Here is a 60,948-nt window from a genome sequence, read left to right as displayed (position 1 = left end):
AAGTGAGACCTCTGCATGACGTGCTTCAATAATATTGATCCAATGTTCAAAATTTGCCTGTCCGTCTTAATCATATATCTGTATTCGAACCCCATCTCATATCTAATTTGTCGCAAGCATAGGCGCCGACTTTTATTTTTTTACGAGGTGGCGAAGTCTTGTGACGTCATAATTGTTCCATATCGATGACGTCATCGCCGCACGAACACGCACTTTAGTGCATGCCGCTGGTGTACGTGCAGAGACAGAGTTGAACCATTCGCGTGACTTTTTAATATCGGCCTTGCACTCATTAATATCAAACCATGCATTAGAGTTATTAAATGGTATCTTAAAACGGTACGATCATTTGAAGTGTAACTGCGGCCTGCGCTACCAGTCCGTCCGACGGAATCTGCAGTAGCATCAATGTTATTCACGCGCAATGCCCAGTGTGACTAACGAAATAACACTACGCACCGGCCTTGCAAGTAACACACGACAACTCTTGAATACTTAAGCAGACAATAATGATGATTACAAACGCGAAATCGCGCAGCCAATCAGTTGTCTCTTGCGGTTTCTTGCTTCGCGTTGACCAACTCGCTTCGCGTTGACCAACTCGCATCGCGGCAATTGTTTGTTGATTAAACATTGGTGCATTTCCCGATTTAAGTCCGCGAAGCATTTCGGAAGTACATCGGTCAATTCGTAAATTCAATCTGCATGTCGACGGCCGCCAACGCATACTAATTGAATTACGCGTTGACGGCCGCACAAATTTCGTTCAACAGCCGCGGGTTGGCCACCCTTGGGCTAGAATTAATTCCACTTCCGGACGCATGCCACGATCTTACCAATAGAAATCCACTGTCCATCTTATGCCTAATAGTTTAATATTCGATAATGTTGTTCTCGATACGACTACATCCAGCAATCAAGTTTATCGGAATGTAGAAGGTTCCCTGTTCAAACGACTCGAATAAAATCAGAATTTGTGCCACCCTTAATCTTGTGATGCATCACGTTAATAATGAAAGGAAGACTGAAAATTGACTTTGTGCGACAAGAGTACGAATGTATCAAGTAGATAACAAGAAATATGGATGATGGCAAATAAGAAAGCGTGTAATCTAATCAGTATCGCCACGAATCAGTTTTGAGTGTGACACCATATATAGGCGTAGCTTTCGTCGCGACAATTGTTTCCTCATTATATCGGTGATCAAGCTGTATTGCTGCATTTCCCGATAAATGTCACTGGCAAAGCCTTGTTAGAGAAACGAATCTGTGCAGAAATGAATTCCAATTTGCAGGCGCACACCAACACACCCTCCAATTTCGCGCTCCGATTACCTATCACGAAGCTAGCTAGCTCATGAATGGTTTTGTAAACGAATATGGGTGCACACTGCACATAATATGGATTTCAGAAAAGCAGAACGTATATTTGGGCACCTGGTCGGCAGAGGAGATCTAGGATGGTGCTTCTCAGCACACTCTAGGCGCGTGGCCAGTCGAAAAATTAGGGGGATTTGGATATTTTTTTCAAATTTACCAATATAGCATCAATTCAATTAGGGTCAAGTACATGTGTAAATAACGATCATCTCTTCGTATCGGCGATGTTAGGCGTATGATAAGCTTGCCAAAGAGACCGGGAGTGCTGTCAATTAGCGAGTCACTATCTCTGGCGAACAATTAAATACGCGCGGGTATTACGCAGTCTCGGCTACAGTTTTCGCAAATCAAAATGTCCGAACTTGATTGCACCTATTTCAAACCTTTGTCGTATTTCAGAACTCGAGACATGATACACATCTTCTGGTCGTTACGTTCAAGTATTAGCGGGAATCAATTTCGCTCGTTAAAGTCTGTTTGCAGCGATTTGATGTTATTCAGTTTCGCGATGTCGCTTTTTAATCAATATGGCATAAAACAATCACTAATCAGCGTAAACTTGACCGCATTGTCTCGAAACCAGCGAGAGATAGGAGCAAAAGCATGCTAGGCGCGAGGCACGATAGTTAAGCCATAGGCCAGCAATGATATCTTTCACTCAAGGTCTATTGCAGATGCTATTGTGTAGGCCAGCGATGATATCGTGCACACCAGGCCGAAGCCGCCAATGCAGATACGATTGCGCACTGCGCAGTTAAGCGATGATATATTGTGAACTGGGCCTATGGCAGATGCGATTGTTGAAGCCTGCGGAACCAGGCTTGATCGAGACGCGATAAATCAAGCTAGCGATGATTGCCACGCGCACGGGAATGAATGACCTAATTTCGCGACCATCTCAGCGGGAGATTCTTCTCGCTAATTGACAACACGTTTCTCGCAAATCCGCCGCGCGGAACACTGATTACACAATTATTGAATTGCGACTGAATATTAGAGTTAGAATGATAATTTCAAAATGACGGTGTTTCGCTTTTCAAATAGGGAAGTTCGACCCACGAAACCCCGTGGTTACGCGCCTGGCACACGCGCGTATCGAAATCGAAGACGTCTTTAACGAGGACGCATCGATTCGCCTTATTACTAATTACTGGTCACAAATCACTTGGGCGTTTGAGCATTTTGTACGAGGTGGCCGCCACCTCGTAAATATGGTCACGAGGTGGCTGCGCCACCTCGTAACCTCGTAAGTCGGCGCCTATGGTCGCAAGCAATAAAGCCACTTCTGTTTTTGCGCAGAAAAGCTCTTTGAGATAGAAATAACATAGCCTTTCACAAGTAGAGAAATTGTATGTACTCGTTAAAAGTAGATATATAGTCGATAAGTTTATATTTAAGAGAGTGCGACAATATCGTGTTACATCCCCGCAACATGAACGTGGCGTCGTGATAAGGCACAACATTTCACTGAACAAACCCGTCCCCAAGCATTCGGTTTACTTGAAATAAAAATTTTGAAACAACAGGCAGTGGATGCGTGTACGTACACATGAAAGAGTACGGTGACTGTCACGTAACGCCCATGTAAATTATAGTAGTTGAATCACAGAACAAGGGTAGTTAGAGGTAGGGTAGTTCGAAGGGCACAACATGAGTTTTTGCTCTAGGAATCGGGGGCTCGGGCGTATATGTCGTAGTTCTCGCGACTGCACGATAATGCCAAACAATTGTTGAAAATATCAGCAGTTATGATTGTACAATGTACAATGTACATGATCACAATGATCGGCCACTCTGCCATCGTTTCCGAATAGAGGTACGCACTTCGCACTCTTCATTTAGCAGCATCTTCAAGTGACCGGCAGCAGCAATACAGTTGTAAAAGCGAGATATCTCACAAATTGAACCGTGATCATAACGTAAAAATAAAAATAAACACTAAAATACAGATCGCAAATGAAAATTAGACAATCAGGATCAAGTCACAAGCCAGGTTTAGTCAATTTTCCTTTGTGTTGTCTCGCACAATGACTTGGTCCGTGGTATGCTGAAGGTGGCGAGATAGCGTAGTGGCACCTTCCATAGCTGCAGATCGACTCCGGAATTCCTACCTATGCGTAGATGGTTTTACTAGGCTCCTTCTTGTTATCCGATCAGCCCAAGCAGTATCTTACATCAAGGCCTAGATCGAAAGTGGGGCCGTGCTAGAAGACGGCAGATCAGCAATCCTTATAATAATAAAATAACAAAGAAAATGGACCTGATGTAAAATGACCTACGACGTCGAAACACCATGAATACGAAAACAACGACATGCTGAAGATATAACATTTACAGTGGCTAGATAACCAAGCCCAACATTATAGAATGTAATGTTTACATTCTATAGTAACATATTCGAAGGTATAGGTAGTCGGCGTGTGGGCAAAAGCTGTGACGCGACATCGTATCCGTCGCGAAATATTAAAACATTGAAATATGTTTTCGCTTTCCTTCGCTGTTATTTATCGTTGAAACCGCCACAAAGATGCGATGCAGTGAATAGAAGATGGTGTCATAGTTCCATTGTGGCGTAACGAATTCAAAGGAGATCAGAATATTCAAAATCGTATATTCATGTTGGCGAAGGAGTCCATTCACAACATACGGCTTCGCCAACCGACTTCGTCAGCAGAATGTGATGGTATGTTGAAGAATCTCGTTCTTTGGTGCATCATCCTTGTAGATTACAACTACCGCAACAGTTAGCAATCAATAGTCTTCATTATGTACTTTGGGGTGTAGCCACTTCCAAGGCTCGTGTCTCCAATACCGGAGTCTAGCTCGTCCGACGATCCACTGCCTTTGTACTTTCTGTTGACAGGAAAATCGATGTGCTTTTCCGTGTATCCATCATTCATCCCGCTATCGAAGCCTGGAATTTCTATGAAAGAAAGGAGTCGTTATCAATAGCTCTTTTGCGGTAGTTTTATTGTAGTCACTACTGCGCACGATGACAAAATTTGATGTTGGCATGATATCAATCGGAATCAACGATTGGATTGCCTGCGCTAAGATGATACGGCTTACATGATTCCTAGTTACTATGGCTCTTCAATTATGTTATTGTTATGCTCGAGTGCACACAGCCCGCGTTATTTGCCGTTGAGTGGCAACGCTGGCGGTCAGTGAAGATAACACTGGTCAACACATATTTTTAGGCAGACAAAGTAAAAGTGGTTTGGGGGTTTTGAAGGGCGCTGATTCCGAATATGACCTTAGTTTTTCAAATTGGCTCTTGTTGTGGAGATGACCCATGGGGCTATTTTGACCAAAATCTCCCGTTTTCGCGGTAATGGCTAGATATAAAATCTACTTGTTATTTTCACACACAGAAGACTCTTTTAAATCAAAATACGGCAACATCACTATATTTAGAAGTAGTAGATTTATCATAGTTACAGACTTTAACAGATATCATGTACATAAATAAACCCCAGTGATGTACATAAGTATTTACCTAGATAATCAAATAACGGCAATAATTCAATCACATTTACGTCAACCACCTATTGTAAATTAGGAATAATCAGTTGGAATATAATATTATTGATGTATTTTAATTCACAATTGTTTTTTCTGTAGGATTTTCGCCTGTAAGCTATTTAGTGCAGTTTGTCGAAAGGTTCCGGTACTGGTCTGACATACTATGTTCAATTCTTCATCTCATCTGCCCTGATATCTTTCTTTTGTCGTTCTGATGTCTTGGTAGAGGCTCTATCCTTGCTAATCAACGAGGAAATCAGGTAATATATCAAGATGACTGAACAAGAAGTGAACTTTTATGCACTTGTTTGTGCTCAAGTTTTCGATATGCAGATACGAATTTTCGGACCAACTGTTTGTAGTTGGCTGCTTTGTGATCATCTAAAAAGTTTTATTTACTACATCTTTGGAGAAATGACATGCAGTGAACTCCTTGCTAATGTGAAATTGGAATCTTTCATCGGTATTCGACTATACCAGATACCAGATTTAAGCTTCTCGTCGTTTGATAGGGTTACTAGGTATACCCACTTTGTTGACTCAGCGGAAAATTATCCTTTTACCAGTCAAAAGAAATGAGACGCATATGAGTATTTCAGTTAAGCCTTCTAAGGTCAAATTTTACAGCTTCATACTCCTCTTCGATCTTGGTAGAATGATCAATTGATACAGGAGAATATGTAATTCCGTTGTGCAAAAGTACTATTTCTAGGCTTGACAAATTGGTCATGTTGATATTGATAGAATGACTGAGAAAGACATGAGGGTTCTTCATAGTCAATTAGCTATTCATGTGCAGTACAAAATTGAAAAAATCTACGATTTTTCTTCCAACCAAGTGAAATATTTAAGGGTAAAAACAGTAATTTTGGGCTTTTTTAGGGGTATAAATATCTTCTGACAAAGAGCCAATCTGACAAAACTAATGTGATATTCGTAATCAGCAACCTCAAAAACCCCAGAAACAGCTCTCAGATGGTCTGCCTAAAAATTTTTCTCATTTTGTTGGCCAGTGCAATCAATACATAATGTGCGTTCATTGCTTCGATTTCGTGAGTGCGTCTCATCAGTTCAATAATTAAAATCAAAGACCGTCACCTGGCATCATCGTGGCGTTTTCTTTCGGGCAATATTGCCCCTGTACGTTGGTATCACATATCAATTCGTCAGTAATAGTGCCTTCGCCCGGAATTTGTTCCAAGGGTCCAGGATTCTTCATGATGTAGACGTCTGGCGTCATCACATCTGACTGGTTGTCTTGGTTGTCGCCAGCCTTCCCGGTCGCTTTTCCATTGTTTACGAAGACAGGGTCAGGCGCGCTTTCGTCTATCTCGCCCGGAATGAATACATCGTAGTCCTCTGTGAATTGACGGAGTGCGGATATTAAGGAAATCGTTTTTCGTTTTTCGTCAGTCATTCAATCAGTGCTCAAAGTTGTACTCAGTTGACTGTCGCTGGCTCGGTTTATAGACTTATGCTATATCCAGTTCAAGTTAAATAGATTTTGAGACAGTGTTTTGACACTATGTCAACTAAAGGTAGATTGTGGATCGATACATATCGTTTTATTGAAATCTTCACTGTTGTCAGTGTATATAGCTCCATTGACCAGTATTATACGAATTGCAGGTATTTGTGTATCGATGTAGATCTGCACAGCTATTCCAACACGAGACTCCCAATATCGCCAAGTATCTAGATATTGACATTAAGCTCATTTCGGGTTGGACCCAAGCTGTTTTGATGAGTAAGGACGGATGTCGAGTGGTTCCGTACACTACAAAGTTATTACACATCGCGATTTCAAATAGTCTATAGTAGCGATGATTTAATTTCTATTCGAATGCACGGCCAGGAAAGTATCTCTGAAACGGTTTTTCTAAGTATAGAACCCTCTACTTCCACAATTTAAGTCGAGTGGTTTTGCCTCAAATTTAATTTCACTTTGCGAAATGTACAAAAATAAGTCAAAACAATGTTTTCGAACAGAAATGTCGATTATGGCTCATCACTCATCAGTATTAATGATATCGTCCCAAATCGGAGGCATATTTAGTGAACTAAATATCATATATAGGCCAGTGCTTCTCAACCGGTGGGCCGCGAGGCTATTTCATGTGAACCGCGAAGACATTTTAAGAAACAATCATAGATCCCAATTTGTAGGTCTGTTCTCTACCACGCAAGTCGAAAATTAACGAAAAATGTCAAAATTTTCAACGTTTTTTTCCACTTTCGGATGATGATTCAGAGACGTGTAATTGACGGACCCTGCGGGGTACGTGCACTTTCGGACCAAACTCACTACAGTCTTACGGAGAAAATGTGTTTTTGGTCCGAAAGTGCACGAGTCCCGTACTAGTCCGGTTTCGTCAAATTCAGATTTGGGAATTGAGCTGCTTGATTCGCAAAATACCAGTTTTGAAATGTTAGTCACTTTTAAAGCTCTTAGAGAAATGCAGAGATACCTCAAATATGTGACTGGCGGTACTGAACTTGAATAGTGCTTTCAGAGCTATATTGATTGCAGTTGAATTTGTTACCTCAAATAATTTTCGTGGGCATCTCATCAAATTTCGAAATATTCCAAACATTTTGTAATCTCAAGATTAGAAAAGTAATTTCACATTCTCCTGCTCCAAATTAAATTGTTTTGCGCCGCAAGCTGCGTCGCCGTGCTCACAATTCAGGAGTCAGATTGTTGTCACAATCATATTGATTGAAGCGTGAAATCCGACAGTACGTTGTTGTGTATGCGTGAGATCGAAATTCATTCTTTCTTCAAAGTCTTTGCGAACGTTGATCGGGAAATGCAGCAATCCAGCCCAATTACCGCAAATCAAGCACCTCATAACCCGTTAATTCGACGTAATAGACGAATTGCTGATTGGATATTCGCTTTGTTGTCTGTTTTTGTCTGTGGTATTCATGGTGTTTTTGACATAACTGTACCGCACTGAAAACATAAAAACTGGCGCCAAGGAGCAGTGGTTTGAACGTTTGTCGCGAAAGGGTGTCTGATGAGCCGCGCAATGAAATTTGGATGATAAGTGGGACGCGAACTGAAAAGGGTTGAGAAGCACTGATACAGGCTATGCATTTCTGCAATGGTGTGCACCCAGCCTTCATTATACGCCAAAACAAAAGTAACGGACTTCCAAGCAATCCGCTACACGAAAAAACGGAGCGGTGAAATATAATTCAGCGTCCTCCCCGAGTAAGCGATTAAGAGATATGAATTGATCAAATATGTTTCGAAAAATGGAGGTGACATTTGCGAAACCTATGCCTATAGCTTGCAGACATGCACTTGAAACTTCCAGTTAGACCAGGGGTTCTCAACCCGCGGCCCGCCGACGATTCTTTTGCGGCCCGCGACATCTTTCAATATAATCACTACTGGCCCCGTATTGTTATGGAAGACCGATGTGTCACATTTGTCGAAGAACAGTTGTTGTAACAAAGCCTAGAAGCTTGAAATGATAGCACGATAGTTTCATCTGGAGTTATACATATCAAACGTTGCTAGCTTGGTTTCAAGCCCAGCAATCCATATTTCGAATCATTTTTAAAATTGCCGACGACGTGACGGACGCATTGTTCAAAATTGCTTGGAATATCGCTAAACCCAAGAATCTGCTAGAGAAGGTATGACTTCAATAAAACTTTAACGTACTGTGCGAATATTCGCTGTTTCCGGAACTTAGCAGCAAGTCCCACATCACCTGACAAATTTCGAAGCTACGGTTGTCTGATTCAACGATCACCAGAAGAGTAACAGCGATCTCAGTCGATCTTTTTCGCACGTTCTGTAACACTTTGCCACGTAGACTACTTTAGCCTAGCATTGGACCTATCCATCGATGCACAGTGCACACACATTGCATAGCTAATTATCCTGGTGCTTTTTATAGGAATGGGCATGGGCATATTTCCAGAGGAAATGCTGACGGGGCAAACGTGGGAAGGGGACCATGACATCAATTTGACAAAGCTGACTTCTATAACTATTGGTGTAGGGCTCCAGCCATGGAAGGAAAGGCGAAGAGTTGATTGATTTGCTCAGAAATGACCCCTAACGTCTCAATTCTTCTCATATCACTGAGAGCTCAAAGTGATAATGACCTCAGTAACGAAAAATTCACCGTAATTTTATACTTGCTTGCTCACGCATTGAAACAGAGAGTTCGGTTCTCTGGTGGTGGAAGGGTTTGAGGGGTGCATATACTATAATACCGACATGGCAACGAATGGAATGTACGCTCCATGAAGGGATTTACTTGCGCCACTTGAAGATCGATATTTTCACAAAAAACAGCAACTGCAAACCTACGAACGCTCTCCATTAATGCTTTAGAATGCATAAAAATTCACTAAATGCCCGAATAAGACTGATAAATAGACCTAAATTTAATAGTAGCCCACAAATACATGGTGATAATGTTCTGCGGCCCGCAGCGTCTTTTAGTGTGAAAATGCAGCCCGTTATACGAGGGAAGTTGAGAACCCCCGAGTTAGACGAATGTATAGTTCGTACAGCTATACGTCACGAACGGGCGAAACATACGCCTTCCGCAAGAGAATATTTAATACGTCAACGTACCCGTGTTTGATTTATTTTTCGGAGTCTTTTCTGCGTGGAAAGATTCACCAAGCGTTTGATCCATGATCTGCTTGAACAATTATTATAGAGACTGTTTATATGATACATATCGGAAGACATTCTATTTAAAAACGGGAATAAAAAGGCTGTCTGGGTCAATGTAATGACACTTTCCTTTCGCCAGGGTTGTAATTACTCGAGTCACGACTCGACTCGAATCCGGCTCGAGAATTTTTGGTGACTCGACTTGACTGGAGTCATTCAAATGCGTAAAATGACTCGACCCGGGTTAATTTGTGGTTTGAATGGACTTGTACTCGAGTCGTTGGGCATGACTCGAACCAAGTCATATGACTCGAGACTGAGACGGACAAGACAAACATTTCACTATAACTTCGACGAACAGTAAAGTCGCCACATGATTGGTATTTCGTCTATCAGTCCCGATTCTTGGAAAATATAGGGCCGTAAACTGTTGAGACTGGGAAAATTGAGTAGTATATTCATATTGAAATGAACCCGAATATTCTCGACTGACACTCGTCAGCGGCAATCGTCAGCAAGTAGTAGAGAATTGGAAAGAACATTGCATATCAACAATCGTATCACAATATATGACGTCACCAGCATGAAATTTCGAATGAGAGAAAATCGCTATACTATGAATGCGAGCCATTCTATATCGCTCGAGCATCGTTAAAAAATGTGGGTTGAACACTGAACTGAACTGACTGAACTGAACACTGAACAGTCGACACAATGACCTGGATTCGGACTCAAGTCAAATCACTATGACTCTGACTCGACCCTCTACTCAATGACTTGGACTCGACTTGACTCGTCGTCGTCGGCAAATTGTTAATGACTTGACTTGATCCGAGTCAAAACTATAAAAGTCAAATTGACTTGTGAGGTGACTCGGAACCTTGTGAGTTGTGGCTCGGTTACAGCCCTGCCTTTCGCATACTCCCAAACACACAAACTTTACAGCAGGGCTGTAGAGTCGATTCACTTTACCACCGACTCCAACTCCATATATTATCAATATACCGAATCTGATTCCACAAATCCGCTTCACCTCATATGGCATGAGAATATGAATTGATTGCAATATCGCTCATGTAGTCGGAATAGGTCCATACAAACCTACAGTTATCAATTTAGGTATGCAGCGCGGGGCAAAATCCCGAGTTCAAGAAATCATAGGCGTGGCCCGAATGAAATCTGGGCGGGGGAATGTACACTTGAATCGTAGAGCGATTTTTTTAAACAATGACGTCGTATCACGGGAGGGCTGTAAGCTGGTATTAAGGTGCCGAGTAATAAGTCAATTTTATTTTTATAGTTTTGACTCGAGACATATTCGATTCACCACCGAGTCAAGCGCATGTTCAGAAAAAATGGGCCGAGTCCAAGTCATAGTGTTCACTGTTTTTCATCGAGTTCACGACAATTTGAACTCAATTCTTTGAAACTCCCGGGTGATGTTGAATGCCTCGCGATTATAGTATACTTATTTTAATCGCTCTTGGAATATTTATTCAAGCAGATGAAGCCTATTTTACAGGCATCTGTTCTGATAGACGATAAGTCGTACAGAATGTCTTGAGTCAAATGACTAGGTCGAATCATGCACAATGACTCGTGTTAAGTCGAATCATTTTCGATGTTTAAGAAAGTGGATCGAGTCACTTTGCGTATTCATTCGACATGTACTAGAGCAGAGGTCTCAAACTCAAATGTGCTCGCGGGCCAATTCCCTAGTTTTGATGACGCCGCGGGCCGCAGCATCAATAATAGGGATATTCAATGTATAATTTCCAAGTAGGCCTAGACCTTATTTGACGGGACCTTGCATACAGGCATTCCACAAACCTCGTCAAAATGTAATTTACTATTGTACTATTCACGCTTCCCACGGAAAAATCATATTTTCAAATACTTGAATAAAATTTTTTTTTTGCCGGGCATAATTTGTTAAAATAATGAGTTATAGACATCATGCGAGAGGATGCATCATGACATCGTACAAGCTGTCGGGTTATAATATTGCAGCTAGCGGATCTTTGACGTGTCACAATTATGTAGAATATTTTACAATTTACTGAAAGATTGATCTGATATCAGAGCATTTAGGCGGTGTAGTCTAATCCGGGATTCTGATATGGTCGTGATAAGTAGGCTATTGTTACTGTCATTGCCAAAGCCAAATTAAATCAGCGTTAGATTTGCCTTCGATTATTATTGAAACAGATCAATAACAACTTGAATATAATAATTATTGTGCCATAATAATATCATTATTGTTTCTTAACCTTATCTTAGCGATCGTACGCGATGTGCTTTCAATAAGACTTATCGTACCTCCTGTCCATTTTCAACACAATTTCTGATGGAAACTAGACCTATATTAAAAGTAGAAATCCCAATCACATAAAATCGCGTGTAGCGCGAAGAATATCTTCTAGTTGAATAAATTGACCCAGAAAACAGGTATATCTACAACTTCTAAATATCCCTGCCAGAAAATATTCCATAGCATATAGCCCTAATTCCACAATTGATCTCGTACCCCTGATGGGGTGCTGATGGGGTCTGCGGACCCCTGCATAGTTAAGAACCCCTGGAATAGAAATGTCCAATCGCCGAAAATTCCATTGGTGTTACAGCTGTAGAACGTACTCCTACCTTACTCGCCACCGATAATAACATGGATAAAGAGGACACACAACACCCAGGATACAACCAACTATACGTCACGAGGCCACCAAATGCCGATGCCACAATTTTCTGTCACGAATCACCAACGGATCGTCTTTTAGCATCATGAACTAGAAATGTGACGTAATAGCTGGTCTTCTTTTAACAAGTCATGTGATAGTGAAATTTGCTGAGATTTCAGGTTTTTGTAGTAGTTTTATAGGATGAACTTTAAGTTCTTGAATCTAAAAAAAAGATATGGTGTTTGAATAAATCGTCGAATTCTTAAAATCCCAAAATGCCGTCGCGGGCCGCACAAAATGTTCTCGCGGCGCGCGGCGTGTTTGAGACCTCTGTACTAGAGCCATTGCACAATGCACATGCACGCACATGACTAGACCCGAGTCTCGCGTACTAGGTCCGATACTTGCAAAAAGGCCTAGAACTGTTATACCTGTTTGAATACACATGCTAAGAGTGCGTAAAATTAGTGTAACACGAAGTTTCACAAGACTGAGTTGAGCCTGACTTGAGTTCGATAATGAACAGTAAACAGTATGAGTGGGACCCAGATTCGAGTCTCAACACTACGACCCGGACTTGACCCTTTGATCTCGGACTTGACTCGGTGGTGGGTTGAAAATGACGCGGCTCGACTCGAGTCAGAACTATAAAGGTAAGATTGACTTGCGACTCAGGGTGGATTGGTTACAGCCCTGGACCTTGTATAATGTATATACACAAGCCTGCCCAATCGTGCATTGCCGTCGATTGGAACACTCACCCGCACATCGCCTTTTGACTTCTGCGCTTTACGATACTCTCTTAGCATCTTTACGCCAACGACGAGGGCAATGAGCGCCAAAATCGCGCCCACCGAGACCCCTATCATAACGAAATTGTTGCCGGGCGGTTTCGAAAATAAAATGCAAATCGCCTTTTCATAGTAGACTTTGCTCTCAGGGTATTTCAAACTATAACAAACGAGCTCACTGCCGTTTTTGGCATAGTCATCGATGAAGGTCTTGCGGACGCTCCCATTGATATTAGTATGAGAGTTGCAGTAGTATGTCTTATTTTCAACTTTGGACATTGTCATTTTGTTTTCACTATGAGTTCTGATAACATTAGCATCCATTTCTGTGAGCTTGTCTGGCACCAAGGCATAGTCATTTGTAAACTCATGTGGTTGCTCCAAATCGAAGAAGCATGCGTCCAACTTCCTGAAAATACAGCAGAAATCGAAAATCATACAGAAGGTACGGCCTGCGACGATTGGCATGTGAATGATGCAAGCAATAATGTTCGTATCGAAGTTTTCGAAATTTCTAGTGTTATTGTGCAATATGATTCTGCTAAACAGCGTCAAGTTACTCGCAATTGTCAACAGCACAACAAGAATAATACATCCCGTGGCTTACTTATCGGCCGATCTACAACTAGGGTTGCATTGAAAACAAAAATCAATTTAAAACAAACATGATTAAATCGAGGCCCTTGTTTAGAACATGTTTTTCAATGTTTTTTTTTTATTATTTATATTTTATTTTTATATATCCATGACCAGGGTTGTAATGACTCGAGTTATGACTCGACTCGAGTCACGATTTTCTGATGACTCGACTTGAATCGAGTCATTTTCTCAAAATACGGAAATTACTCGACTCGAGTCAATCTGTGTATTGACTCGACTTGGACTCGAGTCATTGCGCATGACTCGAACCAAGTCATATGACTCGAGACTCAGACGGCCAACACCGACATTTCATTTTAATTTCGAAGAACAGTAAAGTAACCACCCTATTGCGATTTCGTCTGTTGGTACTGGTACTTGGAAATGCGACCGGAAACTGCTAAAAGTGAGTAAAAGTAGCATATTATAAATGCGAACCATTCGATATCGCCAAATAGAGTTATAAAAGTGGGTTTAACTAGACTTTAACTGGAAACTGAGCAGTCAACACAATGACTTGGACTCGGACTCGAGTCATAATACCATGACTCGGACTCGAACCCCTGCTCGATGACTTGGACTCGAACTTGACTCGGTGGTGAATTGAAAATGACTCGACTCGACTCGAGTCAAAACTATAAACGTGGGATTGACTTATGACTCGGAGCTTTGTGACTTGGTTACAACGCTGTCCATGACGAATGATCGATTGTGACGCCATAGTGGATTGACATTGAGAATTCAACATGTATACATATAGGGTGAATATAGCTCGTTTGATGAAATATCAATGTATTATAGCTGTTGAAGCGACTATTTTTAGGGTTCCAACCATCCCATATCGTATACGTCGGCTTTATCGGGTGGTAAGTGTCAGTAGGCTCATACAACATGTATTTTCGAAAGTATTTACACTATGGTATGATTTTACAGCTTAAAAAAATAAAAAGGGCTTTTGTTTGACACATATTCTAAACATAGTGTTTTAAACAACCATTTGTTTTAAATGCAACCCTATCTACAACTATAGCAGATGCTGAGGACCCTAATGAATATATAAAATGCGCATGCTCAACTTACATTTTCTCTGACTCTGGTGAAGTTGGTTTATATTCGTAGCGGGCTTCGTACCAGCCGTCACTATTATAAAATAGACACGGCGTGTTTGTGGAATCCTTGTTGCAATAGTGCGTTACAATCTCGGCATCTGAACACGGAGAAAATATAGACGTAATATTCGTCAACCTGCTTGTTAACTTTCGTCGTATCAAGATTAAAATGCGACATTATAATAAACCAGGAAGTGCCGTTAAAACACATTAACACACATTCTAGTTTAATCCAGCGATTCTCAACCGGCGTTCCATGGAACTCGAGGGGTTCCATGAACCAGTCTCAGGTATGCCCAGGAAATCAAGATATGCTCAGCTTGTGATAATAAGCCCGTCTTGGCCATACATTTAAGGCGGATATAATAAAGTTAGCTGATCCAGAGAATCCTAATCATGTGATTAAAAACTGCTAACCGGGACGCATTTTAGGCGGAGAAATTACAGTTAGCTGATCCGAAAGAATGCTAATCGTGTGATTGAATACTGCTAATCGCGACGCATAAAGTTGGAGAACGTTACGCGTGATTTTTCAATCAAGCAGCGTTATCTGTTGCATCATTTTGTGAAAACGCGTTATAGGCTGTCAGTTGTCAATTAGTTGTATGAAACAGCAGCCTTCTGATAACGATACTGCCACTTTAACAGGTAAAATTATCATCATCGCCAAATGAAAGTCACGTGCCATTGGTACAGTACAGCCAAGAAACGGATTATAGAATTCTGATATCGCTATGCAATGGTGGGTACGTAATTCGTTGATTGTTTAGTGAGGCGTAGGAATGGTACGCAGTGTACGCAGTAGGGCTGTTAAAAAAACTTTTTTTCATATTTCCATGGCTATGTGATAGGTTTGTTAGGTTGGTTGAAACAACGCTGCATACCAAATTTGGCAGTAGAAAGTTTTGAATTTATCATTAAAAAATGAAATAATAAATTTTCAGAATTTTTCTGTCAACTCCATAAAATTTGTTAGGTTGTCAGTAGAGATGATGCATACCAAATCTGGCTCAATTCCAACCACTAGAAGCGAAGTTATTGCGGTAGAAAAAATTACAATCCATGATTTGATAATAAATATAATTAAAGAGCTAATCACCGTAAATACTATTTTATCAAGATCCGAATTTTTCTACTGCAATAACTTCGATTCCACTGGTTGGAATTGAGTCAAATTCATTGTGCATCGTTTTCTTAGTCAACTTAATAATTTCACGGGATTGACAGTAAAATTAAAGAATAAATTTGAACTCCAATTGCGCCGCTTCTACGGGTTGGAAGTAAGCCCGATTTGGTGCGAAGCTAATCCGCGAATATACATTATATCCCTGAGCTAACATAGCAATTTTATCGAATAGCCAGTAAAATTTAAAGCAAAAAGTTATTTTGAACAACCCTATTGTAGCCTACATGCTTCGAATTATATGACATATGATTACAACAATACATCAACATATAACAAACTGTGTCAGTGCAAGTAGCAGAAAAGGTTTACAACATATTATGATATAGGCTATACACAAGTGATAACCCACCTACTGTATTCGTTTTACGATTTGTGCTCCAAATTAGTTACATGTATAGCGGGGTAGACAGAGTAAGTTAATTTTAAAATTTGCATTACTCAGACCCGTCTCGAACCGCATCAAGTAAATTTTAAACGATGAATAGAAATTTGCTTTGCAGTGCATTTCACCTTGCTTTGAATATCAGTATTCGCACTCACCCTTCCACTCCACTGCCTGATAACAGTATTTGGCGTAGCTTGCCATATGATTCACATACTGATATACCACATAGTAATGTAACTTGTTATTTCTGTCGTCCACCGCGGGCATTTGACATCCGCCACTGTTTTCCGTCAAGTTGCAGCAGTTTTCTTGGAGCGTTAGATCCCCACGGATATTACTGAATAATAATCATCACAATTGAATTCGTCTTCCACGAAAAGATAACTGTAACATGAGACGACAAAGGTTCAGCAATCTACGGTCTTCGCGTAGGAGTTTACAACCGGCAATATACTGCTGATTCGTTGCTGTAAATATTGGAACAAATGAAAATGACCTGCATCTGGGTACGTACTTATACGCCAGGGTACTCGATTTGCTCAAAATTTGCTTATATCAGTTATAACTCACATGAAATAATTTTCAGTTTTAATACTACAATATGGTGTAACTATAAGAGTTAAGCGTTCAGCACCAGTGTTTAGTGTTCAGCACCAAACAATTGCTTCCTAGAACACGCAGCGATGTTCTTCCTGCTTCTCAACAAAGCTTATATAGTCTATGAAGTCAAGTGCTTTCAAGTGCAAGTGCAAGTGATTGTTGGTACGAGGGAAGAACATCTCAGCGCTTGCAGGAACGCATGAAGCAACATGTTCCTAGTGCTATTAGATCGCGCACATTAGATTCAATCAATCAATCAGTTTTATTAATATTTTCATCATTTCAAGTCACCACAAAACTGCGATACAATGAAAAGATAGGAAGGTGTCGAACCGACTTGAAGTAGTCTTTGAGATCAGACATCCTCCTTGGCCTTAGGCAAAGTGAAGTAGAGGCATGCACACTGAATGAAAAGTAAAACATACAATATAAAAGGCAAGCGACGAAATGAGGTGGCACGCGGCGGAAGGCGAGATCGATGTTAGGTCGTGGTCCGGGAATCCTGAATGGTGACTAGTATTCTCGTGAAAAATGCAACTGTAACTGATCTACAGTTACTAGAACACGGTCAGGCCATGGCTATGAACTCTGCCATTGGCACGCATTTCGCTGAAAATATTTAATGTGCTAAAACTATTGCGACGAAAGATTTTCTATATTAGGTAGAGGCCGCACTCCTTTCCATCTGACTGCACTTGATTCGACTTTTATTAAAATTCACCAACCGCGTTTGTGTCAGCAGAAGGAATTTTGCTCAAGCAAAAGATTGGCCGCTAGCTGCGCTCTCGGCTTGCCTTTACTTCATGCATGTATTCGTTTGCATGACGTCATAATTGGATGTATGCAGTGTAGTTAGACGCAGGTTTTTGAAATTTCTTATTCGCGGACGATTACCCCTGAAGAGTATCAGCTCGAAAAGCTTCGGGTTTTCATATATTAACGTTATCACTATATTATTAAAATGTATATTACTCTTCAAAGCCTATAACGAAAATGGGCCATGCTGCAAGTCGGAGGTTCGGTAATCATAACGAGAATCTCAGTTTGGTGCAAAAAAAGGTTATTGTCGACGAAAACAGAGCCGATAATATCGATTCGATATCAAACTTTGACAGAAACATCAGTGTCGGCCAATAGAGATAAAAAATATCGAAAAGCTCCATCACGTCGCAGCATGGCAGTAGGGAAGTCGTAGAAATATAATTGTGACTGTTAGACTGCGGATATTGATCTATTTTTTCTAGCTTACAGATGCCCAGATGTAGTCTTTCTAGTTTGTTTCATGTCCAAGCATAGCAATGGTTGTTAAGCTGTTTAACTAAATGCGTCTTAGATGTCATATCTTTTGAATATCGGCTGAATGTATCAGGGTTATCGGCAAAGTTGTTGGATATCGATTTTATCGGATTTAGCTCAAACCTTCGATATCGTTCGGGCTCTAGTCGAAACGGTTATGAATCCAGCCAACAGCAACAGCAGAAAATCATGATAAAACGTAACATAACTCATTCATGCAACAATACCCGTAATATACAGAGTAAGCTCGAGTCGTGCTGTGTACGTCAGTCAGTGTAACGTTCTTCGTGTCGAAGAACAACCTCTCATCGGAGTAGGATATTTTTTTCGGAAAGAGGTCTTCGCGTAGGAGTTTACAACCGGCAATATACTGCTGATTCGTTGCTGTAAATATTGGAACAAATGAAAATGACCTGCATCTGGGTACGTACTTATACGCCCGGGTACTCGATTTGCTCAAAATTTGCTTATGTCAGTTATAACTCACATGAAATAATTTTCAGTTTTAATACTACAATATGGTGTAACTATACAAAATCCGGTGAAACTGTATTAGAAAAAGCAATAAGCGAATGTATTTATATCTCTGCTTGTCACATCTAGAGGGAGAATTGGCATTGTTTATTTCTTGCTAGATCTTTGAATCTTGGTTCCAGAGTGGTGGTACCTCATCGAAGCAGTGGTAAAGGTTTTCAATGGTCATACAGACGCGAAATCTACTCTTTATAAAGGTACGTATTAGGACCGCGGTCCACCAGTTGAATAGCCCTATATCTGGGGCGGGCAACCTACGGCCGGGATTTTGGGCGGCTCGCAGACTGTTTCCTGTGGTAGCCTACATGATAATGTGGCCCGCGGTCACAGTCTGTCGCAATCCCCACTGCATGCTTACTACGTCAAAATAAAGTGCAGCAACCTGACAGCATTGACAAATTTCATGCGTCAACCAATGAATCCAAGTTTGCCAACCGGAAAATGTTGGCCATGAAACTACTTGTTCAGTTCTGGTCTACATACACTTCGACCATGGACATTAACCAGACAAAGCTGCGTTCCAATCTCATGTTCACGGGCAGTTTTTAGGTTTCTACTTCCGACATGCAGCCAGAGTTCAAAGAACTTGTTGACAACTGTTATCGACTTCTTATGTCTCATTGACTTCAACAGCTATTGAAGTTAATATATTCCTTAAATACTATTTTTGATCTCTAGGCTTTAAATTTACGGGTTATTCCTTGTATTCCTAGGTGGATAGGTGGATAAATACCCGATTAGTGTATCGATTCAGGAATGCTTACCCTCCCCTGCCCTATATACCGTATGCACAACACAGTGATTAAGGTGAAATTTACCTTGTCGATTGTAACAAGTTAAAAGACGAACAGTTGATTCAATGGGTTACAATTCAAAAATATTAAAATCCAATCTGTTGGAACTCGATAACATACGATAATTAAAGTTTTTCTAGCATCGGAGGAACTCGAACAAGGATTTTGAATTGTATCATCGAATTCAAGAAGGTCAATGTTAACGAAGTTAGCAAAGCAAAGCGCGTAACACAGTCTAACGCTATGAACCGTTCGGCTCACAAAACTCAAACATTTATAGCAATATAGTTCCGTATTGAATCAGATTACTATTTCACTATGCGCAAATATCCGGTGAACTAGGGACGAGTTGTCGCAATATGAAATAGAATAGTACTCACCCAAATAGGCAATACATTTTTTACCGCGTTCTGTGCACAAGTCATACCCTTCATTTACACAGGTATCAATGGAGAGTGAGGTATCATCGGAGAGTGATATTCGAAAAGTCAAGCCGAAAAACAAGACACTAAAGAAGTTTGTTCTTACAATACCCAACATCGCTAAGTAGAAATAATGTTGTCTGCTGCCTGCAAAACAATATGGCTCGCATTAAAAACAGTCAGTGTGATGATTGCGAGTCATTCAAAATCACCCTAAACCGAACACAAGCAAACCTTACCCTTAAGCCTAACCCAGCGTTTGCCAAACTGTTTTTAGATAGCGCCGCCTGGACAGTGAATGAAGTGTCCGCTTCAACCACCCTCTCTCCCGCCTCATTACAAATATTTCGACGGACGAGGCTGGTACATTGTCGTCATACACGTGATATTGGGTTTCAGAGTATGGAATGAACAATCCAACAATCTCAATTCGAAACAGTTTGGTATATTATTTTATTTGCAAGTTAGTGTAAACTCCTGGAATATTTGTCAACGCGTATTCAGAGTCGAACTGTGACTACTCGAGCCGGAGCGCTTCCCCCTTACGTGACCACCAACTCCAACTATCTAAACCGCCAAAATAAACTGCTGCATGCGCCGGGATACATCCACGTTTTGTATGTACAATATTCAAGTTGTATAGAGTATAAATCTCAATTTTAAGCCTCTTACACCTAATACGTCTGACGAACCTGATAATTTTGCGCACAGAACAAAGGTACGTAAAGAAACAATCTAAATTCGTAATTCCCAAGCCGTCGATTTGTCAAACACCTCCGTGTGTTCAACCGCACTTTCTCTCGAAAACGGACGACTTTTTAGTGATGAAGACGCTTTATCTCGTTTGTCAAGCTTTACTCAGCGACAATACACGGTAACTTAGATTTCCTTACGCTACATATACCGGTGGGAAAACACGGATCACGGCGTATCGCGGGTGAATTTACATAATGATATAGTGCCGCCGGCGGCCTACCGCGGTTAGCAGTGTATTAATAAAACAATTACATCGCATTCGACATGAAACGTAATGAATTGGCAATCGCATATGTAATTTCATCCCATAACATCTAAAACCATTGATTGAGCTTGAAATGAAACATTCTCCCAACTCTGACGAACGATTCAGAATGATGACGTCAATAACTAGAAAATTTCCAGCTTTTCCAAATTACATTAAAATTAGAATTATGGCTACGTGTAGTTTTTTCGAAATAGATTATAATTGTAATTGCTGAATTCGCGAAAGTTCAGTTCATATCAAATCATACTTCTGAATAGTGTATTCATATTGAAATGAACCCGCATATTTTCGGCTGACACTCGCCAGGAGTAATCGTCAGCAACTAGCAGAGAATTGGAAGGAACATCGTATATCAACAATCGTATTCCTAAATATGACGTCACCAGCATAAAATTTCGAATAGGAGCGCGTTCAATGTACTATTTTTAGGTGGCACATGAACTCATTTTGTTGACACATCCTTGGCTGTAGCATTTCAATGTGAATATACTATTCGATGGTATAGAGTTCTGTACCTCCAAGGAACTCTCCAAATTATACATCATAGCAAATATCTACACAGCAAGCTTGGTTCGTTTCGCAATATACGGTTTTCCTGTAGCATTTACAGAAAAAATTAGACTAGACAAAAATTAGGGCATAGAAACATTACACAAATTAGACTAGAATTAGATTACTGACATTTCGCTATAATTAGTCTGATTAGGAAACTTGACTTACATAGGCTGCATTTGCGAACATAGTCCGCACGCGACTTAATTTCGGTACGACTAACCTCCAATTCCAGTCGCATGTCGAGAATACCATTATACTGAGGGATAGTATATTCATATTGAAATGATCTCGAATATTTTCGGCTGACACTCGTCAGGGGTAATCGTCAGCAACTAGTAGAGAATTGAAAAGAAGATAGTACTATATAAGTGTGTGAAGATTGTTGATGTACAATGTTCTTTCCAATTCTCTACTAGTTGCTGACGATTACCCCTGACTGTGTCAGCCAAAAATATTCGGGTCCATTTCAATACGAATATGCTATTCAATCGTATATTGAAGTTCTGTACCTAAAAAAAACTCTACAATTATACTGCGTTTGAAATTGTGCCCAACCGCGGCTCGTAGACTGGGGCTGCTTTAAACACTGTGACTGTACCAGTATAAGTCTATCATACTAAAATTCATGCGCTGACCACAGACAGCAGGAAATATGTACATTTCAGCGTCGGTTCCGGCAAGTTCCAGCTAACATGGCGTCATGTCACACCCGAAGGGCGGCGGCAACAGTCACAGTAACTACTGCGCATTGCACACAGTAGCAGATTTGGACAATTACATAATTCCAGTTGTGTAATTACGCTAATTATAGAGCAAAATGCCGGTAATATAATACCAATCTAATTTTGTGAAATGTTTCTATGCTGTACTTGTAGGTCTAATCTAATTTCTGATTTTCCATAAAAGTCACAATAGAACTTTATAGTGCGAAACCAGCCAAGCTTGCCGTACAATGCGACTTTCTATTCTCATGCATATTACAATGAACTCTGATATGATATGATATAACTCAGTTTCACTTAATGTCCAAACTTTCGGATATTCAGTAATTCCAGCCTAATTTGGAAAATATGTGTAGGTACAATTCAACTAAGGTAATACTGGTCTACTTTGAAAAAAACTGAGTAGTAACTCTAATCTAATTCGGAAAGGCTGAAAGTGTTCTAGATGTCGAAATCTGCACTGTCCGCTGCACTGTAACAACCAGGTACTCGATGCCATCAACTCAGCTTATCTCGTCCGAACCTGTAAGCTACTACGCCAACCACTAATTTTGTGCGATCCGAACACCATTGTATTTTATCTCTTATTGCTACGTGTTAGTCAGTTACTGTTATGCTATGCTACAAGCGCAGTTCCACCTACATCGAATCGACGACGTTTTCCGCAACATTGCAGAAATCGTGATTGATGAGGTGGCAATTCGGCGATAAATCCGACGGATCGCGTGTTATTTAGTTGAGCCGTGCAGTTGATTATTATTCCTCCATCCTCCATCCATGCACTACATCACTGAAAACTGTCCGTTTTCCAATAACTCCATCAAATGACAAGCAACTGTGCCACGTGCAAAGAGTCCATTACATTAGATAATTCTAGTTGTCGAATTACAGTCTAATTAGAGCAATATGCCGTCAATCTCCTTCTCATCTACTTTGTCAGATGTTTCTACGCTCACATTCTAATTCGAACATAATTGCTGGATTTCCTGAAAATGCTACAGAAGAACTATATAGTGCGAAACAAGTCAAGCTCGCAGAACAGACATTTGTAAAAGCTGCAAATCTTTCAGTTATCCAGCTCCTGCGCGCATTCATTGCGGCTCGCCTAACAACACCCCTTCTCGCGACTTATTGCGTACTGGATATTCAGAATAGCTCTTGGCACAGTTAATGTGCGTCTGACTTGTCAGTACAGGCATTACGCTATTATTATATATACACCCGCAGAAGACCTTTTGTAGCATATGGCAGTGGGTCACGGTCCCGCATTCAGTTTTTGTCAACATTCGCGCGAGCCGTGTTAACGAACGTAACATATGGCATAAAATCCACAAATTCAACATATAAACTATTTTATCGTCATTACTGCATATGTTTGCAGAGGTGTAACGCGGTAATAATATCCAGACGACTGTAAATATTCATTGTCATGTTAGACTGACATGCACCCACGACTGTTTGGCTGTGCGCTTGAAATGGCAAAATTAGATTACAGGGTGGGAGTCGTTCAGACCTGACAGGCAAGCCGCCAGCGCATAAATGTTCAAGTAATCCCTGATGGCTTATCCAGACCAGACCGAAAACAGTATACTAATGACAACGACTGCACAAAATAATCAATGGATCCAACAAGGTCTGGCGATCGAAGTCGGAGATTTGTCTAACTGCAACGTTTCTGCGCTAAAGTACCCTAAAGCAATAAGTGGCCGGGGTATTCCATCACAATGCTTTCTGAAAATGACCCTATTGCTATATAGCACCTCAAGCTTTACACGGCATAAGACGAGAGTCGTGTTGTTAATTAATATTTATATCACTTTAAATAGTAGGTCTACTACAAGCTTGCTACTATGAAACGATCAAAAAGGTTTAGATGGCTTGAAGAAGTCCGTGAAGAAAACATACGCATTACCTTTTACGGAATTCTGGCGCAAGATGTACTGTACAATTGTACACAGAGGAGGTCACTGGTCAGTAACGAAGCACTTCTACTTTTTTGAAGTATTCAAGTAGTTTTCCTCTACGTCTGGTACTTACTCGACTATATCTGATTTTTTCTACTTCTACTTCATAATATTTTGTTATCTACTTACGTACTTTTTGCTATTTTCAGTTTGTCAAATAGAAGTAATTTAATCCTTCAATCAGGAAGATAACCTGACGAATTTCGGTGCTGATTTCACGGAGTATCAACATTGAATTTTCACAAAAGTTGAGTAAAGCCCGGGATTTCGTCGCGCTTAGCGCGCAGTGGATATGGAGTAACCGGTATCCTACATTGTACAGTGTGCAAACACGTGTAGAAATAATGATATGAAAAGGCCAGGAATTAAAGGCGAGAGGCGGCCGATGCAAGGAGCTGTATAACAGAGGAAATCAATAGGTCAAAATGCGATCCGATAATATTATTACTGGATAATATTGATTCAGTTGCATACGTCATATGTTTTGGTAGTAACCTCGTTAGTGTTGCCCTGTTGGTATCGATTTCGGTACTTCCCAATATTTATTGATGTTGACACCAATGATACGCATCAAATATTATTCCTTAATAGCCACTGGGTGTGATGACGCCCATTCACAATCAAAATTTTGACCTGGACGTTGCTGTGTCGCCATTCACGTTATCTACGTCACACAGTATCCTGCGAGTCGCGAGATTTTCATTTCGGTTACACTTGCGATTGCAGCTTTGATGCACAAACGCATGAACCGTGACGTTTCACCGCCACTGTAGTAGTGTGGGTTTATTCTACATGACTCTTGCTGCCGACCATAAAATTAATTTAATTGTCTCCTTGCGACGCGACAGAAAGCTAAACGCCGTATCCCTGCGACGCGCGAATAACGCAGTGCAATGGTCCGACAAAGTATCGCGATTCCCTTGGGTACAAGCAGACAGCGAATACTTAGTAATTAGGTATCGAAATAACAACATTACAATTCACATGTCGGTGTCTGCTTTACCTATCAAAATATGAATCGTAGCTATATTCTATAATAAGTATCATTACAACGCTAAATATCTATAGCAGGGGTCGCCACCTCAAAATGGGTAACGGGTTACGCGGGCCGGAAGAATGCAATATCGAGGCAACATAAACCACACGTTTCGCAACCACGTTCTTAAATCTTTACGTCAGTACAACACTGTGCTCTCTAACATGGGCGATGGACATAGTTACCACAAAAGAAGTAATATTTTATTAAAGAAACACAAATACAACAAAAATATGATCATCAATTTCATTTTATTATGAACTATGGAGCTGCGCACGATACCGACTACGCTTCTCAACGACTAAGGAATCGATATTGGAGATGTAGCGAGGCACGATACTAGCTGAAAGATTATCTACCCGTAAGTCTTGATCTTGTGAGAAAGCCCTAAGCCGCTTTCTAGGCGTCTCGGTCTTGACAGTGTCCGAGCCATTTCACATCGAAGCAATATGCCCAGCCCATTGCCGATGCCCATTCGTGTAAGGTAATTTCTCTCTCGATGGAATGCTGTTGCTATCGCCGAAGCCGGTTCAGCTAGTGAGGAATAGTGACGTTGGGCACAGGAGAATAGCTTATTTTAAAACAACAACAAGAATAAATGAAACTGAGATCAGTTTTAGCATTTCAAAATGATTTACTTAGCGTTCTTCCGTAATATAAAATCTAATCGCGGACTGCAAGATAAGACCTCGCGGGTCGAGTGTTCGTGACCCTTGATCTATATCTTCACAACATAGCCTTTATACCATCCTTATGTGGATTGCTGATGAAATATCTTTCCATAATACGAGCCATCATCAATCTACCAGCAACGACAAGAGCATATATGCATCCAACTGCGCAACATCAAAAATTAATCCACTTCTCGTGTCATGGCGGATGATCGCCGGATTTCAAGAAACGTTATCCGAATTTGTATCGCCGTCTGCTTTAGTTCACGCGTTGCTCGAGGCAAATGCGTATTAGTGATATACTGTGCAGGCGCTGATTGTGTTTTGTAATAGTAGTAGAATTTGCATCGGATTTTTTACATGTAGATGCGACACACCGCACCCAATATATGCATCACGAACCAAACATAAACCTGCATTTCGTCATCGTACGGTTTATTGGCCTGATGATGTCAAAAGTTCTTGTCCGGTTTACAATTTACTAAAGTGGCCGACATACATCATAACTAAGACATAAGAAGGAAAAATGCTTTAGCTAGGTTGTTGCCGGGCTTCAGTGTTCTCACCGAATTCTCGAATTAAGTGATAGCATCACAATCTCCGGCCAGACCTCCCAACCAATACAATTCGTACAAAGAGGCATGGTGTGATATGGTATGATGGTGTGATATGGTATGATAGTATGATATGGAACGAAACTTCGTTACGGAATATGGAAATGTGCAAGTATGGTATGGAAATTTATAGCATGATATAGAAATTTCTTTCCTTGCTCTACATACTTTGGCAGTTTTGCCAAAACCATGATAATAGTCTATCTTTTGATTTGCCAAATCGATTGCATATACCTCAGAAAATCATTCACTAACAGGTCTATGTTCATTGTTCAAATCTCAAATTGCGACTCAGACTCACCAGCCCCGGTCGCCAAGTATTTAGGGTCGCATTTAAAACCAAAGGGTTTTTTAAAACACTTTGCTTTAAACAGTGTTTTAAACTACAAGGCCTTCAAAAAATTGTGTTTTTTAATTATGCCATAACTGTTTAAATATTTTCCAAAATAATATTGTCTGAGTCTACGGACAATTACCGCCCGATACAGCCGACATATATCGATATGGGATGGTTGGAACCCTCAAAATAGTCGGTTCAACAGCAATAGTACAGATATTTCGTCAAAAGAGCTATATTTATCCTATGCTTTCAATTGTCATTGTCAATCCACTATGGCGTCACAATTAAATATTCGTGCCGTCATGGCTTAAAAACGAACAAATAACAACATGTTTTAAACAAGGGCCTTGTTTTAAACATGCTTGTTTTAAATTGATTTTTGTTTTAAATGCAACCCTACATATATTCATAAAAAACGAACGATATTCGACCGCTGTTGAGTTACAGCGTTACCGCTTATCGCTTATCCACTCCGTAAGCTAGCAAAACGAGTTTCAAAATCGTAGACTGTGTGAACGAAGCATGCATTTACATGAAAATTTATATCGATTTGTTGAACTTGGAAGTAATATCCTGATCTTTGCTCGGATTATCATCACGCCATATCTATTTTACATATAACCGTCATTGTAATTCAAATATATGTTGCTTGTCTCGGAGCGACGTTATGCCATGCCCGCCGGCCTTCAACAGGAATTGCAATTTCATTAAATCTGGTTCTTTGGTGAAGGAATGGACACTCTGCCGTCGGTTAATGAATAGAATGATCATGACTCACACGCTGGCGGGGTAATCGGACATTTTAATCCGCTGTTGCAAATTCCCTAATGATTGCAGCGGTGTAAAACTGTATTCTAAGATATATTTTATTGCAGTGGTTCTCGACCGGGGTTCCGCGAAGCATTTTCAGGGGGTCCGCGAGACCTCCAAATTTGCAAAATGGTTGTGACCTGATTTGTATTTTTTTAATTAGAGAAATCACGAGACAGTTTCGCTTCATCTGCAAAAATTTTGTAGTTTCGCTTCATAACTGCTAAAATTTTGTAACTCACATAAACAGCATGACCGTCTGAGATGAAATATTCTATTGTGCTAACTCATTTCAATCTCCAAATTGCCAATAGCCCATGCAAAGATATTGTTGTTTAGAGTTTTTTGTTGGGGTTCGGATAAAATTTGTTTGCTAAAATCTATTTTGTCCTGTGATATGCATAACCATTATTACGGAATAACAACAAGATGAGCTGCAATATAGGAATGACTATGGCGGACGTCATATGTTCACTAAAAATCCGTCTACCATTTTTTATGTCATATATGTTGCAATCATACCCAGAAGTGTCGTCGGAAGCGTTGCGCGTTATTATTAAATTCACCACCACCTATCTTTGTGGAAGTGGAATTTCGTTACTCGTTCATATCAAATAGACGATCGCGTATTTCAAGAAATTTAGCTACAGAATTCGCTTAGAAATAATAAAAGTATTCCCAATTTCTACATAGATGGTAGGCCATGACGGTTTTTTCAAGAATGGTCATTCTCTGGCCGTTTATCTCTGACCTACTGCTGTTATTTGAACAGGACAGATAACTTTTGCACGATAATAGAGCTAAATTTGAACTGATGCACTGAGGGTCCGCGGGGGTCCGTGACAGTCCAAAAGGGGTCCGCGAGGACAAAAAGGATGAGAATCACTGTTTTAATGAGATAATTCCTTCGTTTTATATAATTTTGTGGACGATATCGCCAGATTACTGCTGACAGTGCGTTGTCATTGCCACAATACTTTTGCATGCCATGAGCTTGTTGTGATTCCCAGATAATAGGATATTTATTTTACGTACCGTCTTCGATGATTACGCCAATACGCAGCCTACATCGCTGATATATGACACAAAGAAATTGCGGATGGAATTGGTCCATCACGGATTTCATCCAAAATAATCAGAACATAAACGCCGGGAAATGTCCACGCATCCAATATAGAATATTATCTGAGAGGTTGGGAAACTGCGAAAGTATGGAAAAAGAAACAAAGATGGTGTGGAAGAATGTTGCTATGGTATGGAAAATTGTAAGAATGGTATGGAACGGTCGAGGCGGGTATAGAGTCTGGTTATTTCCCATTCCATACCATACCATGCCCTCATCAAGACCCAACGGTAAGCTACATTCAGCATGGGAATTCCTAGGTGAGTACCAACGGATACATTAAACCATACAGTGTACAAAAACTGTTTGTGTGTACTATATACACATGAATCGAAGCTACAGCGGGGCTTACGCTAACATAACTTAGTTATGGTAGGTCCCGTCGCCAGCTTTTTATACCAACTACAACCAGTAGTCAACGACGTGTACAGGCATAGAAATCGCTATCATAACGCCATAAATATCGACCGTATAGTTGATCTTCAGACAGCCTACATCGCTGCATATAGTATTTTGGATCAATCACGACCATTGTTGAGAGGTCCTGACGTAAGAGCTTGGAATTCGCACAGAAAACGTGGAACATTGCGAAGATATAATTAGATGCATCATAATGCCTCACGTTTCATTTGAATTTGACTGAAAATACTAATAGATTTCGTAGAAACGTCAAGCAATGTGCCAGTTTTAGGAATTATGTCTCAATTTCACAATGGAGTCGAGACAATAAATGGCTATATTTTCATGCCCATATGGATGCTATTAAACGTCCCTGACTTTCTCTTGCGAGATCCATTCTGTACGTAAAAAAGTCTCGATTTTACGGTGGGATTTGCCTACACATTGCGTTTCATATGTCACCAAGCAGGATCGCACTTTCAGTGATTGTGATGCCAAAAATCACTCTGTATAACGGACAAATGTGGCTAATGCGGTGTAAACATGGTGCTTATCCTCATGAGACTAACTCGCTTGTCAGCCGCACGACAGCTTTGCGACCAAGCGTAGTAACCAGAGTGCTACAACTATAACGAATTAACGCCCCTTCATACGACGCGTGACGCAAGCACAGTTGACCAACTAGAATTTACCAAATTATATCAAGAATAGAATTACAGCTACACAGTTTATTCCAAATTACACTAGAATTGGAATTGTAACTCCACAGTTTTACGTATTCGGTTATAATTATAATTATTGACCACAGGATGACTTGGAAATTCAATAAGTTCTGTTCATATCAAATCAGAGCTCATACCCATAAGCTCGAAAAAGGAAAATTTCTGAACAGCAAGCTTGGCTCGTAGTGCACTATACAGTTCTCATGTAGCAAATGAAACCAGATATTAGATTAGAGTTAAAATAGTAGCATTGAAACAGTTCACAATTAAAATCCTCTCGTTGTTCATGTCTGGCCCAAAGAGTCTAAGAACGTTTTAATATCAATCAGTATACCATCACTACCAGTTGTGTTGAAGTCCCTTTCCTGACATCCACTAGGGTTATGTCGCGAATCTATTACGCCGCCAGTATTGCCAGGCACCGAGCCAGCAACGTTTTCGTTCGCTCAAATTCATTCAACCAGTACAAAATCTACATTTACGGTTAATGATTTTGCATTGAACCATGCACAATTGGATTTTCCCCAGATTTTCTTTCGGATGTTACATCGGCGACTGGCAATACCCATATTCCGTACTCGCTAATGTGATCGCAACAGGTCTTTCACGCCGAACGAACAAATCTATTCGCCATAATCGATGCACTAACAAACAGTTCAGTTCAAGCAGTGCGTAATCGAAAATGTTGTCAACAATATCTCGAGGCACAGCGGGAAATTCGTAAAAACCACCAAGCTACCAATTTATGAAACGGGAGAAAATAAATCCGGGGAATTTACCATAATTGTTACCAAAACAGCATAATTAGATAGTCTATAAATTAGAATTGGTACGACTGTGCTTTTCCTCAGCTTGGTTCCTGTCATGTCATACAGAGACCACACCATAAATACAAGTCAAACTCTTGCAACACAGACGGAAGCGCAGCAACACGTACGACCAGTGCGCGTTGAATAATGCGGAAAGAACAGAGACAACAAAATGCCGGTCGTCATGCTAAATGAGCGCGTGTCTACAGGAAATTACTCGGCGAGAGCGTGTTTTGATCCGGATAACAGTTCCTAGAAGTGATAAGGAAATATATTCCACACAAATGTGCATCAGATTCCACACTACATAATGTACCGGTATCACTCGGATTGCGGGAAATTTACGATAGCTTGTTTGCTGCATGCTATGCCCTCAATACCGGAAATATACGTACAATATCGGTGTCCAGACGTTACGGTGAAAATAGTTGAAATCAGTACAGCCCTGAATAGGAATAGGACGTAGTGTATTCTTGGCGTTGATGTTTCTGCGGCATATACACCGACTCGTGATATACATACACACGGTCTGTGCATCTGCATATACATACCGTGAGTACATGATGTGCATCTGCCGCTAGAAGGTGGAGATATAGCCTTGTAATGCTTTCAAAGTCTTGCACCACGCCTTCATGGTATCCCGGAAATGCTTAGCGCCAAGTAGGAAAGCCATGGATACCAGTGTTACTGATTAGGTCATTGGTCTAACCCGGCCGGGGATTGAACCCACGACCTACCGATCAAAAAGCAGGATGAATGGATGATCCACGATTACGCTATCTTGTCGGCCTAATATCACTGCCAGAGAGACTTCAGTCAGGAAAACCCCTTCTTCAATCTTATGTGGGGTCGTGGCGGTTCGTAATCGCATGCATATATAACGTTGACGCGCACTCGCACGATATCGTTCTGATGGGACTTTGATGCGTCTTCTATGTGTCTGATTGTGTTTGCATAAGAAAGAATTACGATCTCAATTATCATTCGACGATCTAATAAGGTAGGATCTAACACCATCCCGCGATAGCAAGCTCAACTGTTTATTCTATGCCATCTGCGACACGGTTAATGTGACAGAAAATGGACATTTACCAACCACAAACACTATAATTACTATCTAATAATTTACGCACCGTCGCTTAATGTGGATATGTAGCTAGTAAATCAAGGGACTTACGCGTGTCGCGGTTATGGATCATACCTCGCTTGACCTTATGGCATTGTGGATCAGTTTCCTGTCGCGGTTATCAAATATACATTAACAAAGCTTGATCCTGGTCACGCAGGTGGCGGTCATAATGTGTAAGCTGTATCCAAATGCCTTCATCAGATTCTACTTCCGAGCTGACATCAATGATGTTATATATCTGGAACTTGTCACATTTTTACGGCCTCAATATACCTTGCAGATGGTGCACGATATCGATGTTGGCGATGGTTTTGTTTGACGGGTGCGTCAGAAGCCCCAGACGTTTCAGTATATACGCACATTTGGTAAGATTTTGTCAATTACTCGGGCAAATATCGCGTAATTTATGTGACTTATTCAGAGATATCACGCGGTGTTCACACAATTTGGCATCGGTGTATGTTTGATATTATATTTGTGATTGATATACTGTAGTTCCATTTCATTCGAAGCAACAGACACTCTGTCACGGAAACAATTGACAATCTTTTCCGTTACTAGAACTGTAATATACGTACAACAGTGTGATGTACCTTGGACGGTGGTATATTATAATTTATATCGATTTAGTATACACTGCCTCATCTGCAAAATATTGACTACATGACTATCCCTTATATCAAGAACAATGACCCGTCATTAATTAGCCCCCGTGGACTATGGCCATACGGATGAGCATTGAGCAAGGAGTGCCGAGATTGTATATTTTAGTGTATCGAACTTCTACGCCCTTCTAGTTATGAGTTATTTTTTTATCGAATAGGAATGTCGTTTCGATATTTTCTGTGCAATATTACAGACCCAGCCCACCAGACAGTAGTTCATTGGTTCTCAAAGTGGACGCCAGTGCCCCCTGGGGGTGTTCGCGAGCGTGAAGGGGGCACTGGCTCTAAAATTTGGCGGTATAGGGGCTTGCTGAAAGCAAATGGGGGAGGCGTAGGTTGTAGGCTGCGTAGTGTTGTAACGATTGATGAATAAAGCAGCTGAAGACGCAGCAAAAATCCAATATCGATTCAGTAAGGGCAATTTAGGGTCATCCCTCGTCCGTCTATTTTATCAGATATACCCAGGCCGTGTTATTTTTGGCATTTCAGGAGCCAGATGCCAAAACTGCCAAAAATAAAAATTTGAAAATGCCAAAAATAAGCAATTTTTGGCATATGCCAAAACTAACATGGCCTGCCAAATAGTGTATTTCGTTCATGGTGTTGTGTTAACAAGACCGCTTTACAAGCGAGAAGAGCGTTTGTGAAAGGCAGGTTTCTTAATCTGGGTCCAGCCCACCCATTAGGGGTGAAAGCATAGTGTCCTAAATGGTGTGGGCAGTGGGCACAGCGAGATTGAACGGCTGACTGCATTTGGTTTACGTTATACTTTCCATTTGTCCAAAGGCAAACTTACGACCATTTTTGACCGGCTTGTCGAGCACTAAATTTGATAAAACGGGTATCAATGAGAAGCTGTCGCAGTACTGATTATTAAAATATAAATTATATTCTGCTCATGGAACTGGAACCCCCAAAATCAACCACGATTTTTGCATTGTGATCGAGTTGAACATTGTGACGCCACAAACTGTCTGGCTATTTCTGAGCTGCATAGTCTCGTTTTGCCAGACAGTCTTGTTGCGTCAATGTTCTTAAACAAGCTAACCTTCCCAGGACTCTTCCATGCGAGTTGGTAATATTAAAGCCACCTGAAGTGACAAAAGTCCTCCGAAAATACATCGGTAGACTGAAGGAGAAATGATAGTCGGGCTACTAAATAGAATGTGTTGAGAGACAACACAGGAAACTCCTGGAAAAGGATCGGGAAGAAAATTCTTTCCGCGATGAGATCGATGGCACTGGCGAAGTGATCTCTTTTCATGATGCATGGAAGCCGGCTCGGCCCTCCAAAGATTTTGAAGCTCTGAAAACCTTTTGTGGATGACTGGCAACATTCTTTCCCTCAACGGCTACTGTTGAAGCCGATATATCCCAGATTCGCTGGGCGAGAAATGAATTTAGGAGAAACTTAGCTGACCTGAGTTCGGAAGCACTGTTACAGTGCAAACAATTTAAGTCTATTCAACAGCTGTAACAATCAACTGTTGAGCGTGTTTGCTAGGCTTTTCTTTCTTTTTTTCTTTTTTTTTGCTTATTGGCACCGATTCCGATGGATACTGCACATTTTGTGGCTTCGTTTGATATTATTAACCTATGAAATCGTTAGGTTCTTTCTTCTTCTTATTGTTTTTTGACACTGATTGTACGTGGATGCTGCACATTTTGTGGTGTCTTTTGACAAACTAGCCCAAATAAAGCGTTTTTGTGACTAATTCGAGGCTGAAACTATTTATTTAGAGCAGTGCTTCTCAACCTTTTTCACATCGCGGACCGGTAAAATTTCAAAACATATTTGGTGGACCGGTGGATCTTAAAAAATTGAAATCAACCCCAAATGTAGTGTATGCAGCTGTTTTTCTGCTCTGGCGGGTATTTTGCGAGCTGAGTCGGAAAGTTGACCTTTTTTTAGTCAACCAACGAAAGAGCATGGTAAAAAAGCGTGTTTTTGGGAGTCGATACGAAGTGATGACCATTTTATTTTTTGTCAACCAACCACAAAGTCAGGGAAAATTTACCCTTTTTTCCGAATTTTACTCCGGAATTGTAAGTCAAAAAATTTTGAAAAAGTCCTCTTTTCACATTTCCAAAATATGGTAACCCTAACTAAACACAAAGCAATAACCATGAAAAGAAGGTCAATCGAGCGGAGCGCTAAAAACTTATTCAGTTGGCCGCACCTTCGCGACCTGCTTCGGATGTTTGAGAACAACTGGTATAGTGGAAAGATATTGGAATATCTCAAACGTACTAGGAGCAAATTTCTTTCGTGAGGAGAGCTCGATTCTAAGTTGGTATTTATATATGGGGTGCATCATTTTCCTCCGCTCTTCGCATCTGTACTGTGGGGATCAGATTGCAAACGGCGCTACGAATATATATTAAAATCGAAAAATGAAGTCGCTTCGAATCGCGCGTAACTCGAAGAAAATTTCAAGTTAATTAATATATCTCAAAAATTTGGGAGTCAATTCGTAAATTCGACCTTCATGTCGACGGCCGCCAACACATATTAATTGAATTACGTGTCCACTGTCCACGGCCGCAGGTTGGACACTCCTTTTCCAGAGAGAGAGAGAGAGAAAGAGAGAGGCATTTTGAGGGTTTTTCGTCGTAATTAAATATGTTCATGATGGTATTCATGTGATTGCACGGTAGTGTCTGCTGAGTGCTGAGTCGACGTAAAACGGACTTCCCCAAATAAACATAGGCTAATTTCGTGCCGAGGGCCATGGATTGACTGATCGCGCCAACTCGAATAATATGCATCTCTTCGTAAAGATCGGGCGATGATTCTTTTAGAGTAGAACCAAGCAGCCTATACTACGATTACAATGCGCCGCATGATAACACCTGGCAACAGCGATACCGGGCCAGTGGCCATCCACAAAATTGATAAATCGAAAATGAATGATCGTACGAATTGCGCGGTTTAGCGAGCCAGCTCGTACTTAGTGAGTCGCTCGTATGTCGTCACCGGAAACAACTTGAACTTTATGTCAAATTAAACATGTTTCCGGCACCAATCTTAGGCTACCTCACGAAGTTCTGCACCAGTTTGACATTCGAGGTTTTATTTATTTTCCCAGTGGACTAGCCGTCAACATCTTTCATTTTGAAAGTAAGGTATGAAATCCTAATATTCTTCGCGGACCGGTAGGAAAGTTGTCACGGACCGGCGGTTGAGAACCACTGATTTAGAGGACGATGCCAAAACTGCCAAAAATAAAAATCGAAAAATGCCAAAAATAAGTTAGTTTTGGCAGTTTTGGCATATGCCAAAAATAACACGGCCTGGATATACCCGAAAGTCCATTGTTACTTGACAATGTTGATCCTACCATTCAATAGCCGTCGGCAGAATCACTAGAAAGGGCGGTTCATGGTATGATGCGAGAACTACGAAGTATTTGAGCAGTTATTGCTCAGAGCAAGGTGTGATGACTTTTTAATAAAAACTCTCATGCATAATTTTAATCTCTGTTTCAAACGATCGTAATGCTGCGACCATATGGCCTTCGATTATACGTTCTGGTTGCTTCTACTCCACGGACATATTTTACCAAATTTATCACTAGAATATATCCGTTCTTATAGTAATGATCAAAACTGATAAAGGTGAAATGGCACTGTCCGGATCCGGTGATAAGTCCGTGATTTTTCACCGCATTTTTGCGACACGTGTACTGTTCCAATTCTCAAGCTTGCATGGGCTGCCGGCCCAGCTCGAATAAGTGATTTTGATGAAGGAACATAAATCAATTATCTCAGAAAACTGCACGAGGATATGGTGATATATTTTAATTAGAAGTTCCTTACCGGATAATCAATCCATTCAGTAAAGTTTCCGGTCATGAAATGATTGAGGAGCAGATTACATTGTAGTGTAAAAGAAATTTGAAGTATTCACCAAAGACATGACTGATTTCGATCAAGTGCGACTATAAAACTATTTTCTTTGCGGCTGCGAAAACGTACCTCAGGGTCTACGATAACTTACCGTAGGACCCGGGTATACATTTGTACTTTCTCGCGATTCTAATTAACTAGACTCGGGTACTCGATTTTTCTAAGCCCCACAAATTAGTAGGGTCTATCACTATCGTCCGAAGAGATCTTTCTGCTCAACTGCCTCTAAATTTGAGGCCTATGAAGATGTCGCTTCGCAGTCAAGGGAGATATATCCCGCGGGAGTTTCTAAACAATTCCTCACCTGCGGCAGCGGGCTTCGAAACAGCAAACAAGCGATGACATTGACAAATGAGCAATAGCGCTGACTAGTTTAATAAATGTTTCTGTGCCGTTACGGCCTGAGATTCTACAATGTACTTCCATACCGTAACGCTCTCGAGGATGCACACTGCACAGTGCACATACTATCTAATGTAGCGCATAACCTATACTTTAATCATCATGATCACTTAATATGAAGTTACAATAGCATACATTGAATGCAACATAGTTCATAGCGCACTATAGAGTATAAATGTTAAGCAATTTTTAGAAAATAACCTAAGGGCTAAGATATCAAGTGACTGGCAGAAAGCATCAGTCGAATACATAAATTGAATTGAACAGTAGATCAATAATATGATACCAAGAATGCTGTTTGTGTTCCACTTTAACTACTGTCGAGTCAAGATATTTCCACCAGACAAATAACGCCAACGCTCAACCGTGATATGCTACTTCACGATAAATTCTGTTATTTCAGTATACCAAACCACAGTATGTAATAGACTGCTTCTTCTGCCTTCATCATACTCTGTAAATTACTATCGCATGCTCTCTGTGTAAAGCGCTTTCGTCTAACTTAACTCGTGAAAAGCACCAATTTAAAACAAGTCTTACGCAGTTCACAATCCACAGCAGCACGCATCACTACAATGGTGCTGTTACGTCGGACAACGTGATTATAATCAGACCAGACACATACTTAGGCTCCTTTCTCATTACTATTACGCATGTGGCTGCAAAATAATGCCAGCTTTCGCGTACGAATCGACAGGAAGACGAACAATTTGAGTGAAAGCACGCCGATTACTGATGGTCAAGTTATATTTGTTTCAATCCATCGATTTATATGGGTTTCGAATTCATAGAATTGTCAATTAAAAAAAAACTGCGTGGGTCCCAGGCGAGATGACATGTAAAGTGTGCGAAAATACCGGGTTATCGATGAGAAATATACTATGAATATTATTCACGATGGAGCCGAGCCGGTTATATCCAATCACGCGACTGGGATTGCCACAAATTATCACATCGCTGGTACTTTATTTACGATACTCTTTACGCCAAGTGGTTGTGATTTATAACTCACGGTATAACCATCTAAAAGGCATAAACAATTATCGTGAATGTGGCGTACAATACCATTGAGTTATATATTCAACAACAGCAGTAGTTAGGGACGGGGGGAGTCCTTGTATAGAGTTTGTTCCTGTGACAACGAACACTTTGCGTGTCCACTGTCCAATTGTCCAGTCGTGTTTGAAAGTGTAGCTTCGGGCCCACTGCGTCTTGCGTTTAGTTAGCGAATGCGGCGCAGTTTGATCCAGCTGACTAACGTAATTCTGTGCAAAGGATGCGGACAAAGCTACATCGATTGGACGATGCCATATGTTATCCCCATGTCACCCGTATCTACTACAAACAACATTTTCCTCTCTCAAAAGACCATTAACTCATACTATGATCTTATGCGATAAGGCGGTGAGCAATGTGAACTTAAACGGGTGGATTGCTGTTGATCTTGTGATGAATGATACTTGTGCTGCCGGCGAGGTGCGGCGGCTCATACGCGGTTGAAATGCAATCAATGAAAGTAACAGTTTTCAAGCATGTACTGCTAAATATAGTTGCTTCGTGAAAATGTGCTTTTGCGAACGCGAACCTCCGAGGTGCTAAACCAATGGCTCCTAACCTTTACCAGCCCGCGGAACAGTTACGCTAACTCAATTAAAAGAAAAAATCTCCCACAATACACAGCTAAAGACAATACAAATGCATTACTTAAGATTAATGATTCACATAATGAACTGTGCATCAACAGAGCATTAAAAGAACAAACCGTTAAAATATAATTTATACACCAAACGAAAACATTATAGCGCATATTTATTGCAAATCATCAGTGCGTCTTTTGCGGTTCCACTTTAGATAAGAGACGTAATCGTATTGTTCGGTTGAAACGCAACGGCCTGATACCATTGCCTACTTGCGAATGAGCTTATAAATTTTGCAGGCAGGATTATCATTCAGAAGGACGGGGTTTTCATTTCGTACCTCGACCTCCCCTGCGTACGACACTGCACACGACGCATGACTACAACAGTAACAATGCGACTACTGCATGATCGAGTCTAATTATCTGCAACCAATGATGGCCAAAAATGGGGTATCATGGCAAATCATATGAATGCGTTGGGTGCGAACGCAGGAACGATGTACTAAACTTTGCTCACTGAACACGAACGTGAACCTTCAGCGGGAACGGGATAAGCGCCTTCTTATCGGTTGACGGCTCCCTGTCGGGTTGGTGAAGATATCGGAGAAATAGGTCAAAACCCGATAGCAGTACTATAATCTGGCAACAAAACATTTGGGAATGACATCTTCAAAAACGACCACGTCCTGACATGTCGATCTCGCCTTCCGTCACACGCCATACACCAGGCCGATTATACCCCAGGCCAATTATTTTTATTCCGTAGCTGCCGACTTGTAGCACGGCCTTCCTTAGACACCGCTCACACGGATGAGATGGCGAGAAGTCCAGATAAACCTACAAAACTTGGTAGGAATTTTGGAGTCGATCCCGGTCGGAATCGAACCCGCAACCCATTGGTGTTACAGTAGATTATGCCACATGTATAACGCAATAAAAATTTGCTTGAAATACAGCTAAGTCCTTTTGTGTTTGGGTGTTGTAACGCCATGTCTACAAACAGTTTCTGTCCCGCAGTTTAAGAACCCCTGAACTATATAGAACAAGCCAAACCTTATTGCTGTTAATCTGATAAGATAGTAAACAATTACTGACACATCATAAACGAGTTACGGACAGGCTCAAACTTTAAGGTATACAGATTTGACGTGCTGAGAATGTTCGCGGGAAAATGGCATTGCAGACATGTTCGGGAAGGGCCGTATGGCAACCCTAATGTACTTCTACTCAACAATTTTGAGTTTCTTTTAGGCAAAATCTAAGCCTAGAATACTGATTTTTTTTACGTGGAAGTCACTTCTTGTACTTGTAATTGAGTAGGCTACCTACAAGTATTTTTTAATATGACGATATTACGAGCCCACATCTATGTAAAGTCAATTTCCCCCGATGTAAACATACTTTCTGTGTGAGATTATAAACGAATTTATGATTTTCTTTCGGTATCATTCGATCGCATGTTTTTAATTCTTTACAGACAGGCATATGTCTTTGTTTGTTCTTCGTTGTGTCCCGACTACTATTGTCGATTATATCGATATATCGTATACACGCAAGCGTAGTTCAATGACTTTACGTTCAATATGTTCTGCCGACCGTCGTGTCGTGACCCACGGCATCTGCAGGGACGGCGTTGCGTGGGCGGAAAGTAAACTCGGCAGGCCTAATAATTATGCGATGTTCTACGTACCGGAAGGATGTAATCTGCGACCTCATATATTTACCAGGAAAATATGTTAGTGATAATCGGACCCGAGGTGACCAGGAACTATAAGTCCCTCTATCTTTTCCAATTACTAAAATATGTTCTGCTAACTCTTGTACCACTGACTATATTGCTGTTATGTTTTCTTGACTACTTATGTTTTTTTTATTCATACACATTTGATTTTGTAGAGTGGAACGTAGTTTTGGGTTATGCTTGCATCACTTATACATCGAAATTGTCATGACTACTTACCGAAATGGCCCCCTTATAATGGGGTTTGCATATTTTCAGATCAGTAAAATTAGACACTTTTTCAAGTTACAATAACAGACATAAGAACGGGGAATTTATACAGATAGGCAAGGTGGGTTGACCTTTTTCTTTAACCAGCCTTCGCGGCAGTTCCTGAAAACCCCGTTTTTACGTGTAGACTGTGTCGTTTTCACCATATTAAGTCTTCGCTGTCTAATCGACAAGCAAAGAAGAAGGGAAACATGTAAAAAAAAGAGGATATTTGGGCGTCCTCGGAGGACATTTTACAGATATTGAAAAAAAGATGACAAGTCCCCCTAAAAGAGGACATATGGTATCCTTATTATCACGCCAACTAAAGTGCACCATAACGCGTCGCGTAATTGATCATTTTGCATTAATCGCGATAATATCTCGTGTGAAAGCGGCCTACCGGTAAAACCACGCGACCTATCAACCAATTAGAATGTTTTGAAGCTACTGACTATCCTAATTTTCTAGTTCCACGCGAAACATAATCCAAACTCTTATAGCGCTACGGCATATACGCTATGGTTATTTTGCTAAACCGTCGAAACTGCGTATGGTTTCGGCTTCCCATGAATGATATTACCTCCGGAAGCGATGGCGCGGAAACCTTCAACTATATTCCACTTTATCTTCATTGCTTGGCCCTGTATGTTGTATGCAGTTTTCTTTTCATTACATGGTCTTTTATTGGCATCTGTAAGGCCGAAAGGGTGTTTGATTGAACGTCTGTTACAAGTCGTTTGGACTCCTTCCTATCTTCCACTCTATCGTAATCTTGTGGTGTGTTGAACCGATAAAAATTGTAATGAAGGGTGATGATGAATGATCGAACGTGAGATTCTCATGGCCGCTGACGACCCCCAATATAAACAGCTACCGAAACTTCGCGCGCTAAATTTCATAACGTCGATGCGATATTATGCAGGGACACCCGGTGTGTACATAATCAATAATCCATATGAATTTAAAGCGTTTTTCTAATAAAGAATTTGAAGAAATTCAGAATAGGACTCTGTTGATATTCGTTTTATGAAACTGTGATTGTGATTTGGATTTAAAAATTAATGAGAGCAGCCCGCACAGGCAATCTTTGTGAAAGTGAAAAGTATTCAAGGCCTACTATAGTACAGTGGTTCCACCCACTTACCATTTCGAGGTTTTATGCAGTGCTCGCGTACCACCGACGTAAGTTACGCCATAAAGAAATTTCAAGTTAGAAACGTGTGCGTCTCACGAATGAAGGTATTTCGGGTACGTCAAGGTGATTTCAAGAAATTTTGACTATACCGACAATCCTAATGAGAGGTCAAGAAATATAACAGCATGCAACTAAGTGCATAATCACTAATTTTGTGCCCAAGTTTTACGAAGACACCCCCTTCATCAGCTGCGCCTGTTTAACTGATCACGTGGGCTGAGAATATATTAATATTTGACGGTAATTTACTAATATCGTAAACTAATATTATCGACGAAATTCATTCACGAGGTAGAAAAAAAACACCTGGACTACTAACTCCATTTGATCGAAAAAAGAACAGAATCTTATACTCGCGTACCATCTGGAAGACCTTCTTGTACCACTAATGGTACGCGTACCACAGGTTGGGAACCACTGCTATATTACAACAAACTTGGACAACTAAATAATGTTCGGCTTTAGATTAGAATTAGAATTATAACTATACAAATGTTTTCCAAGTTAGGTTTAAATTAGAATTATAGCAAAATGTTGTTTTTAAATTAGATTAGAATTAGATTTACTAAAGTCTACTTATTAAACTTGGAAATCGAATCAAGTTTAGTTCATATCAAACCAGATTTTATTCTCATAAGCACGAGAACGGCGAATATATGTTCTGTCGGTACGCACAGTCGTACAGCCAAACTTGACTCGTTTCGCATTATACAGTCCTCATGTGTCATTTTCAGGATAACCAGAAATTAGATTAGAATTAAAATTGGAGCATATAGAAACATTTCACAAACTAGAATTAGAATTAGATTGCAGCGTTTCGTTCTAATTAGTCTTTAGAAAACTAGAAATATCTAGTAGTTCGAGTCTTTTCATCTGATCGATCAAAGTAGGCGTCGATGTTTGACTCGGAAATGAAGCTATCCTCAAGTTAATGTTTGTAACCCACAAAGCCTTTGCAACCGCATACGCTGTATATCAAAGCAAACTGTTTTTTCTACATCCATGAAATTATTTACTCAATGCCACCAGTATCGACTGACTACATATTCCGTCATGTCCACAATGCATATACTCACTGAAAAGTAGGATATGAGCAATCGATACGGTACGGAGATGCTGCGATGATGTTTGTTCACATAGCTTATCATATGACATGAGGCGTCCTTCCATGCGTTCAAGGTAGAATTTTCACACAACAAAGCAGCTGTGCTGGCGTCTGGCAAAGCTCAATTTACGAGACGGTGAGAACGCCCGAAATATCGGACGCCGGAAAGATTTGGAATGTATTCAATCTGAATTATTTCCGTTTGCCTCAAGGATTCAAGTAATGATAAAGATGTTATGGACGACCGTGTTTTGACGTAGAGATTCCTAAATGTCAACTATATATACCAGGCCTGTAATATGTTTCTATAATCTACACCAATGCATTCTGGGCTCACGAGTTGTTCAAAAATATATAAATAGCATTCCGTATTCCGGTGATTCACAGATTAAATTGTCAGGTTGCTTAAAAATAACGTTGCACGTCAAATTTGGCTCGATTCCAAATGGTAGATATGAACGCACGAGAGTTTGAAAATTTTGAATTTATCATAAAAAAAATTGTAACAAAAATTTCAGATTATACTGTCAACCCTAGGAATGGTGTGAGCTTCAGGCTCACGTTCGCCTTCGGTGTGTGAACCTCAGAAATGTGGAGGTTCGCGTTAACAAACGAACCTTGGTAGGTTCTACACTGAACTTTTTTCATGCATTATAATTTTCACGTCATTACAACGTGTCTTTGCCTTTTAATTTCGGACCACTCTCCACAAGGCGCTGGCAGCAGGAAAATAAATTCATCACTAAGCGAGCATGCACCTTGCCAATTTCAAAAATTATTTGCTCGGAATTATCAGCTTTCCGTTTGTGAATCTTTAGTGACCCTCTGCTGTGATCTTTGCCCGCAATCACGCAATAGCAAGAACGAAACATATTACATGTAGGAATTCAGCGAAATGTGCTTTGTCAACCGATCAATTATTATTTACGTCAACGCAATTGATTTGAATAATGCATCGGTGTCTAATGTAAAAAATGCCAGGGCTACGGGATCTATATTGATTTGATATCCTCGTTGGATATCAAATTGAGGTCTTGGCTCCTGTATAACTTGTTTTTGAAATAATATCTGGCGCATTGGCACAGCGACGGAAGATATTGATCTTGTGGAATTATTTTAGCATTCTATTTTTCCAGTGGATGCATTAGGTGAGGTAAAGTTAGCATGCATAAACACTTCAGCATTGTGGCATAATGTGGCCGGAGTCGTCGCTATAGTTATCATGTACATGAATATATTACTTTACGGAAAAGTAGGGTTGGAATTGGGAATATGACGTCACGTGACATCATAGGATCGTGTTCACACAGAACCTTGTCAACAGGCTCGCGTTCGCACGAACCGGAACCCTTCAGAGGTTCACACCATCCCTCTCCATGAAACTGTTGAGTCTTGATGGCAGATGGGCAGAATCAGCCTTACCCGTCATCTTAACTGTTTGTTGTTGTCGTTGTTTATGGTATTCATGGCGTTTGTTGACTATACTATGTTCCATGTTCATTAACACCAGGCCAATTTTCTTCATATTTATTCCGTAGCTGCCGCCTTTGTAGCACGGCACACTTCTAGGCTTTTATAAGACACCGCTTACACGGATGAGATGGCGACGAGGGGCCTTGAAAACCCTCCAACACTTAGGTAGGAATTCTGGTCGGACTCGGACTCGAACCCGCGACCCATTAGCGTTGCAGCTGCGGATCATACCACTACGCTATCTCGCCACTTCTAACCCGTTGTACAGATACTTGAATGCATCTTACACAATCGAAATATCATTGAACAGAGGCAGTAACTAGTTGTGTTCTTAAATGAGGTTGATTAAAGTATGTAATGATATGAAAAGGGAAGAACCGCTGACATGCGGCCTTGCAACATCATGCATCGTCACCTAAAGCTAGCATTACGATTTGCCAATGGCCATGCGCGGTTACACACACGGGCAAATCTATCAGGGCATGACTCGATTTGACAGGCGCCAGTACAGATTGAGAATATTTCCACAGTACCACTTCTAATGTATGAAAAGTACGGGGAGCTCGGCAAATGCGTTACCACAAATTGAAAGGGTCAGATATATTTCAACAAAACGTGTTGGCTGTTGATGCTACAGATTTATCATTTCGCCAACAACGATGGCGACGCGGCAAAATCCCGGCGGTCAGATTCTCAGAAACAATGGAAATTCGATTGTCATAATTGCAATATTACATAGTTTCGTTCTTCCTTAGACATCTATACTCATGTTGTGTACTATCAGTACAAATTTGTGGGGTTCGTTCTGCTTGAGTTGTGTTACTTTGATTGTCATGGTTTCTAAGTGAGCGCACCCATGGAAATATTTGTTGAGGCGGAAAACTGTCAAGGAACATGCAAAATGACCAACATGAGCGTTGCATATAAAGCGGGACACAAAACAACTGTTTCAGTGACGTGCTTATTGCATTTCAATTCAACAAAGCAATTGAATGTATTAATATAAGTGCCTTGCGATTGTGGCTATCGTGGGAAGCACGCACGTTTGCAGAACCGTATAAAACAGCATGTCCTTGGATTTATTAGAACACGCGCATCACGTTCGGATAAAATTCGTCCTTGATTCATCCCCTGAAGCTTAAATCAGAACAGGCTACGGCCATGAATTCTGCCATTGGCAAACACTTGATGGATAATTCCATTTCTGCGATAAATTATTGAGACGACAGATTTGCCGTCGTCATTGCGAGAGGCCTTTCAGTTCTTCTAACATAGTTTCTGCCGACAGAAGGACTTCGTGTATCGTCTAAAAATAAAATTGAGGTTAAGATATCTCTTTTCGTCTCTCTAATTCTATACTATTTGCCGACGATTACATCCGACGAGTGTCAGCCGGAAATATTTGGGTATATTTCAATATAAGTAATAAGTATATCATCCAATCGTTTCCCATACGCCATAGTTTGTATGGCCTGAGCATGGAGCATTATTAGGGGTTGACTCTTGTAGAGAGGATGACGTGGTGGCTGCTGATGTTCCAGAGCTCTCTACACCTTCCCCACGGAGTTGGTACGCCACACGCAGAATTTGGTATGGGAGAGGATTACCTATCTTATGACATTTACAATCACAACTGATCTCGGCCACGATTGCATTGATCGCGCCGAGAGATAGGAACACCGACGACATGCGATGACATTTCGCAAAGGGTTGTTGTTTGTGATATTCATGTGTTTTTCGACTACAATGTGCTTTTACACTAGGCCAATATTCCATATTATGATTCCGCGGTGTCCGTTCAATACCGAGAAATCCATTACCGAAAATGGGCACAACTGAGAATGGACATTACCGAGAATGAACACCACAGAGAATGGACATTACCGAGAATGGACACCACCAATAATGGATATAACCAAGAATGCAATGTATGCAATGCAGGCAGGCATGTTATGCATATGTACAGTACAGACCGTGTGTATGCGCATCACGGACTTGCCACATTCGGTGTCGATAATCAAATATAACTTTTTCGACAACGTCGTCTCAGTAAGTTCGATTCTTGGCATTGGCCATTCTCGGGAATGTTCATTCTCGGTGCAGTCCATTCTCTGTAATTACCATCTTCGGTACTGTCCATCCTCGGTAATGGTTTTCTTGGTACTGGTATTAACCCTGAGTGATATGATCCACAGATGTATCACCAATAAGTTGCGGGTCCTAGTCTGACCTAGGTCGGTCGACTCCAGATCCCATTTCAAGTGTTGAAGGGTTTTTATACAAGGTGTTTTACAACACCATTTGTTATGCAACCATAATACCACACGCTATCTCGCCACTTGTCGCAAACGGATAACAAGAGATAACACGTGATCAGCTGATCACGATACCATAGAGATTGCTAAAGTGGGATGGAATCTTTCGCGAAAATATTTTTGCTGCAGTTTGAATACGGTGACCTTCACAGGAAAATAGCTGCTGGGAGAATGCACAATATCAAAACTAGCTCGGTGTGTGGGAATAATGACCCGTCTCCAATCTTTGGTTTCCAGATCAGTACTACGAACCATCTACTTCTCTCTTTTCCACTTTCATCTGCAATATGTAATCGTAGTATGGGGAAATGCATGCACAACATTTTTGTGCAGAATTCGAACCCTGCAAAACCGTGCGATACGGCTGATCTCATCTGTACCTTTACGTACCAATTTATCGCCTTACTACCGTAAGCATCGAATTTTGCGAGTTGATGAACTATATCGCTTCGAAGTATCAAAAGTTGTTCACAAATATTTTTCCAATAGTCTGCCTCCTGTGTTTGATGACTTTTTCATACCTGCTAAACATGTCCATTGTCCATTCCCATTACACGAGATCTTCGTCTAAAGGAAACGTCTACTTACCCCAACCCAATAGCAACCTAACTAAGAGATCTATCGACTACTCGGGACCTATCATCTGGAATGCATTACCATCACATATCCGTGAATTGCCTTATAATAGATTCAAAAAAGCCCTACTTGATCACATCTTGTCGTTACACTAACACTGTTGCCCTACCTCGCCCAGACATTGCTTCATTGATCATTTGCTACCATTGTTTAATTCTTTTTCTATTTTCCTTTCTTAACTAAACATATTTTTACAGCCAGACTGTTCTGAGTCAAGTGTACCTGTTTGATGCTGGTGTGATCAGACTAGATTAGGGTTGCCATACGTCCGGAATTTCCCGGACATGTCCGGAATTTCACTGTTCAAACTAGCGTCCGGGAGGAATTTATAAAATATGCCAAATGTCCGGAATTTTGAAGACTTGACGTAGGCTCATTATTTTATCGTAAATTAACATGAAAACTTTATTTTTGGAAATATTTATGCTGATGCATGATATTTTTCTTCGCGCTGCGCGCGATTTACTGTTACACCTATTGATTTTAATATGGGGATTACCACCTTCACAAAAAGTGTAATAAAATATAAATAAAAACAACCTTCATTTATTGGAATAAGCCTAATTGTAATCGCAATTATGGGAGAACGGTATATTCCTAGAGATCGTTAAGGCCGTTTAAATGTTTTATTCAATGATATATAGGGGTTCCAAACTTGGTGGTCGTTTGCCTTCATTCTGGGGTTCGCGAAGATGTTGAACGTTATCAGCTTCCAAAATAGCCCGTGAGTAAGTCTGGGCAAAAGGTGCTGACTTCTTTTAGTAATCAGCTCGTCAAATTTTGATCCGGGCCACGGAACATTTTCAAATTGGAGATGGAGTCGCTACCATGAAAGGTTGGAAACCACTGGATGCGGGGTGCTTATAACGCTCTGTGGTGCGTACCAGCATAAGGGTGATAAACAATCTTATCGGTGGGACGTGAACATGACTTAACGATGTACGATTACGCTCCCGGTAATTTCGAACTCATCATCCTCCACCAGCTCTACCGCTAACTCTGATCATGTGGGCGGAGAGTAGTAACTATATAGTAATATATGGAACAACCAATATTATTGACAGAATTCATTCAAAAAATTTAACGAACAGAAGCATGTAGAAACCTGATTCATATAGCAAGACCCCCCCTCGTAGTTGCATCGAATACCCTATGGTGGCCTCAAAATCATTGTTTATTTGGGTGGGAAGGGGCTGAAAATGTGGTTTCAGTCCCGGTTACACAGCCACATACTCCTGAACCTGATCGTGACCACCTCTGGTCTATGAGCAAACTTTTGCTAGTGTGACGTCATAACTCATTTTGACATCCTCTAGTGGGCGCTAAAGAGTGTCCGGAATTTGTGTCACAGAAATATGGTAACCCTAGACTAGATGACCTTCACGGTCTTATCGATCATTCCTATCTAATACCGAATACTGTGCACGCATATTTTCTGTACCACCATCACTGCCGTTTGTTATGTATTTTGGTTCGATGAAAATAAAGACTCTCTCTCTCTCTCTCACTTCCAACTCTATAATTCGAGACCACATCTTATTTACAGCGCAGTACCGTGTATAATGGAGGCGAGTGCTTTGAATGTATCTGATAAATCTGAAATATTTTGGCCTAATTATGTGATGGCGTATAGTAACATAATATTGTGCAATCGATGCTGAAACGCCTTCCATATTCGTTCCGCCGACAAGAATGCGAATCATTGGTGCTGCTAATGCAACAACAACCATCTCATTGACTGGGCCCCCGCCTCATATGATATCTTGTCGTAAATATCTAACGGTGACTGAAGCACGCAATATAGCTTGGCGTTGACGTGAATTCGACATGATCTAGAAATCTTGATATTGTAGGCCTACCACATGTCCTTTACCGCATTCCAAACCAACTTACTCACCAAGCCATCAGCACTCTGCAGTCAGGCTCACATGCCACGTATACATGCCAAATGCAGGAAAATTGTCACAAAACAACATGAAACATTCTCGAAACCCAGGATGCCGCGCATACAATCACGATACAAGTGAGTCCATGCACCCAGTGCTGTATCATGCCTATGCATAACCTGCCCATGTTCGATAATTGTGTCGGCTATATGTCGCACTGAGTGAGCAGTACATGGCTCTTTCAACACGTTCTTCCGTTTACTATATTCGCAGGCCATGGTAGGAATTTGATTGATTAACCTTAGTAAGGAGTTTCTACTCCTCATCTTGCAATCCTCTGGCGTTTTATCTGATGAAATCTTTAGCAAACTGAACTGAAGAGGACACTTTCGAACTTGCAAGCGTATTTTTATGAAATTAATTGACGTCATTTCCGGTAATGCTTTCGTTATATATGACTACGCTGAACACTACGTTGAATCTGGCGTATATTAGTATTGACGGTATAATATCGGCAATTCAGAATAACAAATATTCTAGTTTCTCGTATATATATAAAGCAGAAAAGGCACTTTTGAATCTGCAGATGTATTTTTATTCAGCTATTCTAAATGAAAGGATTATATCCAGTGACGTGTTGAAAGTCTCCAATGAAGGCTCAGAACGAACTAATCTTCCTCATCGCCGACATGTGTATCGAAAAGATGGGGTAAACCTGCATTTGAGAAAAACTTGATTGATTGTAAATCGCATCAATTTGACGTGAGCATTGCGTATAGATCTCTGACGTGCACTGCATATAATAGGGTTACCATACGTCCTCTTTTAAGAGGGTTTGTCCTCTTTTTTGACTTTTTTGAATGTGTCCTCAGAGGACGCCCTTTTGTCCTCTTTTTGGAGATTTTGTCCTCTTTTTTGAAAATTTAGGTCAGATTTAGAACAAATTGCGAGTGATATGCCGTAAATTAGCACAGAACTGACGTACCGGCGGGTATTTCGGAGTGAAAAACGGTTATTTTAGCTCCGAGCGGTCATCCATCTAGCAGTGCGGGAAGAAAAACGGTATTTTGAGCTCTGAGCGCGGAAAAGATGACCCTTTTTTTTAGTCAACCGATCACAAAGTGGGAAAAATTCACCGGTTTTTGAGAATTCTTCTCCGGTTTTGCAAGTCTCAAATTTCTGGAAAAGTGTCCTCTTTTTAGATTTCCAAAATATGGTAAGCCTAGCATATAACCAATATTCATGGGAAAACGATTGCTTGCTTATTGGGGGTTCCGGGAACACTGAATTGAAATTTTGGTGGAAATTATGTCGAAGACGCGCCAAATACTTCCTAGGTTCAATACATTATTATCTTAGGCTTACCATACGTCCACTTTTAAGAGGATTTGTCCTCTTTTTTGACTTTTTTGAAAGTGTCCTCGGAGGACGCCCTTTTGTCCTCTTTTTTGAGATTTTGTCCTCTTTTTGGAAAATTTAGGTCAGATTTAGAGCAAATTGCGAGTGATATGCCGCAAATTAGCACAGAAGTGACGCTCCGGCGGGTATTTCGGAGTGAAAAACGGTATTTTGAAAAAAGAAAAGATGACTTTTTTTTTTAGTCAACCGATCGCAAAGTGGGAAAAATTCACCGGTTTTTGAGAATTCTACTCCGGTTTTGCAAGTTGCAAATTTCTGAAAAAGTGTCCTCTTTTTAGATTTCCAAAATATGGTAAGCCTAATTATCTGAGCCGACAAATAATACTGTTTGTAAATAAGGGCTGTTTGTGGGCCGAAGGCTAACCCTGAATCATAATAAAAATTGACCGACAAGACGTTTTAAGATAATGGTAGCACATTTAGCGGAAGTCACATCTCCATGAGTGACGTCGTTTCAATTACACCAGGAGTATACAGTACTGTAATTAATTTTTTAGTCATGACGTCACGAAACAGGTTTCCGAAGCCCGTCTTGAGCGAACCAAAGAATAAATTTGACCAGGACTGCATTGTCATTGTCATGCAGCATTTTTGCGGTAGGCGGTCATCATCATAATCATTAGAACATCCATTCCGTGCCAGTGATGTATCACTACATGGTATTACTGTCGAACCAGCTGTTGAGGCTTCCAACGATCCATATTGAATAGGTCGAGGATATCTGGTTCAAGTCGCCCAAAAGTTCATACTGCACGTTTTTTTCGAAAATATGTACTCAATTATGACATAACTATACAACTTTTGATTTTTTGGAATGGCATTCGTTTAAGACAGTGGTTCCCAGCCTTTTTCGACTCATCGCCCCCTTATCAAGCTCGACACGAAGTTTCGTCTCCCATATTTACGGATACGAAAATGGGGACACGTAAACGGGGAATTTATTCACGAAAATCTGATCGTCGGTGAATTGACTAAAAAAGAAAGGTCATTTTTCCGAGTAGGTGCTCGGTAAACCAGTGAACGAGTCTACTTTCCGTTGAGTTGACCTTTTTTCAGTCAACTTTCGCGTCATATGCAAATTAAGTTGTCTTCACGCGCAGTTCTTGACCGTGTAAGTTAAATATATAGCACCGGACTTTCTAACGTTTTCGCCTCCTTGTTCCTCAAAATCGCCCACTGGGGGCGATGTCGCCCACGTTGGGAACAAGTGTTTCAAAGTACCCCTTGCTTTAAATGCAACCCTATACATATGACTCGTACACTAATCAATTTGAGAATGAAGACAACCCAAAGACACAAGATCGTATAGGTGTATAGTCGGGACAAGAAATTTGGGAGGAACGGGTGAAAATTTAACAATAACGTGACGCCATGGATCCATTGTGAAGCGATGAAACCACGTGACGTCACAAGGGAAATGCCAACTTCCGCCCGACTGGCTAGACTTATGTCTATATGAGATCATGATAACGGTTATGTTCGGGAAAATATTATACATCTAACTCAACCCAACCCGTACAAAAATATATTGTTGGAGACTCTGCCTCACCTCATCCAGATCAATGATATTGAATATCCGACAAAACGATACTCATCTATCGCGTGTACACAAGCCTATCAATCATGCATTATCGGCCAATTTCCTCCGCTCACCCGCAGATCGCGATTTGAATTCCGCACTGGATTGTCCTAGAACGGTTTCAGCAATAAAATGCATATCGCCTTTTCCAAGTAGAAGTCGCTCCCCGGATATCTTAGACAATAACAAACCACCTCAATGCTATTATTCGCGTAATCATTGATGAAGATTTGGTTGACGTCCCCGTTGATATTGGCATGGGGGTAGCAGGGGTACGTCTCATTCTCCATTTCCGCCACTGTTTCTGTATTTTTACTATAAGCTCTGATAAGATTAGCCTGCATTTCTGTGGGCGTGTTCGGTTCTAATACATAGAGCCTCGAAAACTGCAGTACGTCTTCCAACCCGAAGTAGCATACGTCCATCTTCCTGAAAATACAACGCAAATCTAAAATCATAGAAGGTATAGCCTGCGACGATTGGCAGCCCTGCATATATTTCTGTATATCATGCAATCATTAATGTTCCGATCGAAAGTTCCAGTGTTATCGTGAGTAGTGATATGATCTGGGTTTGTGCCCGCCAATCCCCGCCTCTGAGGCTATTTATGTTCGTCGCTCACCACCAGATTCTCGCGATGCGTATTTAGCACTATGTATCAGATATTCTAATGTTTTGTGAATTTCAATACCGATTTTCTATGCGTATTTAGCAATATGTATGGATAATAACTTGCTTCCGAGAAATAAATAACATTCATTATACGTTATTTGACTTACGTTCCACAAAGTTAACGCGCAAACAATTTACTTTACTAACGAGAAGTGGCGAGCTATCGAATATTGTTTCCTTACACCAAAACAACTAGAATGTGGAATTACATTAAAAACGTTCATAATCCTTTGCACACCAGCGGTAAATCGCACTAGCAACAAGTTTCGAGAATCGAGTTATTGAATAACGCGAAAGTGTCAGGTCGTTATGTTGATTAAAATTATATATAGCTAATTTTAAACTGTCGTAACTTCTTACCGCTATTATGTCATATAACACTGTTCCAAGTATCAAAGTTCACTGACGAGGTTGTTCATGGAATATCGTTAGTCAAGATGATCAAACAGAACGAATATGAGCTCAGCGTAACATATAATGGTATTCGACAGACTTTAAATATAGCGAAAAGTAATTATGTGAGTTATAAAATGTGAAAAAGTGTACAAGTAGAATTATTATTATGTCATGAATAAGTAGTTTTCCGTCTACTTTACAAATTATTTTTCGCGCTTTTTTACTTTTTATTTTTCAATAAAATTAGCATTCATTTTACAAAAACGTCATGTAAAGGTAAAGTACTTGTACATTTCCGAGTACTCGAGTATAAGTTTTGGCCAGCTTATTATATGCTCAGTATATTATATGTCAAGAAATGTATCGCATTTTATGTGGGTGCTCCGCGGGTGCTCTTCATTGAGTGTACTTGGCGGGCGATAAGTTTAATTCGGAAAATTAGAGTGTTCAAATCAGGCCGGTCGCCGATATAGTGTTGCATGGTATAATGGAATAGGACCTCAGTTGTATTTTGTTGGTTTACGGAAGTGACGTAATGATTAATACATAAAAATGATTTACTTAACGACATCTCGACCAATGTGGATTAATAATTTTGAGAAATTAAAATATAGTGTATCGGAACTTCGTGAATTTTTCGATTACTTTTACTTTTCAACTAACTTGTTGTCTGTCGTTATATTCATTAGACACGCTTTCATGCGGCTAATTTGTCCCAATCGTTATAACGTTGAGGTCGCGTACATGCATCGAAAGTGTTTGTTTAATTATAATTCCGAGAATCGCGCGCCCGTGGCTAGTTCGTTCAAATGCTTTCGCCTTGGGAATCGCGTATATGCGACTAATCTTTTTACGATCTTTGAATCACGTACTCATGGCTGATTTGTTTCCATAGCCCCGACCTTGGGAATCGCTTGTATGCGTCTAATAAAAATAAGTTGTTGTTGTTGTTGTTGTTATTGTTGTATAAGTGTAATATTGGTGCTCGACTGCTAATGGTCTTTGCACCAGATCTATGATGGGAGTATCATATATCCTTTATATCTTTATAACTCTCGACCGGTTAGTAGGGCATATTCTATCAGAGTGCCCACGGTAAGGGGATTGACCAGTAATGTTTCCAAGCGGAAAGGAACGGCGTCTCTAATTTGGACCCGCAGATACTGTCGAGGGCCTTCATACTTGGTGCAGTGAATGACGTACTGCTCAACGGTTTCAGGTACGCCGCAGTTTTCGCACTGTCCAGTATCGTGAATTCCTAATCTATGCAGATGAAAATAAGTCGTAAGATGTGGAAACTGTAGAAGCTGTAACTGCGAGTTAGGGATAGCGTACCTGCAGCGAAAGTCTTTGTTTAATTATAACGCCAAGAATTGCGCGCCTGCGGCTAGTCCATTGGCGTTTTAGTGCTGATAATTACCCTTATACTCGACATGCAAAAAATTTTGCAGGTATTCGAATGAAGCCCTATTCATTTGTACTGCGAGCTCATATTAAGTCGTGAAATGCGGAGACTTCGGCAATCGAAACCGCGATCTGTCTGCGCTCAAAATCGCATTTTATATTAATTAATTAGTGATGATGTGTAGAATCTTGATATATCATCATAAAACCGGGCATCGTTCAACGTTGATGCGTGTCATCTGAGAGCTCATATTATCCGCGAAAATACCAAGTCCTAAATACACATAATAATATTATCTGGCGAATATAGCCTTGCATGGACATCATAGTTTTCGAAACTTATGTATCATCTGAATTATATGTATTTCACGAAAGCAAGTTATTATCAAGTCTCGGATAACCGTTAGATGATTAAATTCTGAGACTTGATAATAACTTGCTATACTGTTAGAATCTAACGTATAATGAATGTTATTTATTTCTCGGAAGCAAGTTATTATCAATACGTATTGCTAACTACACATGGAAAATCGATATTGAAACTCACAAAAAACATTATAGAATATCTGATACACAATGCTAAATGCGCATCGCGATAATCTGGTGGTGAGCGACGAACGTAAATAGCCTCAGGGGCGAGGATTGGCGGGGCACAAACCGAGTTCATATCACTACTATCGTCCAATTTAAATCTGTACTAAACAGCCGCGAATTACTCGCAGCTGTCAACGGCATAATAGGAATATTATGTGCAATTGTGCTTGGTATGATACGTGCCGGCTGAAATACAACTATATTAGGTTCTAGGGACCATGGTTAATATTTAAAATGCTTATGTTCAACTTGCATTTTGCCTGTCTCTGATGAAGCTGGTCTACATTCGAAGTAAGAATAGAAAGCTTCATACCACCCGTTAATATAAAATAGACACGTCGAGAGGGTATCGTCATTGCAATAGTCCGTTACAATCCAGTCATCTGAACACAGAAATAAAGATGTAACTATTCCGTCAACTCGTGTGTTAAGCTTTCGTCATATCAATAGAGAACTGCGACATTATAATAAACCAGGAAGTGCCCTACGGAAGTTATAGAGTATATTAGCCAAACACCTACTCCTCAATATTAAAATACATGTCATAGTCTACTAGGTTAGTAAGCCATGGTTGAGTTTAAGGAGGCATGACATTAAGCGAGAAAATCGAAAAGAATTTCATATCATGTTGATCACAGAAACCTAGAGATAGGCCTACTAATGTGCCTGCACCATCATTGCCTGCCTTTCCTACAGAGTAGGAGTTCTTATGTGTGTGTCCTAGGACCAGTTCTAAGGAGCCCGTGAAAGAGTAATATTTAAACTATAACAATGTAACGACATTGTCCTTAATCCCGTTCTTACGTCCAGTGATCACCACAGTTCGCACAGTGGCGAGATAGCATATGGTATAATCCGCACCTTCAACACCAATGGGTTGCAGGTTCGAGTCCGACCGAGGTCGACTCCGGAATTCCTACACAAGTGTTGGAGGTTTATCTAGGCTCCTCCTCGCCACGTGATCCGCGTAAGCGGTGTCTTATAAAAGGCTAGAAGTGGGCCGTTCTACAGTCAGGAAATATGGATTTAAAAGAATATCGGCGCGGTGTAAAATGACCAATGCATCGAAACAACATCAAAATAACAGACAGACAAACAAACCAACTACAGTTCGCAATAGACGCACGGATGATACGAACACTGATAATCACAAAAGGAGGCCGTGATCGGCCGGGGTGAAAGTAAAGGGATCGCCAGACAGGACGCCTATTGCCGAAAACCTAGCCTATAGCCGAAGTGCATCGGTTTCCGGCTATCGGCAGGCTTTCGGCAGGCTTTCGGCTTTCCGCTTCATTGGTGTGTATCGGACCGCGTTTTCGCGGGCCGATCAAAATATTGTTGCGATCAAAACATTGTTGACTGGCTGGAAAGGAAATGGACGTGGAAGGAGCATTGGAAATGGACGTGGAGTTGGAGGACGGTGATATTGAGTCCTTGTTGGCAGTGTTGCTCGTGCAGCAAAATATCTGCTGGGCATTGGCTCTGCTAGTTTCGTCTGAAAGGTATGATTTGGTGATCCGGCAAATTCGTGTACCATACATGTTCAGTTCAAGCATATGGGATACATTACAGGGAATGGGTTCGCCCAATTTTTCGAAACAGAGACGAAATGGGGGAGTACAACTTAGTTAGAGAATTGCACAACGATCCGGAAATGTTTCATGAATATTTTCGCATGGATTTTAACACCTTCTATGAGCTGCTGGAAAAACTGAAGCCAGAAATAACAAAGCAGGATACCAATTGGAGAAAAGCTATTCCGGCTGACATAAGACTGGCAATTGCACTGAGGTACGGTAAAGTTTGAAATTTGAAATATTTTAAGAAGCCGTCATCAGGCTTAGTAAATCTTGCTTTAGGTACTTAGCAACTGGGGATTCTCGAAAGTCAATTTCCAAGAGTTTTCGTGTTGGACATTCAACAGTTGGAGTGATAATTGAGGAGACATGTGAGGCGATATGGACCATACTAATGCCTGAGGTTTTAAAGTCACCAGCGTCACCAGAGGAGTGGCAAAGAATATCAAAGGGATTCCAGGAGAAGTGGGATTTTCCAATGTGCCTTGGTGCCATCGATGGAAAACATATTAGCATTGAGGCCCCTGCCAAGTCGGGATCAGAATTTTATAACTACAAGGGAAATTTTAGTATTGTACATCTCGCTGCATGTGACTCACAGCTTTGCTTCACTCTGGTAGACATAGGTGATTCGGGGAGAGATAGTGATGGTGGGGTATTTTCGAATTCGACCTTCGGAAGTAAGTTCATGAATGGTCAACTAAATGTGCCTGATGATGGCTGCCTACCTGGGACAGATGTACGTGTTCCCTACGTCATGGTTGGAGATGCGGCATTTCCATTACGCATGAATCTGATGAGACCCTATCCCGGCAAACAATTGCCATCACACAAATCAATTTTCAATTACCGATTATCACGTGCACGGCGTGTCATTGAAAACGCATTTGGCGTGATGGCAGCACGGTGGAGAGTGTTCCGGGGCACCATTAGTGCCGAGCCGAAACTTGCCACTGACATTACCAAAGAGAGCGAAGAAATTGTATGCGCTGCTAAAATATACGATATCTGTCGTTCCAGACGTTTCGTTGGGCCATAGTTACTGTGATGTAACGTGAGCTACAATGCGGTACGAAAAATCGCCACCCAACCCGGTGCATAAATGATATTGACGGATATTTTCGTGAATACACAATGTTCATTTCACATCTATTTCGCGCGAATCGTAACGAAAAGTCTGTACTTTCTTTATCTCGAGAAAACTCTTGATAGTACTCCGGCTAGGTTTCCGGCTATAGGCTAGGTTTTCGGCAATAGGCGTCCTGTCTGGCGATCCCTTAATAACATTTTAGGCATCAGAATCCCGGGATGGTGACCTTCTTGACCGAAAGGCCACATGAGCTACTGCTCGGGCCGGTTTGGTGTTATAGACCTTTTTCAGTCGCCTGGCAAGTGATAACTGAAAAAAATCATCATTTACCGTACCTTATGGGTGGCAATGAGGTCCTGATATATACAACTCTGATGCCCGATTATTAAGTCATATTGAGAATGCTTCGAAATAAATGATATGATCTTTAATTACAGCACTTCGACAACATATAACAGACATAAGGTAGATATTCACTACTCGCAGTGTATTTAACAGAATAGAAAGGTTTACAACATGGATCATGATGTACATGAGTGACAATCCACTCACTATATATGAGTTCTACGTTTCGTGCTTCATATGACTTACATGATGCGATTAGCGACGAATAACTTATGTAGCGATTGAGACAGAGTAAGCAATTTTAAATCTTGTATTAGTCAGTACTACTGTAATCTGTAATGGTAATAGCACATTGACAGGACTACGATGTAGTGTTGGGATCATTCGAGTCATGACTTGACTCGAGTCAGACGCGAGTCACCTTTTTCTAATGACTTGACTTGACTCGAGTCACTTTGCTGAAATGACCTGACTTGACTTGACTCGGCGTATCAGAAATATGGATTGACTCGTGACTTGGAGCAAAATTTACGAGTCAATTTCAAGTCATCAAGTAATCGGTAGTAGTAGTATAGATCGGTCGCGAATCGCCATTGGTTCTTATGGGTGCGGCGGTGATGCGCCTGGAAACCCGGGGTGGTGATGCGCCTTTTTAGACCCCCCTCTCGGCGGTGATGCGCCATGTGTTCTTATGGGTGCGGCGGTGATGCCACCCTTTCAGGTATAGGCTGTGGCGGTGATGCGCCTGGAAACTCGTGGTGGTGATGCGCCTTTTTTGATATAGGCTGCGGCGGTGATTCGCCTGTCATGTATTCTTACGGGGTCTCTGGTGATGCGCCATGTGTTCTTATGGGTGCGGTCGTGATTCGCCTTTTTTGGTATAGGTCGTGGCGGTGATTCGCCGTGAAAACTCGTGGTGGTGATTCGCCTTTTTTGATATAGGGTGCGGCGGTGATTCGCCTGTCATGTATTCTTACGGGGTCTCTGGTGATGCGCCATGTGTTCTTATGGGTGCGGTCGTGATTCGCCTTTTTTGGTATAGGTCGTGGCGGTGATTCGCCGTGAAAACTCGTGGTGGTGATTCGCCTTTTTTGATATAGGGTGCGGCGGTGATTCGCCTGTCATGTATTCTTACGTTATTCTTATGGATGCGGCGATGATTCGTACTTTCGGGTGTAGACCGCGGCGACACGGTAGCTGATATAGACGCGACATGATAGCGTTACAGGTATAGGGATCGCTCACACGGTTCTACATGAAGACATCGTAGTTTAGTCGTGACAAATGACCGATCGTGTTCTAACTCAAGTCTTTGCGCTGTGCGATTTTGAAAAACAGATGTTGGTGGTTGCGTTTTGACATGTGTGACACAATAAAATCGATCGTTTCGCTAAACCGGAAATTCACTAAACCGCAGTGCATTGTGCGATTTTGAAAAACAGATGTTTGCGCTTGCGTTTTGACATGTGTGACCCACTAAATACGTCCGTTTTGGAAACGCGACCTGTTGTGCAAGAGGATTTCGAGCGCGCAGTATCGTATCGATTATTACACTAATCCAGTCGGTGCTATTACATTCAGCAGTATTCAGTATTCAGCAGCGACACGAAAAGCGACCAACAAATAACCGCGCTCGTAAATTAACACTTCAAAAAGTGTAAAATAGATTGCAAACCCCGCGATCGCTGACAAGATAATGTCTCGGGCATAACCATTTTTAGTGACTTGGTGTTACATACATACCGATCGCTCACGCGATGAAATTTTAGTAATCAGTTTGTCACAGAACTTGATTTCGCTGGTAAGATTTAATAAATACCGACTAACAGAACCACCAGTGTGGGTAACTTGAATAACAACAAATTGTCACTTATTTCCACCCTAACCCTAATCCTTTGTGAGATTACCGCATACTCAAATAGATCCGAAATAATTGTAAAATCATACAATCTTTTTAGGAATATTACTTGACTTGACCAACTTTCGGCTCTGTTTTCGATTTCCACACAGTCGCTATAAGTTTCCACGCTTCTAGAATAGGATTGACTTTAGGCACGTCATAAGAATCATGGTAATATTCAATCAATATGTTAATTTACCAACTCGAAATCTCACTCGCGCTACAAGTGAAGCTGAATTGTATCCGAATATGTTAATTTACCTTCGCTCAGCGCCAAACTGACTCTGTATAACAATATTACGCATGCGCGGTATTTCAGAATGGTATAATGTCATTATCAGCAAATATTTCACAAACTTAATCGTTTACACGAATCAAAGCTAAAGTTGAAACGACAATATCAAGGTTTGAAACCTTGCAACTCGATCAGTGATTTTTTATTCAACTGTAAAATAAGTTTATATTCTGTAAGACACAACAATTATTGCTCGGGTAATGTGACATTGAGATTACCAAATTGTATATTGAGTATACGAGATTTGAATGTTTGACTAGTGATAGACTGAAAAATATCTCGCAAGAGAATCCACGTGTTATAATGCAGGATATCGTGATACAAACAAATTCAATACGGAATACCTATTAACCAATTGGTCCGCAACCCGAGATTCGAGTGTTCGATCAGTGCTCGATAAAAATTATTTTCATGTATACCAACTCTTGCGTTGTGGTGAAGGGTGTTATGATATGAGCAAAGTTTTAATAAACACCATTATCAGCACCCCGATTGAGAAAAAACTTGATTCGTATGTATGAAAGGTGTTTGATTGGGAATTTATCTATTTCTCA

At 40.8% G+C, this 60,948-nt stretch overlaps 1 protein-coding gene across 2 annotated transcripts; it reads right to left on the bottom strand.

Annotated features, from left to right (window-relative positions):
- Positions 1-2,753: 2,753 nt before the first annotated feature.
- LOC145437665 (uncharacterized) lies at positions 2,754-21,108 on the bottom strand. 2 transcript variants are annotated; one of them, XM_080314948.1, is made up of 8 exons: positions 19,946-21,108; positions 18,465-18,621; positions 16,497-16,678; positions 14,742-14,868; positions 12,993-13,431; positions 9,509-9,578; positions 6,004-6,264; positions 2,754-4,303 (listed from the first exon to the last, which is right to left on the bottom strand). In XM_080314948.1, exons 1-8 carry the CDS (start codon positions 20,103-20,105, stop codon positions 4,125-4,127), a joined length of 1,575 nt encoding a protein of 524 aa, XP_080171074.1. In that variant the 5' UTR covers positions 20,106-21,108; the 3' UTR covers positions 2,754-4,124. The 2 variants fall into 2 exon arrangements, with proteins under 2 accessions (XP_080171074.1, XP_080171075.1); XM_080314949.1 differs by having other exon boundaries at positions 9,509-9,575; positions 19,946-21,107.
- Between the last annotated feature and the right edge of the window lie 39,840 nt (positions 21,109-60,948).

This window comes from Botryllus schlosseri, chromosome 4, assembly GCF_051294905.1.
Source record: "Botryllus schlosseri isolate E-star chromosome 4, Bs_hap1, whole genome shotgun sequence".
Classification (NCBI taxonomy): Eukaryota; Metazoa; Chordata; class Ascidiacea; order Stolidobranchia; family Styelidae; genus Botryllus; species Botryllus schlosseri.
Note: the sequence above shows the minus strand (reverse complement) of the source record. Positions and strands in the feature narration are given on the sequence as shown.

Bases quoted from the DNA above. Each gene is read 5' to 3' on its own strand.
- LOC145437665 (XM_080314948.1), bottom strand. From the start codon at position 20,105: ATGTTGGGTATTGTAAGAACAAACTTCTTTAGTGTCTTGTTTTTCGGC. The intron at 16,679-18,464 runs GTATTGTTGCAT...ATTATTATTCAG, and splicing joins GCTTACTCTGTATATTACGG to TAATATCCGTGGGGATCTAA. The intron at 9,579-12,992 runs GTGAGTGTTCCA...TAATTGTTCAAG, and splicing joins AGTCAAAAGGCGATGTGCGG to CAGATCATGGATCAAACGCT.